The sequence below is a fragment of the Phycodurus eques genome, chromosome 3 (assembly GCF_024500275.1).
Source record: "Phycodurus eques isolate BA_2022a chromosome 3, UOR_Pequ_1.1, whole genome shotgun sequence".
In the NCBI taxonomy this organism is placed as follows: Eukaryota; Metazoa; Chordata; class Actinopteri; order Syngnathiformes; family Syngnathidae; genus Phycodurus; species Phycodurus eques.
This window is the reverse complement of record NC_084527.1, coordinates 16,383,179-16,447,500: the sequence shown is the minus strand read 5'-3', so window position 1 is coordinate 16,447,500 and position 64,322 is coordinate 16,383,179. Positions and strand designations below refer to the sequence as shown.

The 64,322-nt window shown below is 40.7% G+C and overlaps 1 protein-coding gene across 3 annotated transcripts; it reads right to left on the bottom strand.

Moving 5' to 3' along the window:
* Positions 1-11,823: 11,823 nt before the first annotated feature.
* si:dkey-40c11.2 (drebrin-like protein A) lies at positions 11,824-62,192 on the bottom strand. 3 transcript variants are annotated; one of them, XM_061672262.1, is made up of 17 exons: positions 61,840-62,192; positions 33,577-33,632; positions 33,342-33,454; positions 31,921-31,995; positions 24,018-24,155; positions 23,009-23,086; positions 22,749-22,900; positions 22,562-22,616; positions 20,675-20,749; positions 20,487-20,595; positions 18,433-18,966; positions 17,580-18,038; positions 17,398-17,502; positions 17,192-17,319; positions 13,243-13,294; positions 12,999-13,050; positions 12,785-12,883 (listed from the first exon to the last, which is right to left on the bottom strand). In XM_061672262.1, exons 1-17 carry the CDS (start codon positions 61,929-61,931, stop codon positions 12,871-12,873), a joined length of 2,286 nt encoding a protein of 761 aa, XP_061528246.1. In that variant the 5' UTR covers positions 61,932-62,192; the 3' UTR covers positions 12,785-12,870. The 3 variants fall into 3 exon arrangements, with proteins under 3 accessions (XP_061528243.1, XP_061528244.1, XP_061528246.1); XM_061672259.1 differs by lacking the exon at positions 13,243-13,294 and having other exon boundaries at positions 11,824-12,883; XM_061672260.1 differs by lacking the exon at positions 13,243-13,294 and having other exon boundaries at positions 11,824-12,883; positions 17,398-17,484.
* Between the last annotated feature and the right edge of the window lie 2,130 nt (positions 62,193-64,322).

Genomic DNA, 64,322 nt, shown 5'->3' with positions numbered 1-64,322 from the left:
CTAGAAAGAGTACAACAAATGTATTATTTGCCTTGAGGATGTTGATGGAAAAGTACAGAGAAGGTCAGAAGGAGCTACATTGTGTCTTTGTAGATCTAGAGAAAGCTTATTCTGCATGCGGAAGTCCGGTGTGGCAGCCATGCGGAAGTCTGGTGTGGCAGTGAAGTATGTTAGAATAATACAGGACATGTACAAGGGCAGCAGAACAGTGGTGAGGTGTGCTGTAGGTGTGACAGACTAATTTAAGGTGGAGGTGGGACTGCATCAGGGAACACCCCTGAGCCCCTTCCTGTTTGCAGTGGTGATGGATAGGCTGACAGATGAGTTTAGACTGGAATCCCTGTGGACCATGATGTTTGCAGATGACATTGTGATCTGCAGTGAAAGCAGGGAGCAGGTGGAGGAACAGTTAGAAAGATGGAGGCATGCACTGGAAAGCAGAGGAATGAAGATTAGCCGAAGTAAAACAGAATATATGTGCATGAATGAGAATGGTGGTGGGGGAAGAGTGAGGCTACAGGGAGAAGAGATAGCAAGGGTCGAGGACTTTAAATACTTGGGGTCAACCTTCCAGAGCAATGGTGAGTGTGGTCAGGAAGTGGGTCCAAGCAGGTTGGAACGGGTGGAGGAAGGTGTCAGATGTGTTATGTGACAGAAGAGTCTCTGCTCGGATGAAAGGCAAAGTTTATAAAACAGCGGTGAGGCCAGCCATGATGTACGGATTGGAGACAGTGGCACTGAAAAGACAACAGGGAGGTGGCGGAAATGAAGATGTTGAGGTTCGCTGTCGGAGTGACAAGGTTGGATAAAATTAGAAATGAGCTCATCAGAGGGACAGCCAAGGTTCGATGTTTTGCAGACAAAGTTAGAGAGAGCAGACTTCGATGGTTTGGACACGTCCAGAGGAGAAATAGTGAGTATATTGGTAGAAGGATGATGAGGATGGAGTTGCCAGGCAAGCGAGCTCGAGGAAGACCAAAGAGAAGGTTGATGGATGTCGTGAGGGAAGACATGAGGGCAATTGGTATTCGAGAGGAGGATGCAGGAGATAGGCTTACATGGAAAAGGATGACGTGCTGTGGCGACCCCTAAAGGGACAAGCCGAAAGGAAAAGATTAATAATAAAATAAACACGTTTTGAAATATATGTATATCTATTTTTAGATTAGCAGGAAATATATATATATATATATATATATATATATATATATATATATATATATATATATATATATATATATATATAGCGTCAGTACAAGCACGACTATGCAAAAACATAATTTTTTTTTTTTTTTTTAAAGAGGAAAACTATTTTGTGTGCAGTAATGTAATGTGTATATAATATACAAATATTCATCAACTCTTTCGTGTCTTTTATAGGTTTTACGGAAATATTTTTTTTTTTTGCAACCGGAAGTTGCTGATTCAACTTCCTTTGGCAACAAGCCTCGCAACCGCTCCTGTGTGTGTGTGTGTGTGTACATGTAGCATCATTAGCTAGCTCGAAACACGTATTTATGATGTCGCCTTGGTTTACTTTGGCGTTACGTTAAAAAATAAACGTAAAATAGCTCACGCTGCTAAATAAATGGCCAACTAGAGCCATGTTGCTTGGTTTACTTTGTCGTTACGTTAAAAAATAAATGAAAAATAGCTCAAGTTGCTAAATCAATGGCCAACTAGAACCGTGTTGCTATTCGCACCATGTTTGTTGTGTGAGGAGATGAACAACCGCCAGTGGGGCCGTTTACATCTCGCCTTCGTCGTCTTAGCGGTTGAGTGTTTGACGCAAGCGTGGACGACTGCAACTCCGACCGATGAGCAACCTGTCAGCTCAGCGACCCCTTCTCCGGGGGTCACCGACGGACTGAAGTCCACCATTCCCCTCCCTGGCTCCAATGAGTCCGTAAATGTTACAGGCAGAAGCACTGGGACTGCTTTTGAAGACACCCCGATTGTGGGACTCCCTGTGGGTAATTTGCAACTTGATTTACTGTATGTGTAGACTCTCAGTCATTCAATTACATGTCACAAGTACAAAGCAGCAAAATGCAGATTGTGTCTAAACAAAAGTGCATAAGCAGTAATTGGCAGAGGTGGCGAAAGTACTCACGCAAGTACAGATAATTGATACGGAAAATTAAATAAAAGACTGAAAAGGAGAATTGCTGATTTAACTCTCGAGTTGAATTTAGTCAAAACTATAGACTGAGATGTACTTAAATATGGAACTAAAAATATTTTTTTTCTTCCCTCTGTCAATTACAAATGGTACCTAATTGATAACTAATGGCACAATGGAAAAAGAAAAAACATTTCCACACAAAATTGTTTTACTGGTTTATTAATTTACATTGTACTTGTAATGAGAAATAAATCATGTTACATGTCTTATGTTAAAACAAGTGTTTCCATAGTTTTGCTAATGTTGTGAACTGACAAACAATACATTCTAAATTAGCTCATTATAGTGACTGAAAAAATATTAGTTGTACAGTACAGTATTTGAAATATTTTGTATTTTTTAGTTTATTTTAGGTTACATATAAATTATATTTTCTTTCAAAAACATATGTGTACACACTGTATATAGACAGCCTAAGGTCATTTAGTTCCATCATAAAAAAATAAATAAAACAATGCATCCCCATGGGCGTTGCTTAAATGGTGTGAGAAAAGATGTCTCACATTATCCATGTGTCCTCGGGCAAGGCTGCGAATGAGACTCCACTCAGCCTCATTCTATATGTCCTTCTCCCGCACTGCCAGTGGCGTATGGCCATCATTCACTAACGCATGCCTGCTTGTGTTCATTTGTCTCCCTCGAATGCCACTGTCGGCATTGCCCCTTCGGATGTACTTGTGAAATGAATTGTCTTAGAGAAAGTCACAGCATCTGGCAGTGATTGTGATGCCACAGGCAGTATGTGTGAGGCTTGGTGAGTGTGTCACACGGAGGACAGGGCTGATTAACCCTGCTGGTCTTTAGGGGAAGACACAATTCACCCTGTTATTCACCTCCAAGACTGTATTCACGTTTATGTATGGATTTTAAATTCTTAAGGCTTTAATTTGGCAATTTTCACTATACTATTTTCATACACTGAAAAAGATACACAGTGTATAATCACCGGCGATTTAGAACCTTTAAAGTCATTTACAGGATTCAAAGCCATTTAGAAAATCATTTATTGGCTTTTAGTGGTTATAGCAGCGCCTGTCATGTTTCCCAATCCATTCAAATTCAGTGACAGTCAAAAAGACTAGAAAATATAATTTCAGCAAAAAACATTTGTTGTCAATTTACTGGATGGAAACATAGATGATCACTATGAATGGAAATCCAATAAAATCCAATAAAGCTAAACAGATGTTTTTTTTCTGGTTTTTTTTTGGAACCACAGCAGAATTTCTCAGAGGAGCAACATTTCACCATCCAGGATAGAGGGGGATATGGATGCGCCTGTCAATGGATTCAGTGCAAAAAATGTTTGTTTTCATCTTTGGAATCAGGAAAATAAATCATTTGTACAGAGTCTGTTGTATTAATTAACAACTACCAATTTTCCCCTGTGGTTCCCAACTGCTTTGAAGATTCCTCCACAATAGAGGGAGAGACTTAACCATGTATGCGCGGAGGGGGGAAGAAATCCCGTGATTGGATCACAATGCCACATGTTGGCTGATTGCAAGCGCAGCAATTGTGTCGTAAAAGGAAAGAAATAAAAAATGAAAAAAACAAGCCTCTCGGGAATCCGAAGAGGAAAACGCTGCCAAACAGTGTTCACCATGGACTAGTAAAAGGAGATTTTTCTTTCTTCTTCGGTTGAAGATAGCGAGATGTTCTAATCCTCTGTTCATTGTCAGAGTTATGTTACACTGGCCGAGGATAATGGTGTGTTTGATGGCAATGGAGGGGAAAAAGGAGGTTTGCCAAAGAGAGCTTCATAAGTTAATGGGCCGGTTTTGATGCTGACAGTAAAATCTTGGCTATAGAGCCATGTGGAGCGTTATCTAATTCAACCCTTTTGAAGATAATCTTAAAAGGGAACACAGAGGAATGACAACGTGAAGAACAAGAGAGACGTCTAACAGGAAAGGTTTAATCAAGTCTTAAACCACATGGAATTATCACCAAGCTAAAGCAGATTTGTATTGAGGAGGCATGATAGTTTGGACATTATTCTTCCAGGATAAATGTTACATAGCCTTGAGAGGGTGTCAAACGTAAACAAACTCAATTGTGGATTTTGCAGCTGCACTGCTCGAAAAGCAGCTCCTATTGGCTGGGTAATCTTTGATCCACTGGATGACATGTTGCCTGAGGTAAACATTGCCCCGGAACAACAACGAGCCAAAAAGAAAATGAGATCAAATTTTCTTAGCGAGCACTCTCATATGCAGGTGCCTGCTTGCGAACGCCAACCTTTACTCCAGCGAAGGAAAAGAACAAAACAGGAACTTCGTAGGTATTTTAAGAATAGTGTGTTAGTGCCAAACAACAGCCAAGCAGAGTGGGAACTTTAAATTCAAGAGCACCTTGCACTGGGGGGTGGGAGAGTGCAGTCCTCTTCCTAAAAGACTGAGGAAGTGGGGTAAAACTTTGAAGGGATGCAACATAAGGCTGACCCTCACTAATGGCCTAAAAAAATATACCCACAAAGAAGAGAGGATGAGCACTAAGTTACGAACGTGCTGTTATAAGATGCTTGTGACAACTCTACCAAACATAATTAATCACAAAAAGTTGCAGCAAAACATCACCAAGACAATGACAGGCCGGGGTTGAGGAGTGGCAAGGAGAAGGAGGTTGCATCTGAAATTGGAGCTAAGAATAGTTGTGTCTGCGATTGTGTGTAGATACACGTGTTTTGTTTGTGTGTGCGTGTGTGTGTGTGTGTGTGTGTGCGCGCGCGCACGTAAATGCTTATGCGTATCTTCGAGGCTCCTTGCGTCTGTTTGAGAGCAGAGATGCAGCCAGGGAGCCACGAGCCATCAGCAGCCAGGTCAGATTACGTTGCTGTCGTTGGCCTTTGTGCTGATAAACACAGCAATGAGTGGCACCTCCCAACCACCACTTCACCCCGGTCATCCCACACTTGTCAGTCCTCCACCGGTCAGATAGGCTTTGACAGTTAAGTAAGAGATAAAGGGAAAGTCAGGGCTGTGTGCGTGTGGTTTAGTTGTAACAAATGAGGGTCAGAGAATGAAGGAAGAGCCCTTGGACAAAGGGGAAGGGGAAATTGACTGGCACATTAGCTGGTGTCTCCCTATCAGTGGGTTTAATGAGAAGAGACAAGAAATCTCTTGGTTGTGGGGATGACCATGGGAACACGGCGATGCAGGAGCAGGACACAACTGTCCACACCAATTTGCTTTCTTTGTCTCAATGTCCTTTCTCTCTCTCTCTATTGTCTTAAAGAGACACTGTGCAAATTAAACCGGCTTCTCACTCCATTTATATAATTTGAAATACAAAACTACAGGGCTACCTTGACTTAGAAGTCCATCCATTTTCTGAGCCGCTTATCCTCACAAGGGTCGCGGGAGTGCTGGAGCCTAACCCAGCTATCATTGGGCAGGAGGCGGGGTACACCCTGAACTGGTTGCCAGCCAATCGCAGGGCACATACAAACAAACAACCATCCGCACTCACATTCACACCTACGGGCAGTCTTCAATTAACCTACCATGCATGTTTTTGGGATGTGGGAGGAAACCGGAGAGCCCGTAGAAAAGCCATGCAGGCACGGGGAGAACATGCAAACTCCACACAGGAGAGCCAGGGATTGAACCCCAGTCCTTAGAACTGTGAGGCAGATGCTCTAACCAGTCGTCCAACGTGCCGCCGACTTAGAAGTCTCTTTTAGATAATAAACAGTTTTTTTTTTATTCCCATTGTCTGCAAACATTTACAGTGAGGCAATTTCATCCACAAATATAAATACATTTCAGTTTAAACTTGGCATTTCTTGTGAGTATCAAAAACATAAGGCATTAATTTAAAAAAAGAGGAACAGAACTTTACATCTTGTTGTAAAGGTACAATTTTATCCGACTGTTGTATCAATCGGAGCACAAGGGGGCACTATTTAAAATATTAAGTCAAAAAGGAAAAGAAAAGGACATGAAGAAGAATGTAGTTTCATGTCGAATAGATGCTAGCTGTGTGCTGATCAATTGGTAAGTGAATAAAAAAAAATAAAAAAAATACAGTACAATACTTATTCTTGAGAACACTACACTGACTAAACCAGACTGTAATGTACAGGAAGCCCAGACAGCGCACAGCTGGCGCACCCTGCAACTTTTTGCGTGATCGCTCACAAAGCCAGCTGCTAATGCTAACGAAAACATGTCGTTGTCGTTTCTGTGTATATTAACATTGGTTCTTGGAATGTATATCTTATTCCATCCATCCATCCATCCATCCATTGTCTGTACCGCTTTATCCTCACAAGGGTCGCGGGCGTGCTGGAGCCTATCCCAGCTAACTTCGGGCGAGCGGTTGGGTACACCCTGAATTGGTTCGCCAGCCAATCGCAGGGCGCATACAACCCCAATTCCAATGAAGTTGGGACATTGTGTTAAACATAAATAAAAACAGAATACATCCATCCGTCCATTTTCTGAGCTGCTTCTCCTCACTACGGTCGCGGGCGTGCTGGAGCCTATCCCAGCTGTCATCGGGCAGGAGGCGGGGTACACCCTGAACTGGTTACCCGCCAATCGCAGGGCACATAGAAACAAACAACCATTCGCACTCACAGTCATGCCTACGGGCAATTTAGAGTCTCCAATTAACAATGATTTGCAAATCATGTTCAACCTATATTTAATTGAATACACTACAAAGACAAGATATTTAATGTTCAAACTGATAAACTTTATTGTTTTTAGCAAATAATAATTAACTTAGAATTTTATGGCTGCAACACGATCCAAAAAAGCTGGGACAGGGTCATGTTTACCACTGTGTTACATCACCTTTTCTTTTCACAACATTCAATAAACGTTTGGAAACTGAGGACACTAATTGTTGAAGCTTTGTAGGTAGAATTCTTTCCCATTCTTGCTTGATGTACAGCTTCTCCGTTGTCGTATTTTACGCTTCATAATGCGCCACACATTTTCAATGGGAGACAGGTCTGGACTGCAGGCACACCAGTCTAGTACCCGCACTCTTTTACTACGAAGTCACGCTGTTGTAACACGTGCAGAATGTGGTTTCGCATTGTCTTGCTGAAATAAGTAGGGGCGTCCATGAAAAAGACGTTGCTTGGATGGCAGCATATGTTTCTCCAAAACCTGTATGTACCTTTCAGCTTTAATTGTGCCTTCTCAGATGTGTAAGTTACCCATGCCATTGGCACTAACACAGCCCCATACCATCACAGATTCTGGCTTTTGAACTTTGCGTCCATAACATTCCGGATGGTTCTTTTCCTCTTTGGCCCCGGAGGACATGACGTCCACAATTTCCCAAAACAATTTGAAATGTGGACTTGTCGGACCACAGAACACTTTTCCACTTTGTATCAGTCCATCTTAGATGAGCTCGGGCCCAGAAAAGCCGGCGGCATTTCTGGGTGTTGTTGATAAATGGCTTTTGCTTTGCATAGTCGAGTTTCAAGTTGCACTTTTTTACTGACATTGGTTTTCTGAAGTGTTCCTGAGCCCATGTGGTGATATCGGTTTTTGATCCAGTGCCGCCTGAGGGATCGAAGATCACTGGCATTCATGTTGGTTTTCGGCCTTGCCGCTTACATGCAGTGATTTCTCCAGATTCTCTGAACCTTTTGATGATATTATGGAGCGTAGATAATGAAATCCCTAAATTCATTGCAATTGTACATTGAGGAACATTGTCCTTAAACTGTTCGACTATTTTCTCACGCACTTGTTCACAAAGAGGTGAGCCTCGCCCCATCTTTGCTTGTGAATGACTGAGCAATTCAGTGAAGCTCCTTTTATACCCAATCATGGCACCCACCTATTCCCAATTAGCCTGTTCACCTGTGGGATTTTCCAAACAGGATTTTGATGAGCATTCCTCAACTTTCTCAGTCTTTTTTGCCGCCTGTCCCACCTTTTTTGGAACGTGTTGCTGCCATGAAATTCTAAGTTAATGATGGTTATTTGCTAAAAACAATAAAGTTTATCAGTTTGAACATTACATGTATTGTCTTTGTAGTGTATTCAATTAAATATAGGTTGGACATGATTTGGAAATCATTGTATTGTTTTTATTTATGTTTAACACAACGTACCAACTTCATTGGAATTGGGGTTGTATAAACAAACAACCATTCGTGCACACATTCACACCTACGGGCAATTTCGAGTCCTCAATCAACCTACCATGCATGTTTTTGGGATGTGGGAGGAAACCGGAGTCCCCGGAGAAAAATGTATACTTTATTTAGCTGTCAAATTTATTGTTGATTTATGTTGTACTGTCTATGTTTTTTTTTTGTTTTTTTTTAATGAGTGTGAAAGAATGACCTCTTGGTCATTTCCTCCTTCACAGCATGCCCAACAGGGCGTTAACTGTGATGAGTGTGATAATATGAATTAATTACACATTTGCAATAATGGCATGGGATACTTTGACCTAATGAACAATCACTTTCAGCATTATGTTGTCACTTAGTAAGTTTCATGTATAGCTGTAGAAAGACAAAGTTACAATATATTGGTTTCTCTATGCTTTTGTCAAAGTAGCAAGTCTTTTCAAGTCCCAGTAGAGTTGCAAGTCTTTTAACATATTGCCAAGTCAAGTCTAAAGTAATCAAATTCATGACTCGAGTCCAAGTTATGTGACTCGAGTCCACACCTGTGGCGTCAAGGAACCTGCTGTGCCCCCCTGCAAGGCTTGTGAGCATGAGGCGTGCAGCTAGCCTGTTGGTCTATAAATCAAGTTCGTCACCCTTTGTTAAATGATCACAAATTGTTTTCAGGCTAACTTAGAACCTTGTTGATGTTCCCACTGCTTATGTCAAGCAGCAACTCCTTTTAAAATTCAAAAGATATCATCAGCCATCTGCAAATTTTCTTTTTAAGAACTTTTTCTTCCAAGGACCACATACATAAAAATCGAAGGAGGTAAGCAACTTGACATCTTTAATTTATTTAACACAGTAAAACAATCCATCTGTGTAGATAAAGCTAAGGATATCTATAATATGTATATTCAAAATTAAAAACAGCTAAATCATAAAGCAAAAAGGTAATGATTTTTCAGATTTTGGGGTGGGCCTGTATCCCACTCGAATAGATCCACCCCTCTATTGACCAGCAGCAAGATCCCATCCCCAAATTTAGACCCAAAACCGGAGCATTCTGTACTAAACTGACCTTGGCGTCACTTCTTACCAAATGATGTGTGATTGGTTGAAAACAAGGAAGTGAGCGTTGAGAACAAACATTTTCTCTTCTTCTGCCGCCATACACAAACTGAGTCTTTGCCCCCTCAATGTTTGCAAATACTGCACCAAACAGATGAATATCAAATGCAAATGTTTTGGCACAGATCTGCACAAAAATTAAAGTCTCCTTCTTTGGTTGGCAACCATTTGGAATGCTAATTACTGCTATCAAGTGATCATGAGTGGAACAGCAACCAAACCAAATGCAGAAGTCACAGGTGAGGAGTTGGAACTGCATTTGAAAATTCAGCTATTCGTGGATTTTTTTTTTTTTTTTTTACCTTTTTTTTGGTTTGTTTTTTGTTGAAACTTCTCATGGGACTCCTTGTGTCCCCAGCGTGTTCGCTTTTTTGGTCCATTCACCCAGAACAGCATTTGAGGTCACTCCTGTTGGGTCTGGCTTAGAATCTCTGTTGGAGTTCATGCCTGAGGTCAAGAGGGTTGAGGTCAAGTTCTTCGAAACCAAACTGATCCAAGCATCCATTTATGGATCTTATTTTGTGCACTGGGGCCTAGCAAAGGGCCTTCCCCAAAATGATCACACAAAGTTCGAAGATAATTGTCTAAAATGTCTTAGTATTCTGAATATCATCATTGTAGCACATCTGAAATAATATTTTATGTTTTTTTAAGCCTCGTTAAAAATAACATGTCACAACAACAACAAAATTCCCCATCAGTCAATTTGTGTTCATTTGAGGTTTTTACGGTGTTCTCCTTGCAACCCAATTAGTATTAATACGAAGCGCATCACCTTTTCACACTCATCAGTGATGATTAGCCTTGTGGAATAAGCGTGACAGAATAGTCTGCTAGACAGATGTATTGAGTCTGTCAACAAGTATCATTTCAGGCAGGATGAGACCCATGTCAAACACTGACTTTCTCTTCAAACACTGGCGCATCTGCTAACACGCTCATTGAACTGGCAGCACAGGAGCGTAACCTATACCCCTCCCTTCACGTCCCATAAATGTGAAAATTGTATGCTTAAGAAATATTAACGTCACATTCAATCAATCATTATTTCCCAAGTGGAGGAGGGGCAGAATCCTATTTGAGGTGTAGCGGCATGAGCAATTTTTGGCTTTAAGAATGTCTGGATGTACCACTTCTAAAGTGTGCCTAACAAAAAGAATCCTTTATTGCTTGTCAAAATATTTTGCTTATTATGTCCTGAGGAAATGTTTTCACATAAATTAGCTCACTCTCGGTGGGCGAGAACGGGCACATTAGAAAAGCCATTGTCTCCACCTACAGACAGTAACAGCAAACTACAACTGAACAACTTGACTTCCTCTAAAAGGAAATTTTAGTATACTAGCCGTAAAACAGCAGAGTACTCACATTCTGTCCTTGTGTAGAAGTGAGATACGTGTGTAAAGAGAGTCTGTTAAAAGTATTTTCACTTAAGTAAAAAACTTTTAAAAAAAAAAAAAGAAAGAAAAGTAGCACTCGGGATTCTTTTCTTGTCGCATAGAACAACAATTCTCCGAATCTGTTGCAGCGTTCACGTTGCGCTTTTTAAGTCCCCAACACATCAATCCAATTCTTGACCGTACTTCTTTGGTTTTACGACCTTTTTACGTCATGTCATCATCATCTGCGGAGGTTGAAAAAAGTAACAAGCCTATTTTGACAAAGTAAGTAGAAACTATGTTTTCAAATGTAGGGAGTGGCATTAAAAAATTGTCTGAAAAATAGAAACTCAAGTAAATTACAGACACCTGAAAAATCTATGTAAGGTACAAATAACGCAGTAATTGTACTTCATTACTTCCCACTACAGAATGTGAATGTCTGCATTGACAAAGTTTTGAGTGTCATAAAATAAAAAAATCAAGATTGATTACTTTGCTACGTTTTTCTTCTTTTTGATTAAAAATGTCATTTGCCTGTGATCAGAAATTGTGCTCATTTAGCAACTTATTTACTTATGTGTATACATACATACATAATTAGCTCAGCTAAAACTGTGTAATCACCTTAAAAAATATTTACATACTGTATTTGTTTTTATTTTATTTTATTTTATTTTAACGAGTCACTGATGGTGTAGTGGTACACTCGCCTGACTTTGGTGCGGGCAGCGTGGGTTCAGTTCCCACTCAGTGACGGTGTGAATGTGAGTGCGAATGGTTGTCCGTGTCTATATGTGCCCTGCGACTGACTGGCGACCAGTTCAGGGTGTAGTCCGCCTTTCGCCCGCAGCCAGCTGGGATAGGCTCCAGCGTCCCGCGACCCTAACCAGGATAAGCGGTGTTGAAATGGATGGATGTATTTTAATGTTAATTTTGTGCCACTTACAGGGTGTCCTATATGAAGTTTTCATTGTTTGATACTGAAAAATATACACCTTCTGTTGTATTTGATATTAAAAACATTGAACACGAAAGAATGGGACAGGAACATTTTAATAAAACTGTTTGTAGATGCTGTATTTTCGTAAGTCTGGAGTAAATACAAAGCAAATAACCGAACAACATACAATACACAACCCAAAAATGAAATATTTGTTGTTACTATACATTTTTATATACAGTGTATGATTATATTTAAATCGATTATAGAATGAAGATGTTTTTCTGCATATCGTCTGTGTTACATGACTTAATTAAAATCCAGGGGGAACAAAAGAACTTAATCAAACGATGCAAGTATAGACATCCCCATGACAACAAAAAAAAACAGCATCGTCTCAAAGATTGATACAGGCAAATACGGAGGCTTTCAACTCTGCTGTTGTGTTCCGCAGCAGTTAATCAAGATATGAAAGACTGTCAGTAACAAATATAGTGCTGTAAAATATCTCAGGAAAGTTGGGCATATGATTATAAGTTTAAGTGTACGTACACGTACATCTTGATTATACACTGTATAGTTAAGAGCAGTGAAGTTTTAGTCATGAAAACCAAATGCTTATTATATGTTGAATAAAACAAAAACATCCACACACACACAATACATGTTTTTGTTTCTTACAAGAAAAAGCAAGTTTGTGATCATTTGTCATTGTGATATGATGTGATCCTGCCCACCAACATTCCTTAATAAAATATTTTGGTCCCCCCAAAAAAGGTCCTGACTGTTTTGTCTATGAATACGAGGTTTTGTAAGAGCTAATTTGTGAAAATATTGTCTATATTTTTTTAAATCAAAGAACATGAAAATGCAATCTTCTTCACATTTTCTGGCAAATCCAGACTCCGTGGAAAGATCGCGATTAAATTGTGAGGGATAATGGCGTCCCTGAGAGTGTGAACGTGTGTGGGTATGTGTGTGTGTGTGTGTGTGTGTGTGTGCGTGCGTGCGTGGGTGCTATATGGTCTCCACATAATTGGCAGGGAACAAGCCTTGGCGGCCATCTTTGCTCCACCCCCTCCACCAAGCTTTATCCACCGTTTCCACGTCCCGGATGATGTCACCAGGTTCAAAGGAGATCTCAGAGTCGTCTTCTGTGGGAACCGCAAGATAATATACTGTGAAACCCGCTAATCACACAGTCATTACGGTAAGTGGAGGTACTTTATGTGCACAGGAGAGGAGATTATCCCCTAAGTAGCATTTTACCTGCTTGGTAGTCGTACAGAGCTCTGACACATATTTGTTGCTCCGCTAAAACCTTGAGTGGAGGGGAAAAAATCACATTGAAATTAAAAAATTAAAAACATTCAAAGAACATTGTATGAGTGAATGGGATTTTATTATTACTATTATAAAAATTCAAACAGTGGCCCTCACACTGACAACTGACAACATCTTTGGCTTTGTTTTTTTGGGTGATGGAGGAGAAGAGGAAAAGCGTTACTACGACCTGTTTTGGTTTTGTTCAGATGTTTTTTGGATGTCACCACACTAGGTTGCCACTAATGGGAAAGAGGGAAAGTGTAATGATAACGATCAAACAGGAAATGAAATTTGCTGCGACACATTTCTTTTTCTTTCACTTTTTTGTGACACCACCACAGTAGGTTGACACTGATGGCAAAAAGGGTAAAGCGCAATAACCATTGAACAGAAAATGGATCTTGCTATGACATCCATCCATCCATCTTCTGAGCCGCTTCTCCTCACTAGGGTCGCGGGCGTGCTGGAGCCTATCTCAGCTATCATCGGGCAGGAGGCGGGGTACACCCTGAACTGGTTGCCAGCCAGTCGCAGGGCACATACAAACAAACAACCATTCGCACGCACAGTCACACCTACGGGCAATTTAGAGTCTTCAATTAATGCATGTTTTTGGGATGTGGGAGGAAACCGGAATGCCCGGAGAAAACCCATGCAGGCACGGGGAGAACATGCATTAGTCGGCCACCGTGCCGCCCTTGCTATGACATGTTGATCGTGCAACTACCGCCGCGTTGCAAAAAAACTGCGAGCTTGTACGGGGTTTTGAGGATCCACATACGATATACGGTATTGTTTTATTATTTTTTTGAACCACAAAAACATGTCGCCATTGTCACGGAAGAACCAAAAGGGGTGACAATAAAGGAGAGAGTGTGAATATTTTTAGAGGCTATTGGCAATTATCAATTACCCCATTGACTGACTGCACATGTGCATTTCGGGGACAGACACTAACCACGCTTTGCTTTCTTGCCACATTATTTATCCATACACATATATTTCTTTATATTATTATATATCTATACGGATTATTTGTACGGCTAGGCAGCACAGTCACAGCAGGCCATCTGGCTCCTGCATATGCTTAGAACCTGGAATTTTTAGTTTTTCTTTTTGTGAAACCTAATTTGCATTTTTGATTGGCTGTCACATCTGCAACACCGTTCATCGGCAATCTGAATTGCAGCAAAATCGGTGGCCACTCATCAAAACTGGATGCTGAACTCCTCACACTGCTCAACAATTCCGTCTGTTTCTGCTGCGTCTCTCGATGTGCGCCGGCCCTAAAGTAACAGTAAGTCAACATGTATAATAGAGACGAACAAAGCTGCGTTCAGAAGAGACTCAACTCCTCGGAACACACAATATGCTGCCTCCTCCAACATATTCACCACTGTGCCGCGGAGCACAGAGAAAATGTTGATTACACAACATTTATTGTTTTCGTTTACTATATTTACGGTTATCTTGGTTGTTGTTTTTTTACACTCTTATGATGTTATGAAGTAGATGTAAAAAAAAATTCATTCACGCTCAACTTTCAGATCTTTGCTTCCATTACACGTCCAAAGCTGAGTAGTTTTATTTTAGTTTAATTTATTTACAGTTTACTGTATCTGTTTTTTTAACACCTGTATGACAAATAAGCATGTTAAAAGGTGACGTATTAAATGTCTCGACTGTGAATAAATGTTTCATGGCAAGAGTTTGACCCAGGTCTATATCCAGTATCTGTATTATACAGTCTGTTCCTTTTCTTTTCTCCCTTGCCAACTTACAACTACTGATTCACTCCAGAGTGAACCAAAAGTACATTACTCCACAGAGGGGGGGGAAAAATGTCACTTTGCATACAATTAAGGTGAGCAGCAGTTCATAGAAATTACTAAGCCTGTTTGTTCTCAAAGGAGAGTTTACACTATTAGTGAGCAAGCTGGTCACATCTGGACCCAAACTGGCTTCTGGCTGAGGAAGGCTAAAGGAACATCACAAATATGGTCCGACAGGTGGAAATGAAACCACAGGAGCAGGAGAAAACGCCGGGTTTCACGAGCAAAATAATTGATAGTCTCAGTTTCACTCGCAAGAAATACAACAAAAAGGAAGCACAAGGAACAGATTTCAATAGGAACTTCAAATGGAAAACTGAAAGAACTCTTTCTACTAGGTCAGTGATTTGAAAAGTGTGGCACCACTAGTGGTAGGCAAAAGAAACACTGACAAAATGTTTTAAATAGTGCATAATGTTACAGTGGATTAAACGTTTTCTTTAATCCAGTACTGTAAATGTATTAAATAAAGTTCAGTTGTACAGTATTTAACTTTCTTACCACTGTACTAGGTTATTAACGCACTCGGTCAGGTAGCCAATCTAGAAGAACGTAAGTCTAGGATTGGAGCTGATTTGATGGTAGGAGCAGGGCTTGACTGACAAGCCCAATAAAAAAAAAAAAAAAAAAAGAAGCAACACAAGAAAATAAAGTATAACTATTGAAACAAACTTGATCAACATGCAACATAAAGGCAACAGTGCAGACAGAATTGTACCAAGAAAATATGAAACATATGTGAGAATGTCAAGGGGTATGTTAGTGGTTTTTGGTCTTTTTGAGAGAAATGAAAATTATACAGTGACTTTATTCTTTGATAAAAAAAAAATGTCCTTCCCATTGTTACTATAAGTGTTAAATATAAAATATGGATTTGCTGTGGAGAAGAATATATTGGTTGGTTTAACCTCTTAATTTATATCTTACTTCATGATTTCTCGCATAGTAGCAACAGTTTGAAAAGAGCATTGCTGCCATCTAAGGGATTTATGTGGAATTTATCACAGATGATCAAGATGTCCATTAAACAATTTTCACAAGAGCATAGCTATTTTATATATTTCCATGGACTTTATAATGTTTATTTCCATTACTTTCAATGTTTTGTTTCTTGTGACACTCTAGAATAATGCTATGCCACCCTTTTCCTCAATTCACTATTGTTATTGTTTCATTTTCCACGAATGATTCTGATTCGGGCGGCACGGTGGCCGACTGGTTAGAGCATCAACCTCACAGTTCTGAGGACCCGGGTTCAATCCCCGGCCCCGCCTGTGCGGAGTTTGCATGTTCTCCCCGTGCCTGCGTGGATTTTCTCCGGGCACTCCGGTTTCCTCCCACATCCCAAAAACATGCATTAATTGGAGACTCAAAATTGCCCGTAGGTGTGAATGTGAGTGCGGATGGTTGTTTGTTTGTATGTGCCCTGCGGTTGGCTGGTAACCAGTTCAGGGTGTACCCCGCCTCCTGCCCGATGACAGCTGGGATAGGCTCCAGCACGCCCGCGACCCTAGTGAGGAGAAGCGCCTCAGAAAATGGATGGATGGATGGATTCTGATTCGGGGTGCCATGTTGTCTCCTAGCTTGGATGGGTTTTCTGCGGGTATTTCTGCTATCTCTAATATTCTGAAAACATGCATGTTATGGGGAATAATGCAAGGAATTATAAAATTGAAGGCTGAGTCATAAATATAGTTGGGCAGAATATATTTTAGCATAATTCTGACTAAAATAACCAGATTTTATGCAAGTACAAATACGAGTGCCCCGACTTACAAGGTTTTCGAGTTACAAGCTATGGTTTGGTTCATTTATTGCTTTGCGTTGTGAGCCAAAATTTGGGATACACCATTGCTCGAGTGAAGTGAAAAAAAGAGCAATTTAAGTTCTGCATGCCTTTGTATGTTTGCAAGGAGAGCTACCTATTTTGCTTTGATGTCTGCTTATGACAAAATAAAATATTTGTATTGATGGTTGAATGTGAACGTTTCCATTAAATTACTTTTTCCCAGTTAAATCTCACTAATTCCTATAAAGTTTCTAATTTGAAATAATTTCAACATCCCCCATCTTAATTTAAATTTACCCAAAACTTTCTCACGCTTTGCAACCCTACTCATGACATAAACTAAGTGGTAGAAATTGGATGGATGGATCCGAATGGCGAAATTGACCCTCTGATTAGGTGTTATAACACCACCTTTTTTTTTTTTTTAAATTCACTTAGCCTGTGAATACATTTTTGTATAAACTGAAACGGTATGTCATTTTGAGGGAAATTTATAAATAATGTTGAGTGTATACCTCTTGTCCATTTTCTGACATCTCCTTCTCTTCACCAATGTCGTCGCTCTCTGCAGCGTTGTGAAGGTCATAACACCCGCTCAGCTCTGGTGAGCTGATTTCAGCATCAGACGGGCTCAGAGATCTCCCTGAAGAACATCAGAGTAGGAATCACTGATTACTTTTAAAGTAGAGCAAATTATATGTTATGTATTGTTATTATTGACCTATGCCATTCTCTTCTCCATTTGTGAACCCATTTCTTGGCAGGACCACTGTCTCGAGCTTGATGGTTTGACAAATGCGGTCCTCACCTGAAATTAAGATTTGACCTTCATCTTTTTATTACGTAAAAAAATGTTTGGCATTAGAAGGCTGATAATGTTGTGACGAATGAAACCAAAAGTACCTGTCAGCTCGGACTTTTCCTCTTTTTCCAAAAGATTATCTGGGCTCTGACGGTCCTCAAATCGGTCATTGTGTTCTCTATCTTCATGGACCTCCTCTTCATCGCCACACACTTTTTCAGTTGTTTCCTCTGGGGATGCAGACTCGACTTCTTGCTCTGATTCTTCCTCCCGCACCATCTGCTCCTCCTTCACCTGCACCTGCTCCTCTGACTCAGCCTGGACTGGTTCATCAGTGGATGTACAAGTTTGCGGTTGCACTTCAGGTTCCTCCTCTTCCTTCTCTTCCATGTCTACTTGCTCCTCCTTCTCTTTCACATCTTCTTCCTCCTCTTCATTCACTGCCTCATCTTCCTCCTCCTCCTTCTCCTCCACGTCATCTTCCTCCTCGTCTACTTCTAGCAGTACAGCTTGTGCTTTGTAGCCAGTGTCAGTATGCACAAACAAGGATGTATAAAGGTCTGTTGATGTATAAAAAAATGTGGTACAAAATTTTAACATTTAGAAACAGATAAAAGTCGAGTGTAACTTTTAAATGTAAGATGGCATCAAAGTGTATACAGGGTTATACTTTAAGGTAGAATATGTTTTTCTTTTTATTGTGCCTGGCCTGTAGCAATATGGCTCTGTGTAGCAGAACTCTGATTCAGTCTGTTGGCAGCGTTAACTGTCTGGAATGTTGTGGAATTGACTTTGGCACAAGCATCCATGCAACATCAGTCTTTTATTTTTGAAAAGGAAAAAATAGGTGACATAATTCTTTGGCAAATTCATGAGCACAAGAAGTAGTTTACTTTATAAGCTTCACTTGTCATTATCGTTTAGAAAGTGTATTTTCACGAGTCGTTACCTTACCTGTGTTAAGCTGTGGTATCTCAGGCAGGGGAGATGATGGTGGCTGTGGAGGTGGACTTCCAAAGCAGAAAGTGGAGAGCTCTGGCTCGGTTGGAGTATTTGGGGGTGAGGGTGGCAGAACCCCGGGGAGTGACTCAGTAGGAATACTTGTTTCCGAGACAAAGAATGAGGAAGCTTCCAGATTAATGGAGACTGGCAGTGCAGAAGGCTCTGTGGGTGATGGAGCTTTGGTCTCAACAACATGCTGCTGATTAGCAGGGGACACTACAGGCACTGGGGCTGAAGTCGGAGGGGCATTACGAAGCGGGGACATTGGCGGTGACACTTGTGGGACTTTGGTCCTGGTCGGAGAGGTGACAGGACGAAAAATGGGGCTTGTGGGAGGAGACGTGGCACCGATGGGGGAGGGAGAGGCCCGGGAGAAGGGGGAGACGAAGGGAGAGCTGAGTGGGGAGGATGGCGTGCTGTCCTCTGCTTTAGAGAAGATGAAAGCGGTGTCGGTCAGGCTGCGCTGGTATCGTCTGAATGGTTTACCTGGGGGAAACGGAAGTTCACATCGTAAAGTGGCAGTTTGGTGTACAAAAATGGTGAGGCACCAACCACTTATGCCACTTTTCCAGTACCGACTCATCTTGACTCAGTTCTAAGTAGCTCTACTCACCTCAGTTTGGGGTGCTCAGTTTTCCACTTCAAAATAATAGCGCAGAACAGTGAAAACTATTGTACTATGAATGTACCGTATCTGTCTGAATGGGACACGCTAACAAACAACATTAGGAGCATGAGGGACCTCTGTATGGTAGTTGGCCAGGCTAAAGTAAAGCTGTGCCATGCAGAGTAGGAACTGTTAAAGCGCCGAGGCATCCTTTGGGGGCTTTATTTAATTCAAATTCAAATTTCAAGTACTACATGGGGTCCTTGGTTCATGACAGAGTTCCGTTACTGCGACTGTGACGTAATCCAACGAGTCACTTGCCAGACACTTTCCAGCAGGAACAAGGAAAATACAATAACATGCATTTGATTTTTCACTTGGTAAAATCTTGCCCAGTTTCGAGCTGTATTTTTCAACTAGCTGTCTGTCAGTCTGTCTCTCAATGAAGGAGGAAAACAGGCCCAACCACTCTCTGACTATCTACTAGAGACCGTAGACTCCACACTTAAAAATTTAGAACTGAAGAAGCCTTTTGGATTAAAGGTGAAACATCTTCAACAAACAAGGGGAGCTGCCTCGATTCAACCTTTGAGGAGAAGCATGACCTGGATGACTGAGAATCTACACAGACATGCTCTCTGACTTGGCTGACCAGGTGCCTGGATGTTAGCCGGCTAGGCTAACAACAATGGCAGTAGCAGAGTGCATAAAAGGCAAAAAAAAAGTAGTATTTACAAAAAACAAATGTGGAACAGCATTTCACCAAAGTCCACAGCACTTTCTCCCGGGTCTTTCCCATAAAGAGAAGGTAAATAAGCTGTAAACTACTTGTCAAAAACAACAGTCTCTTGTGAATTAAACCGACAAAGACAGAGCATCAACGGACGCATCATTTATAGTCAAACACATCCTGACCAAGTACGAAAAGCCCTTCACCAATGGCGGGATCATGAAAAAGCTAATCATCATTCGGGGACTTTAAAAATAAGACAGACATTATGTCCGCTATGTTGATGTTGACAAATTGGATACAGGATACAGCATATACTGTATTATACATGGAGGTTTCATTCATTGAAGTTTTAAAATGCACTACAGTTGTATGAAATTGCATCAATTGATACAATTTTGGTGAATTATTTTGCACATCATGAACCCTTTATTACCATTTTTTATGCGTGTTATAAGCAAAAGAGGCCTATCATTATTGTGCTATAAAAAAGAGTAATGTTGATAAATGGTACTAAACATGACTACTTCTCCTAATACGTTTGCTGTGTGAAAGTTGCTCACAGAAGATCAAATATTGTAGACCCATGTCATAGCACCTTTTGCTCAACTAGACTTTTCAGTCAATACATCTAAGCCTGAATAGAGTCAATGATTGGTGTATACAAACCAGCACGTGAAGCTCCAGGGCTGGTTGGACTTCGTGATGACGATGACGACAGCTGCCTGAAGAACTCCCGAGGGTTCATGGAGCGTTGGGACACTAACACTGCTGCCTCCTGCAAATGCATAGATGTCACTGATAGCCAACATTTACCAATTAATATGTCGCTGCCAAATGATTCACTCTTGACTTACAGCAGCCTTCTCTATGGACTCACTCCTTCTCAGATGAGCCCTCATGTCATCCTCATGCTCTCTCTGCTGTTGCTCCTGAGACATTTAAACAATTTGGTTTATGTACAACGGATCCTCACTTTACACTCAAGTTCCACTACTACAGCGCGTTCTGACTTTTGGGTTTTATCATTGGCATAAACAAATGGCGTGGCACGGTGGCCGACTGGTTAGCGCGTCAGCCTCATAGTTCTGAGGACCGGGGTTCAATCCCTGGCCCCGCCTGTGTGGAGTTTGCGTGTTCTCCCTGTGCCTGCGTGGGTTTTCTTCGGGCACTCCGGTTTCCTCCCAGATCCCAAAAACATGCATGAATTGGAGACTCTAAATTGCCCGTAGGTGTGAATGTGAGTGCAAATGGTTGTTTGTTTGTATGTGCCCTGCGATTGGCTGGCAACCATTTCAGGGTGTACCCCGCCTCCTCCCCGATGATAGCTGGGATAGGCTCCAGCACGCCCGCGACCTTAGTGAGGAGAAGCAGCTCAGTAAATGGAAGCATGGATAAACAAATGGCGAAGAAACCCATATCGACAGATAGTATTATAATACTCACAGGCATATATTCTTTATCATCTGTAAAGAACGACTAATATTACTGCGGCTTACTGAGGAATTGTTACCGTCTCCATATACTGTATATCTGTATGTCTTTATTATACTGCCCACCAGAAGGAACAGCACAATGTCCATTGAATTGAAGCAATTCTTTCCCTTCTATTTACAATATTATAGAGGGCGGGCAGCACGGTAGATGCCTTGTTAGAACAGTTCTGAGGATCAGGGTTCCAATCTGGCCTCGCCCGTGTGGAGTTTGCATGTTGCATGTCCCCGTGCCACCGTGGGTTTTCTCCAGGTACTCCAGTTTCCTCCCACATTACAAAAACATGCACAGTAGGTTAACTGAAGACTCTAAATTGTCCATCGGTGTGGATGTGAGTACGAATGGATATTTGTCTATGTCTGCTCTGCGATTGGCTGGTGACCAGTTCAGGGTGTACCACGCCTCTCACCTCATGTCAGCTGAGGCGCCAGCTCACCCACGACCCGAGTGAGGATAAGCGGCTCAGAAAATGGATGAATGGATAATTGAGTGCTATTTTTTTGTATTAAAAAGACATTAACATTTTTTGGGGGGGGGAAGCTAAAATGGACTAATGGCATTTCCATTCATTTCAATGGTGAAAGATTATTTGAGATACATATATATATATATATATATATATATATATATATATATATATATATATATATATGTTTTGAGTTACAACCATCGTCACGGAACAAATTAAACTCCTATCTCAACACAAAACTGTATACCATAGGTTATTCCATCATTAACCTAAAATAAGAGTTGTAATGGCAATAATTACTGTAAATATTTGTATGAAAAATACCTCTTGGTCATAAATAAAATTTTAAAAAACAATGAAATGAAAAACAGCAAGTACAGTGGTAACTGAGCATGCCTTCTTTTGTCGCGTGACCACGTATTATTACGCCGCATGCTGTTCATAACCCTGATATGTCGGGACCATCGTAAACTGAGGACAACCTACATTTGTATTAAAAAGTAAATTACTGAAGGAATACAGAAGGGGAAATTGAAAGCACCTTTCTGATAATAATATGTATGTAGATCCTCCAAAACAGCTTACATAAACCACTAAGAAAAAAGGATTACATTTATTTACACTTTTTTTCTTTGTTGAGACAATGCATTTGGCTGGCGACCAGTGCAGGGTGTGCCCTGCCGCTTGTCCAAAGTCAGCTGGGATAGGTTTCCGCTCACCTGCGACCCTAATGAGGACAAGCACTACAGAAAATGGATGGACGAGAAAACATGTCACCCACCCATCTAAATTTTTCCTTTCTGCGCAGCTCTTCCTGTCGTTCTGCCTGCTTTTGTCTGCAAGACAGTAAAAATGAGTGAAAAACAATTGGACATTTGAAGTGTACACAATCACACACCTGCCACATAAACAAGACAACACACATCCACTCAGTGCTTGCACAGAGAGGCCAGGGGCCTTGTTTTCACCTTTGCTCCTCTATCATCCGCAGTTTCTCATTCATTTTTCGATCTCGCTCTTCTGATTCCTTCCGTTCCTTCAAAACGCGTTCTCTTTCGAGCCGCCGTCTCTCATCAACAGCTCGTCTCCTCTCCTCTTCCTTCCTCAGTTCTTCTTCTCGCTGACAAAATGAAGAAAACTGTGAGTGCTGCTAATGTGACGGTACATCCATGCATTACACCGGGGCTAAGTCAAGATCGTAATATGAGAAGACCCTCTATTAAAATACCTCTGCACGTGCCCAAAAGGAGTCTCTGTTGATAAGTCTCATCTCCATTGCAGCATTGGTCTTCCTGTAGTTTGTACCCTTCGGAGTAAAAATAACATTTTTAGATTAAATGTAACACCTACCTGTCATGTCATTAGGTACAGTGCATCAGCACAACATAATGAGATCCAATACAAGAGCTGTATCAAACATTCTTCCTTTATAAAAATAATGGTGCTCAGTTTTGATTAATTCATTAATTGATTAATTTTGATCTAATTCATCAGTCCACCAATAAAGCTCCTGGTTCAATGAGACTTGGTCCTTTTCCTCATGCTGTTTACATTTTGATATCATGAGACCAAGACTACACCTAACAATTGATCAAGAGTACAGAACCATTGTGAGGTTTTGAAAAGGATGTTTTCAAAGGGAAGTGGCCTCTGAGCTTAAACTGTCACCAGCAGGTTGCAACTGAGCTACAGAGAGACTGGAAGAGTCACAGAAAGGCAAACAAGTGGACCTTCTTGGAAATGTATAATTGGTCAATTCATGGATCAAACACCAGTTGTGAATTTTTCCGTTCAGCTCCTTGTCAGAGAACAGCAAGCTGTGCAAAAGGTACTGAAACATTGAACAGTTGGTCATGTGCATTCAAGGGTTTAGCGAAAAAGAGTCAAATTAAGTTCACCTGTGATGGTTGTAGTGTATTTTAGGTGCTACCTAAACATTTGCCACCTCAAGAAATTAGAATATTACACATGAAACAATCCAAATTATTTTTAATATAGAAACTCGGTAGAAATGGCCTTTTTAAGTTTTTCCTGTGTTTAATTAATCTTTGATATGGATAATATAACATGTTTTCCATGATATTCAAATTTATTCAGATGCATCTGTACATATAAACTTCCCAAAGCATATTGTGTCTGATAAATCAAGACGCTAACACCGACCGTTATACAAATCATTTACAAAGTAAGTCTCTGCCGCCATCTAGTGGTCACGAGGAAGGTCGCCAGCTACTCACAACTATGTCCTCCCTTTCTGAGAACCTGGAGCTCTTCTTGGTCCACTGAGGATGGGCTTGGTTCTTGCTGAGCTCAGCTCTTATTTTCTCCTCTGTCACGTCATCTGCTTTGTGCGCACTAATGAAGGCGTGCGCCTCCTACATGTGAGAATGGAGGACAGCAATTAGGGTATGACAAACGTGAATATAATGTTACATAGTATAGGTGCTCATGCACGAACACCATAGTCCCATAACACAAGCGCATAAAAAGGGGCCTCTGGTGGTTTTCACTTGGATGGATCTGAAGTTATGCATACTCGGAGCCAAACTGTTGTGCAACGAAGGATGGAGGGAGAGGGAAAATAAAGACTAACTTGGTTGCCAGTATCAGAATGTGAATGTGTACAGACAGTAGAGGGAGCAATGGAAAAATATCAAAAGCTCATTAAGGAATGAACTCTTGTTTCTGTTTGCTGGTGTTTAAAAAAAAACTGCAGATAACGTCCACCTAGAGTTCTCAAACTTTTTACACCAAGTGCCACCTCCAGAAATTATTCGCTCTCCAAGTAACACCATCATGACAATGTTAAAACACAGTAGCTTGAAAGGCCTAGCCTTAAAGCTATAATCCACAACTATTTTTTGTTAAAAAAATAAATTAAAAAATACCATTACAAGAGTAGAGTAGATGACAGAATGCTGATTAAGCCTATCAGCTTCTGAGATACCTTGGTATATTTTTCAATATTTATTTTTTTTATATTTAGTGACTATCCTATACATTCCGCGCTGTATTACTTATTGGCACTCTAAAATGACATGACGTAAATGTCATATTTTACCTAAGGGCAGGCCCGTACAGTATAAGGACAGCGCGCAGAGGTCGTCTGAGAGCCATATAGAAAAGAGAAAGCATGTGGGGTTGGAATGAGGCCGAACAAGCACTTAGCCTACGTGATATCGAAGTGACGAAGGATTTGTTGTAATGCTGAATTCCAGCATTAGGTGGTGGCAGAAATAGTGGATTATAGCTTTAATAAAAAAAAAATTTTTTTTATTCCCATCCATCCATTTCCTACACCGCTTTTCCTCACTAGGATCGCGGGTCTGCTGGACCCTATCCCAGCTAACTGGGAGCAGGGGGTGGGGTACACCCTGATCTGGTCACCACCTCATCGCAGGGCACATATAAACAGACAACCATTCCCACTCACATTCATACTTGCGGACAATTTAGAGGCTTCAATCAACCTAGCATGCATGTTTTGGGGATGTGAGACAAAACCGGCGAACCCGGAGAAAATTATTCCCAAAACATTTATTTTAAATTATTGTAAGCCACTGTAATATGCACAGTGGTTACAAAAGTGTACATACCCTCTTATAACTGGGAATATGACTGTCAGAATTAACCAATTACAATCAAACGGCACACAACTTCCACAATTTGAAGTGCCTCTAATAAATCCCCAAATGTTCAGATGTTCTAGTAGGGTTTTCCTGCCTTTTGTTTTTTTTCTAGCAGAAGCCGGAAGGTTTTGTGATAAAACTGTTTAGTAATTGGAACTGTTCATAATTCCCTCCACATTGACTCAGGCAAACTCCCAGCTGAAGAAAAACAGCCTTAAAGTATGATGTTGCCACCACAATGCGTCACTAAGGCTAATAATGCACTTAAATATAGAGGGGAAAAAACTGTACTTAAATGATTCAATTGCAATGCAGTTCAACCTAACTCAATCAAAATTGTACCTAAATAAATGTTTGAAAACAAAAAGTAAGTTCTGAGGAGCGGGGTTCAATCCCCAGCCCCGCCTGTGTGGAGTTTGCATGTTCTCCCCGTGCCTGCGTGGGTTTTCTCCGGGCTCACCGGTTTCCTCCCACATCCCAAAAACATGCATAGTACGGTTAATTGAAGTCTCTAAATTGCTCCTAGGTGTGAATGTGAGTGTGGATGGTTGTTTGTTTATGTGTGCCTTGCGATTGGCTGGCAACCAGTTCAGGGCGTACCCCGCCTCCTGCCCGAAGATAGCTAGGATAGGCTCCAGCACTCCCGCGACTCTTGTGAGGATAAGCGGCTCAGAAAATTGATGGATTGATGAATTACAGATGAATAGCAAATGTATTGTACCATATTTTCACGACCATAGGGCGCACTTAAAATTTTCTCCAAAATGTGAAGCGCCTTATGTGTGCGCCACGTTCCAACATCTATGAATGTTGTTGTGTGATGAGCGCTCCGCTTGACTATTTTTTATTTTTTTTTAGCATTTCCTGCCGACAAGCTGCTTACACAGAGGAAAAGCGAACGTGGCTGAGGACAGGGGAAGGGTGCGTGAAGTAGGACGCTAAAGCCACGCCCCCAGTAGGTATATAGCGCCGGGGTGTTTGTTTTTTGTTTTTTTACCGCTTGACTGACTGGGAGCATTTCCGGGGTGTGCATTGTGCAAAACAACATCGGTTTGGCTAAGGACCCCCGAAAATGTCACCTACGAAGAGACACGCTTACAAAGCACAGTTTAAACTGCAAGCTATCAGTTACGCGGAGGAACATGGGTATCGAGCAGCCGCAAGAGAATTCAAGATCAACGAATCCATGGTTCGCAAGTGGAGGAAGCAGGAAAACGAGCTTCGCCAAGTCAAGAAGAGGAAGCTGAGTTTCCACGGATAAAAAAGAAAAACAAAACGCGGAAACAAGGTGAGGTGGCCCGAGTTGGAAGACCAACTCGAGCAATGGATTAATGAGCAAAGAACAGCCGGGAGAAGCGTCTCTACAGTCACCATTCGACTGAGTGCAATAACTCGGGGCTTGCCATCATTCCGGGAGGCTTGACGAACCGCTGGACATCCATGTAAACAGGGCGTTCAAAGTGAAGTGAGTGGCGTGGGAGCCGTGGATGACAGATGGCGAACACAGCTTTACTAAGACTAGGAGGCAGCGCCGGGCGAGTTACGCCACAATTTGTGAATGAATTGTGGATGCTTGGGCAAACCTGTCTGCTTGCACTGTTGTTCGAGCTTTCGCACGGCAACGAGACTGACTCGAACCTGGCGTGTTTGATGGAGAACTTGACCAGCTGTTCATTTCGGATACAGAAGATGAGGACTTTGATGGATTTGTGGATGAGGATTGATCAAAAATTAACGTGAGTACATTGTTAAATACTTCAATAAAGTACAACCGAACTCAGTTTTGCTCCTGCTGCCTTTTTAAAAACATTGTTTTAGCGTGCATGCATGCTACCGTATGTTTTAAGATAGCGTATGTTTTACCATGCCTGCGCCCAATAATACGGTGCGCCTTATGTATGTGTTAAGTACAGAAATAGACCCCGTAACTGAGACTGCGCCTTTTAATACGGTGCGCCCTATGGTCGTGAAAATCCAGTACTTGAAAAGTTAAATACAACTGAACTGCATCTATTATATTCTACGTCAAAAGTCAAGAAATAACTTTACTGGATTAAAGAAAAGGTATACCTGTAAGATTAGGCGTAGTTACAAAATTAACACTGCGCTTACATGTAAGATGATAAAAGAAATGAGGCTTCCTCTGCTTTAGCGACAGTTGTACCTTGGGACTGAATAGTGGACATTGCGTTGAACAAGAGGGAGCCGATGCACCACACTTTGAGAATCGTTGACTTAGAATAAGTCCAGGCTTGTTGATGGAGAAGACAATCACAGCTTTGAGTCGGCGACAAGGGCACTAAACATCTACCCCATAATGTCACATTGGAGCAGTGTATCACCCATACCACTCCTAACTGTACAATAAAGTAATACAGTAAGATACACAGACAAGTCTGTGAGTGATAGCAGGGACTCATGAAAATCACAGTAAGAACACCACAAATATACAGCCAAAACTATGATTGGTATGGAGCAGTTTTGAAATCAAATGTTTCCTCACAATGGCCACACCTCTGTCTGCATGAGTCATTGACGCATAAAGGTGTTACATGGGTGTTAAATGTATGTCACAGAGCAGCTTGACATATTTGACATAACAGAACAGATGTCTGCACCGAGAAGCTATCCCCCTGCTCAGGAATGAATTTCACCTTGGTTTTACACTCATGATAAGTACAGTGGAACCGCTTAAGTCGATTGCCCATGAGGTAAGAATTTTAATACTTACTTAACCTAATGTTTTGGAAAGTGTGAGGAAGCTGGAATACCCAGGGGAAAGAAGTATGGGGAGAACATGTAACCTACACAGAGGAAGGCCACAGTCAAGTTTTTAACCCAAACCTCAGAAATGTAAATTGACTGTACTAACCACTAGGCCAAAGTGAGGACCAAACCTATTTCCTTATTACAAATATAATAATGATAAAACAAACATCATTTGTGAATACAAATTAAACATCATTAATTAAACAATCATAAATTGGGATAGACTTCTTATTTTCCCTATATTATGACAATAAAGATCCAAATTCAATTTGATTATTATTATTATTCATGTTAGAAGTATGCTTCCAAGAATTGTCAGGTGTCCAAATACTTTAGTCTACATTGTCTGTTGGGCATGTGACTGATGTGTATCTGTCGTCAGCAAGGGTCCACTTTAGGGAGGTATAAATATGCAAATGTACTTATTTAAATTATGAAATATCCACATATAAGGCAGGACAGGGAAATAGTGGTTAGCACATCTGCCTCACAGTTCTGAGGATTGGGGGTTCGAATCTCAGCTTGGTACTTTGGCTTCCTCCCACATTCCAAAAACATACATGTTAGGTTAGCTGAAGACTCTAAAACGCCCACCGGTGTTAATGTGACTGTGATTGGTTGCTTGACCTGTGTGCTCTGTGATTGGCTGGCAACCAGTCCAGGGAGCACCCCGCCTCTTGCCCAAGCTCACCACCCTAATGAAGACAAGCACTATAGAAAGGAGCTGGATGGACATACAGTACATAAATACTCACTGATTACTTTATATGACACTTGGATGTTCGTAATGGTACAGATTGTACTGAATATTTCCACAAAATTAACAAATATTTACAAAAAAATCTTGCTCTCAAACAGTCAAAGTTGTTTCTTGTCCTGTGAGCCACCACATGAAAACCATCCAAGTAGTTTATGATGCCACAGACCAACCACCTAACTAACAATTGGCAATAAAAACACAAGAGTTCTCCAATTAAAGCTCCAAACAAGCAATAAAGGACACTTAAGCTAACTACTAAAAGCGCTTCCGGCTTTATTCTTGTTCCTTATTTACAATAAATGCACTGTTCTTTGTTGAGTAGAAAATCTCCCGTTCCACCTTATAAACCCGTGACCTCAAGCCAAGCTGCTATAATGTGGGTATAATGAAGTCAAAGACAAATGTTACAAAAACACTGCACTCGTCCCATGCACTCATTTTCTGTTTCTTTAGCCTTTTTGTATCTACCTTCTCATCGCAACCCTTGTGCTTGAATTGTGTATGTTATTTGAGTTGAAACGTGCAACAATGGAAACATTTGCACCCTATTCACATGTTAGCTTTCAATGGAGCAAAATATGGAACACACCCAGGACTCGCCTTGACACAACTCCCGCTTCGGCCAGCTGAGACACGTAGTATCCAAAGAAAGAAAAGAAAGATGGAAAGAAAGATAGAATTGCGATGGAATGAAGCGTAAATGACAGTTCGGTTGTACTTTTAAAATTTTGCGAACTGTTTTTTAGGTACAATTTTTAACTTTAATGTCTAATACATTTTAATTGAATCATCATTTAAGTACAGTTTTTTTTCTTATATTTAAGCGGAGTATTAATGTTTAGACTGCATAATGTCACAGTAGCTTACAATAATAGTAAATATACTGTCTAAAACCTCCGTCTCGTTTTTGATGAACACTTGGGCCAACTATGCTGCTAATAATGGTAACAATGGTGGTACTTTGAGAGCTTTTTACGTGATACTTTGTGTAAAAGGTTGGAGAACCACGGATTTAGGGCAATGGGTCTCCAACGTTTTACACCAAATACCACCTTAAAAACTACTTTGCTCTCCAAGTACCACCACAACGACCAACATTAAAATATAGTAACGTAGTAAGCCTAAGGATTGATAAAAAAAAAAAAAAAAAAGCACAGGTTTTATTCCTATAACGTACTATATGTTTTATTTGTGTAAGCCACTGTAACATTATGCAGTTTGGACATTAATAGTGTTCTTGAATATAGGAAATTAAAAATCTACTCAAATAATGGTTCAATTAAAATGAATAGCACACAAAAGTTAAATCGATATTTTACTTAAATATTCTAAACAGACAGATCTTTAAAATTAAATGCAAATACACTTAAAAGTTAAATGAAACTGAGCTGCACTCATAAAATGTACTCTATGTGAAAGGTAAAAAAATACACTGTGTTGGATTTTTTTTTAAACAGGCTGTATGTATAACTATAAGCTACATTTTCATGTGTTCGATTGTATTTTATTTTTTAAAAGTATATTTAATTTTTATTTAATTCAGTGACTCTTTTGTGTACCACTAGTGGTACTTGTACCACACTGAGAATCACTCATTCGAGGCATAGATTGAATGAAACGTCAGTATATTGTGTCAGACCTCAAGAGTAGCCCATGAGAGCTCAGTTGTTGTTCTTTTTTTCACAGAAGGAACAGCCTCAACAAAATATGTTGAGAGAAGAACATGAGAAGGGAAGTAGAATATACACAGCAATGTTCGAATTAAGCGGCCTCGCATCGCAGTTTGCGGTTTTTGCGTTTTGCGCCTCAAAAAACACAAAAGCAGAACTGCGAATCACAGGTTTACCGCAGAGACTGTTATGGTAAGCCGGCGGCTCACACAATGAGCAGTGGCTGGGAAGACTGTGCCATTAGCCGCTAGTGCTCTTGTGGAACATCGCCGTACTGGTGTTGGCTCTGTCCAATACTCCACAGCCTTGCTCCATGTGCAGCACGTAGCACACAACACACACATAAGGGAAATTGAACTGTTCATTGTGTTTGCTAGCCCGCAAGCTAATGTGCTAAGAGCTAAATAGCTTGCTCCACCGCGGCGATGTCGTATGAAACGTCAGCACCTTGCTCGGAGTTGTTGTGAGTATAGTCCCTAATTAACACACACGCGAGAAAGTTAACTGTTTATTATGTATACGTTGTGTGTATAGTCCCTAATTAACACACACACGGGAAAGTTAACTGCTTATTATGTATAGGTTCACTAAGTGCTAACGAGTTATAATTCCAAAAAAATGAAAATCAAATGAAAATGAGCGAAATACTTTATGTATGACCACAATTCGAAACACACATACAAGCGCACACTTTCACACAAAAGAAGTTTGGGCAACTCAGACGGTGACTTACAATGGTCCAGACTTGACAAAAACAACAACAAACATTCCACAGAGTCGACTTGGTGATGCCTTTATATGGAAACTCATAAACCTTGGGGTCAGTTGCCTTCACTACTAAACAAACAGTTATCACGACACACGGATACAGAGGAGATGCTATGCTATAGCAACTATCGGACTGGTCCCCTCTGATGCGCCTCCCACATGAGAGCACTTCCTCTCTTGTTCCTCTCCATCCTGTCACCACTGGCCTCGGTGAGGAGGAGAAACAATAAATATTTTAACACCAAGGCTAGCCTAAATCTTCTCCTGGTATCAGTGGTGGCCACATACCACCACCACAGAAATAGGACAGGAAGTGTAGTGAACACAGGAAACTCACAAAACAATACCCAGTCAACTTGCATGTGTAAATATAGAGTACAAAGCCTGAAGAAATGTCTCTCCTTGAAGTGAATTTGGGGAAACGAGCACAGTTTGGTGCATTTGCAAGCCTTTAAAACCCAAAGTAACAGGCAAAATTACTAAATTGTTTTTGATGTTCACCTTCCAAATGTTTAAACATTAAGAACAATTTGCTCTACTGAACCTTGAAGAAGTGTTTGATGGCTGGAATGTGTCCGGCACATTCTGTCCTGCGATATTCTTCCACATGTTCACCGACCTGCAAACAAAAGCAGGATACAAACACTTACATACCGCTGTCTGGAGTAGGGACAACAGGAATCATCATGCTGTGAGTTAACGTCATAAACATTTGAATGTCATAAGTAAGACGATTATAAAGATGCAAGATAATATCCTGTATGACTTAACAGTTAAAGGACAATTATTTTAAAAACTAGGGATGAGGTATAAAATTATTTTAACATGATCTGAAATTATAACAAAGTAAGATGGGTCATTGTAATTGTTTGAATGCTGAGAGATCACACGAATGCAAATGTGTGTACCAAAAAACAATCCATTATACATATGATAGCAGCTTTATCAGGCCAGACTTTTTTTTTGTTTTTTAAACCCAAATTCATTATTGGTGACAATTGGTAAGTATGCATCCATTTAGATTATTCTGATGGCATCCCAATACTGTTCATAACCACCAGTGGGCATATTTTCGAGGTACAGTGATACCTTAACGTACGAGTAGTCCGACTTGTGAGTTTTTCTAAATATGACACATCACTAGGAAGGTATTTCGCCTTGACGTGCAAGCAAAAATTTGGGATACGAGTGCTAGATGGTGGCAACGAATGTAACACAACTCAATTCACTTTACTAACAGCAGTTTGGCACATAGTGAATAATTCTTCAAGCTGTTTAGTGCCACTCCCAGTTGAAGTTTACTAACTAAACATAAAACAAAGAAAATTACATGTTATGTATTTAAAACGACGACATCACTTTGAATGTTCGCTATCTTAATGGTAACACACAATGCAAAATGCCATAGACAGGCTAACAAATCTACGTAGACAGACTACATAATACTCAGAGGCATGTGCTGTTTATCATCTGCGAAAAACGACGAGCATTACTGCAGCTTACTGAGTCACTTAGCTGTGAAACTCTTCTTCATCTGTGTTTTTAAGACTATTATACTGCCCCACAGTGGCCAAGGTGTGCACACAAGAAGGAGCACAAGGGCTGTGATGGAATAATGGCATTCATTTCAATGGGAAAATATGACTTGCGATTGTTTTTGGTTACGAGAGTGGTCACGGATCAAATTAAACTCCTAAATCAAGGCACCACTGTGTATGGAGATTTGCTGTGTCATGCCCAACAGCCACGTGTATTATAGCCAAATAATGTGACCAAAATATTAGATTATCAGGATGATATGGTACAATTCTACACCACTGTAACCACACTTATGATCAAATGAATACCTCCTGATGGTCCTTTGATACAACACTCCATCCTCAGAAAACATTTTTCTTTGTGTCAGTATAACACCACATCTCTTTTTTTATCGAATTGTGTGTATTTTTTATTTTATTTTTTTACCCAGGCAATCATAGCTACGCGGGGGCCTCCTGTTTCTGCACTTCCCACTCTGCACAGTCCATATTGTGGCTTGGATGCATGGAACTTGCTGGCCAACTCTGCAACACCGCCCACTTTCACAAAACAAAAAGGACATTTGTAACACATGCGGGCACAAGATCGCTGACGAGGCTTAAGCTGCTTAAGAATGCAAATTGTGTATTTCTGACATTTTAGATATGACAGTCAAACTTACCTCCTGAGTCAGCTAGTTTGAGCTTGTTGGTGAGTCCTTCGTATACAAATAAAGCCCTGTGAACACATAGAGGCACAAGAGGTCAGGATGTGTGACAAAGACGTGCCTAACAAATCCATTGTGTTGTCAGTGAGACGAGATCAGCTTGACGGCTTGAAAATTATCAGCGTTCCAAAACGTCATCACCATCACATCCAACACTGAAGGGAGCATGTGTTTTCCAACACTGAAGGGAGCATGTGTTTTATCTATCACTGTGCACGTTGGACGCACACGTTTTTGCCAAACATGCATTTTTATGTAGCGTTGCGAAGTGTCTCCTAAATGCACTGACAAAAGAAGTTACTTAAAAAATGCATTGCACCCATTTTTGGCAATGAGCACAGATACACTGCAGATGTGCAGCCATCTATCATTATCTTTGCTTTGATGCCTGCTAAAAAAATGGCACATATCTAGCTGAAAATCAGAGCAGAGTAAAAGCAGGTTGTGACATTTTGCAGGTGAAAACGTGTTTGGACGGCACGCTTCAGTCTGTCAAACTTCAGACCAGAAGAGGAAACACACTGACACTCAGAGATGAGACGCAACTAAGCATCAAAATGGATAAAAGTGAGTAAAAACCTATCGGTGGGAACTGTAGAGCTCTTTCCTACTATTTTCTGTTCAACATCACCAAGTTACACACCCAAGCGGTCGGACAAGGACTTCTTTATCCAATCCTGACTTATTTGGGTAAGCTTACAAGACTAGCAGAAAGATGAGCTGTCAAACCATGAACACAACTCTCCCTGTGTATGTATGAATGTGTGTTTAGCAGGTATCCCTCGTGTAGAGAGAGCATAAATCTCAATGTAACTCATTAATTTTGGGGTGAACACTCATAAGAATGTGCGCGTCTGTGTGTCAGTAAATCCTCCCCTGTGACTCCTGAGGGAATGTCAGTAACATCTGGAGGTGCATAGTGAGTGCATGAGGCCACTAGCACCTATTCCGACGGGCCAAAGGTGAAGGAGCTGTGTGTGTGTACTTTTGTGTGTGCATATGCATGAGAATTTGTATTACCTATTCTGCCTCATGAATTTACCGTAACAAAACTGCTCTAAGAACTAGAAATGTGTGTGAATGAGCTGAAATAGTATAAAAAATGCGTGTTAGTAAATCAACACATATCACAAATAATAAGTAATTAGCAGTGGGGATTTGACAAAATGTTCTCCATCGACTGTGAAAAATTCTTTGCTCTCCGAGTATCACCATGACCAACATTAAAATACAGTGGTGTACTAGGCTAAAAATTTATCACAAACATGGCAGAGGGTTTGGCGGCACGGTGAACGACTCGTTAATACATCTGCCTCACAGTTCTGAGGACCGGGGTTCAAATCCCGTCCCCGCCTGTGTGGAGTTTGCATGTTCTCCCCGTGCCTGCGTGGGTTTTCTCCAGGCACGCCAGTTTCCTCCCACATCCCAAAAAGATGCAGGGTAGGTGATTTAACACACTAAATTGCCCGTAGGTGTGAAGGTGAGTGCGAATGGTTGTTTGTTTACATGTGCCCTGCGGTTGACTGGCGACCTGTTCAGGGTGTACCCCGCCTCTCCCCCGAAGATAAGATAGCTGGGATACGCTCCAGCACATCCGCGACCCTAGTGAGGATAAGTGGAACGCAAGATGAATGAATGAATGGCACAGGTTTTGTTTCTATAAAATATATTTAATATTGTGACAATATATTTTATATTGTGACATTATGTAGTTTGAACATTGAATTAAAAATAATCTGCATTCAAATTAGGATTCAATGAAAATGTATTGCATATAAATGCTCAATAAAAATTGTACCTAAATAAATGTTAAAAAACAAACAGTACTTAAAGATTAAATACAAATGTACTGTAGTTAAAAGTTAAACACAACTTAACTTTAAATTGGTAGTGATTCTTTTGCTTACCACTAGTGGTGCATGTAGCACACATTGAAAATCACAGGGTTAGCAAATTAGGTTGGTACAATTTTAAAAATCGGTATCCTTGTAAGTGTTTTTTAAACCATTAATAAAGTGTTACTAAGAACCTAAAAGTTGTAGAATTTGAAATTCAACAAAAAATTGGGGGTAAAATATGCCTCAAAATTCAAACAAAACGTGGAAGTCAAACCATTATCATATAATACTTAAATAATTATTGCATTAAAATGCATTGCACAAACGTTAAATATAAATTGGACTCAAATAAATATTCAAAAACAAAACGTTCAAAAAACTTAAACGCAAATGTACTTAAAGTTAAATACAAGTGAACTGTACTGGATTTAAAAAGATTTTAAAAAAATGTTTTAGCCACTGTAACATTATTATTTTATATATTATAACATTATTACACAGTTGAACAATTCAGTGATTTTAGTACACTTGGATACCACACTTTGATAATCACTCAAATATGTGGAAAATTAATTGCCATTAATCGATTAATTATATTTTATGGAATTTAATATTTTTGGTAAAGTACGGTATGTGACAATCTGTGGCAGCATGTTGAACAAGTTGAACAACAATCGAGTGTTCCTCAGTTAAAATCTCAACTTGGAGGCTCTTTCTTGTGTTGAGTTTGCATGTTCTCCACGTGTTTGAGTGAGTTTTCTCTCGGTCCTCCGGCTTCCTCCCACAGGCTCTAATTGTCCATAGGTGAAAATGTGAGTGTGAATGGTTGTTTGTCTATATGTGCCTTGCGATTGGCTAGAGATCAGTACAGGATGTACACCGCCTCTCACATAGGGTTCAGCTCGCTCACAACCCTAATGAGGACAACTGATATATAAAACAGATAGGAAAACCGATCTCTGAATGTTCTGTACTCCTGTTCCCATGACCGTGTTGTATTGAGCAGAGTAATACTGCCTGGGGGAGTCTTGCCATAGCAGTGTGGCTGGAGCTCAACTTTCCATCACTGATGTAATCACAAATTAGTTTAGACTACACCTCTGCTGCAAGTAGTACACTCAAGTTTACTTCAGTTGCTTCAAGACACGATTAATAAATCAATTGCACCCAACAGAATTCTTTATAATCAATAATTAATCGAAGCCCATCCCGCACAGCATGCAGTTTAATAATAGAATACTTTCTAAAAACATACAATAATGACAATTAAATAGCATTAAACAGTTTTCATCACACTTTCTCATTCAGTTTAATGCACATTGTGCTGCTCATTCTTGTGTGTGCGCTTTGGCAATAAAATTGGGTACCTTTGATTAGATAACCTTTATTGGTCCCACAATGGGGAAATTTGCAAGGCCAATTCCCATTTACGTCACACATACTTTCCTGCCCAGATGCATCAGCCAATCATATTGCAGTGGGGTGTGTCCTGTCTAGAACTCAAATGGGATTTATGTACTTGTTCTTCGCAGACGATAAAGAATACAGAACATGACTGTGAGTACTAGTATAGTGTCTGTCTAAATGTGCTGCTGCACCATTTGTGTTCACATATCCGTTGCTTAAAAGGTTATAACACAGCTATGTGGATACTAATCATTTCCTATGTTAGGGTTAGCCTTAAGCAAGCGGACTAAAGGCTAAGATATGTGGTTGATTTAATACACAATGTGTAATTCTTTTTGTTTTATGTTCAGTCTGACAGTCAACTTAAACTGAGAGTGGCAATAAACAGCTTGAAGACTTTTTTTTAAAGAATATTAACTAATTCTGACACTGCCGCCATACAGCACTCATATCTCAAGTTTGAAAAACTCGTAAGTGGGGTTACTTGAATCTAAAGGCACCACTAAATACTATACTAATATTTTCAGAAGCAATAGAATTAATAAGGCGGCACGGTGGACGACTGGTTAGAGCGTCAGCCTCACAGTTCTGAGGACCCGGGTTCAATCCCCGGCCTCACCTGTGTGGAGTTTGCATGTTCTCCCCGTGCCTGTGTGGGTTTTCTCCGGGCACTCCGGTTTCCTCCCACATCCCAAAAACATGCATTAATTGGAGACTCTAAATTGCCCGTAGGTGTGACTGAGTGCGAATGGTTGGTTGTTGGTGTGTGCCCTGCGATTGGCTGGCAACCAGTTCAGGGTGTACCCCGCCTCCTGCCCGATGATAGCTGGGATAGGCTCCAGCACGCCCGCGACCCTAGTGAGAAGAAGCGGCTCAGAAAATGGATGGATGGCTGGATAGAATTAATAGCTGGTTGAGCACACATTTTGTTCTAGCATTAGCAATGACACTGTTATCACACGTGCTAAAAAAAATCCCAATAATGGTAAATGGAAATAAAAACATTTATTTGACACACAACATCCCTAGTGTGAATCCTTGTCTCTGAGCATTCACGCCATAAAACCCACGACAGCTTAATTAGCATCCTGATATAAAAGGTCCATGTGAGCACAATGAACAAGGGCTGGCCAAAGTCGATCAGTGTGAATGTGTGTGGGGGGGTGTTTGTATGTGTGCGCACACTGAGGACACAATTACCATATTGTCTGCTCTCCTAACCAAGCTGCATGTACAGCTCATGAAGACGCAAGCCTCTTCTCATAGATTATTTTGTTTTATTACTGTGCTGGTAATTATTAATATTTACAGTGCACAGATTTATAGGATGGGATAATACTAATGTACTTTTACACGACAGCACTGCAATAAATATTGCTTCTACAATTGGTACTGTGTTAATTTTATGGAATGTCTTGTAGACAGATGCTGATTTATTCTTATTGTATGTTTTGGAGGCTGCAATTTGTTGTGCTTCCAAACAGTTGAATGAGCTTATAAAAACCAACAAACCACTTTCGGAATCCTGTAAGTAAAAATATGTAGCGTGTCTGTCTGGTCTCCTAAATAGTCAATAAACCACGGTGCAGGCTGAAGTACAACATTGATCATGTTAGTGTTCGTTAACAAGCACATATTTAAAGTTTGATAACAGAAGTACATGCAAGGAAGCGAGCAGCTTTCCAGCTGTCAGTCAATAGACTTTGCACCCACTTCATGATCATTCCTCGGTCAATAAACATAGTCAAGCAAATTCCAAACTGCATTCTGCAGGAGTCTCTCACAAGTTTAGCTAATCTCATGTTTCCAGAGATCAGCCATATAAAAAAAAAAAAAAACACACCACTAACATATTACTTAAAAACATCCAGAATTAGGACTCCAATGCACTTTTACTGATCTTCGCAACTCGAAACATTCCAGGTCACTGCTGACAAGCAGCCATGGTCGGTCATGGTCAGAGGTCAGCATGCTTCTGAGGGAGTCTTAAATCCATGTGCGCGTTCTCCGCCCACAGTCAACAAGCTTGTGCATGAAGACAATGTGATGTTGGGGACCAGTTATTCTCTCAGAGTCAGATCTGAAAATACTTTCTCTGGGGGGCATTTATCTTCAAAAACCAAAATCTAATCCCTTACTTTAATTTAGGATGGATTTACTACACATAATACGCTTCAGCGACACAGCAGCACAGTGAGCATGGTGGCTAGCACGTTTGCTTCACAGGTCGGCGGTTCAGGGTTCGGCTCCGGCCTTCCTGTGTGGGGTTGGATGTTCGCCCCATGCTTGTGCGAGATTTTTCCGGATACTCCGGGTTCCTCCCACATTCCAAGGGAATGCATGTTAGGTTAACTGAACACTCTAAATTGTCCATAGGTGTGAATGGTTATTTCGTGCCCGATGATATGATTGACTGGCAACCGACCCAGAGAGTGTACATTAGCTCTCGCTCAAAGTCAGCTTCAGCTATAGAAAATTGATGAATGGATGGTTAAGTGAGACTATTAAAAAAATAAATATTCCCTTATGTGTGTGCGTGTGTGTGTGTATGTGTTTCTTCAAATGTGTCGTGGTCGTGTAGACAGTAGAAAAGCGCATGGAATCTTATATCCTCACATTCAAATTTGAGCATATGTGAATAAATTATTATTTTTTTTCTATGAGGACATGGAAAAAAATTTCTAAGCTTTTTTTTGTCTCTGACAGTGACAAAATAAATATGTCATCATGTATCTTGGTCCAGTAATGTAGATGTAAAGCATGCTCGAAGATGATGGTAAAGAAATTGTAATGTAATGTAATGAACAAGCATGCAAGAAAAATCCCAGCAATAAATCAAATATATCCGTTTCTTCGGTGTTATATTACTCCAACAATGGATTATGTAAAAATTTGGTGTCAAATTGAATTCTGCTGAGCAGATTTAAAGCCCTGTATTTACATAAAAACAGCTGTTGTTTAGTTTTTATGCACCACCAATAACTAGTGTCATTACTGTGACAATGCAACTTAGAAAATCTCCCCCCAAAACACAGAATAATGTAAATGTAGCTTTGCTAATGGGAAAAACAGAGTCATCTGTGTACTCCAGCCATGCAGCTTTAGACTGAGCCAGCTATGACCTCAGAGGAGAGGAAGAAGAGAAGAGGGAGAGGCCAAAGTGAGGAAAACACCATGATGTCATTGTCTTAACATCAATAATACATTAAAACATGAAATGTGTGCATGCATGGCTACCACCGTAAAACCCTTTCGAGCAGCCATGAACAAAAAAACAAGCACTCATCTCAGTGAAAAGAACAAATACAGTTCACAAGCACGTGCACACAGTGAAATGTGAACCATGATCCAGCAACAATGAGGATAGTTTGTTTTGGACGAAGAGAGCCCCTGTAATGTCCATGTAATGCACACTGCCTCTATACCATTTCAAGACAAACATAACAGAAACATATGATGAACTGTAGTACTCGTGTAGGCATGCAAAACAAAACAAAAAATGTTTCTCTGCATATAAAGAATTTGCAAAAATAATATTTATGGGCCCCGTTGTGCTTGTTGCCCATAAATAACTATTACTTTTCCGATCTCCATCACCATATGTATTTAATCCATCCTTAAAACTTACATCAGCACAAGTAAAGCAATCCTTGTGCTCAAACTTCATAATATATATTTCTTTATGACAGGAAATCCTCCAGGTTCACCCATATGATTCATTCATGTCATATGTGCCAGCAGGGGAAGAAATGAAAGGTCTGTAGTTATTGATTGATTATATGTACATGAAAATAAAGGCGTGAAAATACATGGCAGTCCATCACATCTAAGCGCATCATTCATTCACTCCAATACTTTCATAAGGCAAGAAACCATATTCGGTAACTTAAACTGGAAAATGGACACAACATGCCAAAACAAAATGTTTATATTTATACTTGAATATAATACCTTTCCAAAATTTCCCATCTTAAATTCCCCTGGAAATTACGTGAGATTTTCCACTCCCAGAAAACCTATACAGCAGTGACGACATTTGAAATTGACAGTAACATAAATTTTTATCATGGTTTATTGGTGAACCGTAAACACACACACTGACAGAGCTGTACATGTCCCTTGGCTATAGTGTCAGAGCTATAATTGAAAACAGTGCTTTCGTATCCCATGTGTAAATGTGGTTTATATTTTTAATTATATCAACCTTTTTTTTTCCTATTAGGCGTTTATTCCTCCCATCTCACCCTTAAACCTGGTCACCCCTCAGCTTTGGTTTAGCACAGACCTGAGATCCCAGTGCTATTTTTAGTCTTTAGTCTACCTCGCTGTCTTGTGTTTCAGTCTGAGACATCCCCAACGGCACAGAGTGCTCAATTCCTCTCTCCAAACATGGGCAAATGAAGTCCTGCCAAACTCATTGCCTGTCTTTCCTCTTTTTGTGCAGTGTGTTACTCATGTAATACCCCCTGTGACTCATATAGTGTAGTGTCTATGTGGCAAGCCCAGCAACACATGCATTCCTCTGTCTGGATGACAGAGAAATACGCTATGAGAAATCTGAAGAGTAAACTCAGCCAACAGAGGAATGGTGCTGACTTATTGGTGAGTATAGACAAAAATATTTTTTTCTCAATCGTTGTATGAAACTATGTTTGAAAAATATGAATGATGAACTTATAAGCCCTAATACCAATGAAGTTGGGACGTTGTTCAAAACAAATAAAAACAGAATACATGATTATTTTGTACCACGAGTGAATCTCGCTACCTGTGACCTGCCTCATTATCACGACCCAGCAGTATGTGGCTAGTGTCAATGACTGTATCTTTTTCACGAGGGTGCACCACTGCCACAACATTGAATACAATATGTAGGAGTGAATAAAACTCAGTGTTATCAATATAACCCAAAACAATTAATAAATGCATGCATAATTAAAAAAATTATATTTGATAATTTATCAAATATGGATAATCATAAATCTTTTTAAGCATATGAAAATATGAATGTAAGAAAGTTATGGGTGCGTAGAAGACTTTCCCAGATTTTTGTCGTCGACTTTGGGGGTGCGCATTATACTCGAGAGCCTATTGTACATAAGAAATTATGGTATTTTGGTCCAGGGAGACCATATGCATTGTTCCAAGTTGTTCCTAGTGACGGCTGTATTTTGTTGTTTTGATTTTTTTGGTTAAATTAATTTCCTTTGACAATTGAAAATTTAACAAAAATTACCTTTGCATTATGCTTTTATCATGGAGTGTTTTACTATTTTCAACAGGGCCTAATTGATTTTTGCATTTGTATTGCAGTTATAATAAAAATAAAAATAATAAATTACAGATTAGGCACTTTCTAGGCACTCAAAGACACAATTTTATGCATTATGTATTAACTCTTCAGTCACACCCTGGTACTGGTATCCTACTTGTGTAGCGACAGCTGCCCGGGGACAGTCTGATGGAACCGTGGCTGCCATTCTGCACCTACAGCCCCTCCGACCACCACCAAACATCCAACCACTTTCATTTGTGGGCAATTTGGGTTAAGTGTCTTGCCCAGGGACACGACGACGACATGCGCTCGGCGAGGTACGCTTACTTATTGTGCCACCCCGCCCACAGTTAATAATGTAAATATTAAAAAACAAAAAACATTAACAAAATTGATTTACAGTGACGACATATTTTATGATTTGTTATAATAATTAGTACAATATAAACCCATAATTCGAACGCGGAAAAATTGCTTCAAAATTTGAACAAAGTTGGAGATCATTAAAGAACGGATTGCTGCACTGATTAAGTCCTTCATAGTGAATAATAGCCATGTTACTTTATAATTTGTTAGTTATAAAGCACATTTTGCACACTCATGAAAAACTGATGTACAGTAATGATCAAACTTAATATCTATCCGTGTCAAAGTTAGTCATTTTCTATCTGCTTCTTTCATTCTCCTGAATGAGCTGATGAAACGTGGCTGTCAAAACGTTGCTGCCAACAGATAATGAAGTTTATGTGAAAACCTCTGCCAAAGAGCTGATCCACTTCAAGTGAGTGACAGCAAGAAAGGTTGCTAAGGGGAGAGAGAGAGAGACAGAGAGAGAGAGAGAGAGAGAGGACGAGTAAAGAGTGTTGTGCCTCGTAGCATTGAGTCAGGTGCGCTGCAAAGAGGGGCTGAAAACACAGTAGTCCGCCACTGTGGACTCCCAAAGGACAACTCAAAATGATCATGAAACATATTTCAAGTTAGTAAATGTTGATGTGTGTTTGTGTATGATTTAGTAGGAAATTATAAAAAGTAAAAATAAAAAAATTAAGACAATCACAATTAACTCATTCACTGCCAGTCATTTTCAAAGAGGAGTTCCTCATATTGATAGCAATTTTAGAGCGGTATGAATGATCTTCACCCAAAGATACGCGTTTCTGATCAACAAGCGGAGAAAAAAAAAGCTTTTTGTTAAAAGACACAAGCACCAGCAGAACAGTGACTTTGATGCTATTTTTTGCTTTTGTGACACCTGACACATTAAAACAACAAAAACAAGTCTGAATCAGGGCCTTTGGTGGCAAAGTAATTATTTACAGATATACAACTAAGAAACGTGCAGTGAGTGACGCAAGCAAGGTTCGAGTGAGGGTTTTTTACATGGAGTTCACCCTTACGCTCATGAACCGAGTCATATTTTCTTACGATCATGACACACATTTTCTACGACCTACTCATACTCTGTTTATCCTATACACATACATAATCTGTTCAAGTCTGAGGTGCCTGAACGAGTCCCACTTCCAACCTGTTGGTATTTCTCGTTGACGTGACAAGCCGAGATTCACCGCCTAATCTTTATTTTCTGATGAAAAGCTGTGATGGTCTCCAATGCAAAATGATAATGAAAATGCCGCCATCAACAGTGATTTACAAACCTGAATTTGACAGACAAGTTGCGCTCATCTTGAGACTCTTTTCATGCCTACCCATTAAAAAACGTACTATATAATATAATGTATACATCGGAGGGCAGGGATTCCAGCTGACAAAAATAATTGTCCACAACAGAATGAGTTACAGTGGACTGACTGCACAGTCTCACTCAGCTCAGTCATTTCCATTCAGAAAATTATTTTCCACAGGAGCTTCTGCAACCCCACAGGTCAGATATAAGCAGCCATGTATTTTAACACCATGAAAAGGCTCATTCATTTGTATTGATTTGAATATGAAAACAGACTAATGACAACTATGTAAATAAATTTTAACTACTGTATACTGTACGTGTCTCTATGACCCACAAGAGCTGTGGTCCACCCACTGATTCACAGTGACTTATATGCATGACATATAGACTGGGTGGAGTACATAATATCGTCCACTTGAGATGATTAACAGACCACAGAGGCTATTTGAGGAGAATGGTAATTTTTGGGTGGGGCAGGGATTACAAAATTGCTGCAAGATTGTAAGGAAGAAAACTGCGCGAACAAATCTAAATTGTATAATATTGAGCTGTGTGGGCTATAGTATTGAAAGGAAAGGCTTGTCTGGAAAATTCTGTGTTTAAGAGTGGACAAAGAAAACAAATAAGTCATTAAGTGTCTGCCAAGATCCAATGACAGCAGAACAGCCCTCTTGATGCTGAGACAGGCGGAAAACACAGCGGGGGAGCGAGGCAGGAAGATTGCATAGTTCGAATACATGCCATTTTTTGAATGTCTTCAAACATGCTGCCAATACAGATGAGATAGACAAATATTTATACTTACAGCTTAAAGTCAGGTGACCAATTGTGAGGCTGTGCATGCCAAGCTGGAATGTTCAAACGGTGGCGCTTGTGTTTTAGTATTGGGTTATAAACCTCTGTTAACGCAGAGGTCGGTTATTGTATAAGAGAAGCTCCACATGGACCAATTAGACAGCTAACACATTTCTTTCTGAGTAATCTAATGCTAAACATGGCATATCTGGTTTTAAGGCAGAATTGACCACTCTGTGTGTGAGTGTGTGTCAGCATTTTAGACAGGATTAAATAAAGCTGGCTAATTCAACATGAGGAAGCTGTCCAGACTTTTCACATGTAAAACGATGATAAGAAAGTCAAAGGTCACTCAAAAATAAGTTAGTCTGGAGCCTACTGTACAATAGTAGTTGAAGCTACTGTGTTCAAATTTGACATTTCTGGTCATATATGCATACAAATTAATGTTATATAGCGCTGGTTTTCCACTAAAAAGTACCGGCTCAGGTTCACTTGCCTCTGTTTTGGATGGTCTATAGTACAGCGAAACCCATGCTTGCGTTGGACGTATCGGTTGGAACGAGACATGCAAACAAACAACAACAATGGAAGTGAACGAGGTACTCCTGTATTTACTTCTCAGCATGTGACTGTTAGACACGGCAGGGAGACAAAAAACATTTTTTGCAGTCAACAGTAATGCGATGAAAGTCGAGTCGACTAGTCTGTGATGTCATTGGTATTTTTTCAGTGCAATGGTGTAAGCATAGCAGCCCGTAACTGGGGATGATAATAAATTTGAAACTTGAAACCTTTTTTGCAGCATGGACTGCTTTTACATGAAGGGATTTGTTAGTATTTTTGATGGATGACATAGAAACGAACTCAAGGCTTTCAGTTGTGTGGTTGATAATGGACCACACAACTTCTCGGTTCTCTTCCCATTTTCTGCATCTCTGGGACTGAAGTTGCCCTATTGGTTAAAAAGCTCCTTGTGGCAAGAACCCCGGCATGGATGAGATCTGCAAGACTTTGGATGTTGTCGGATTGTCTTGGTTGAAACATCCCAGCAGCATTATATAACATATTGTGGACAGTTCCTGTGGATTGTCAGAACACCATAATGGTCCCCCTCTTTAAGAAGGGAACCGAAGAGAGTGTTCCAACTACCGGGGAAATCAAACAACTCAGTCTGCTTGGTAAGGTATCTTTGAGGGTGCTGGAAAGGAGGATCCGTCAAACAGTCAGGAGGGGCAATGAGGGGGAGATCATATCAGAAGGGCTGTATTCCTGATGGGCTCCACAATGAGAGAAACAAATACCAACAGAAGATGGAAGTATGTAAGTAGGGAAGCTGACAACAGAGTGAATTGGGTGGCTGGGTCCAACTGTTCTTTTGCTTTTAAATTGAGGAGAGCTTGTGAGGATGGGAGGGAATCGCTGAGTAACCAGCACAAATGACAGTCATTAGACACATGTAGCATCAGAAACATACTGTAATCTATAGTTTAAGTCTCATTGCAGTATGTTGTACGTGGTTGTTTATTATTTTAAAACTGACTCAGAATGAAATGATTGATATTGCTTTCACGCCTTCTTTTTATACCATGGCCACAAACATGGTCCAATCTGCCCGGCATCCATATTTGAGACATAGAAAGCCTTGTTATAACATGGAAAACGGAACATGGAAAATGTTGGATCTTGATCAGAACATACAGGGTCGGATGGGAACGTACTGACATCCGTGGTAGAGTGCGGGCCAATCTGTAGTATGCCTTAAAGACTCCAGGACTCAGCCACCCACAGTGGTTGACTTATTTTTACACTTGAATGGTTGTTCATGTACACATGTCCCTGTACACGTAATAAAGGTTTTAAGTGATAGTTTGACTTGTGAAACAGATTAGTGACGCCTTGAGACACGAGTTTAATTCATTGCGTGAACATGCTCATTAATTAAAATCACTCGCATCTAAAATCTTCTTTCCCCATTGAAATGAATAGAAATGCAATTAATCTGTCCCAGTATTCCAAAAAAAAGCAGCAAAGCCGAAAACCATCGTTGAATGGCTGTGATCTTCGATCCCTCAGGCGGCACTGCATTAAAAACTGGCACCATTGTGTAACGGATATTGCCACATTGGCTCAGGAACACTTCATAAAAACAATGTCAGGTAACACAGTTACTACATCTACAAATCATCTACAAATGCAAGTTAAAAACTCTACCATGCAAAGCGAAAGCCATATATCAACACCCATCAACCCGCCAGCTTCTCTGGGCCTGAGCTCATCTGAGATGGACTGAGGCAAAGTGGGAAAGTGTGCTGTGGTCAGACATGTCCACATTTCAAATTGTTTTTGGAAATCATGGACGTCGTGTCCTCCGGGCCAAAGAGAAAAAATACCATCCGATTGTTATCAATACAAAGTTCAAAAGCCAGCATCTGTGATGGTATCGGAGTATGTTAGTACCCATAGCATGGCAACTTACACATCTGTAAAGGCACCATTAATGCTGAAAGCAACATACAGGTTTTTTCCCTGCTTATTTCAGCAAGACAATGAATGCCAAGCTACATTCTGCACGTGTTACAACAGCAGTCCAGACCTGTCTCCCATTGACAACGTGTGGCGCATTATGAAGCATTAAATCTGACAACAAGAGACCCCGGACTGTTGAACAACTGAAGTTCTACAGCAAGCAAGAATGGGAAAGAATTCCATCTAAAAAGTTTCAACAATTTGTGTCCTCAGTTCCCAAATGCTTATTGAGTATTGTTAAATTACATTAATTGGAACTGGAGTTTGTATACAGAATTAAAAATAATTAAAACAAGTTTTGTTACTTTGCATCAACTGAAAAGCCATTGTGTTGCTGCCCACCTTGTCCACTTGGGGGTCAGTATAAGACAGTCAGACGGATATACTGTATATGGATGTCTGTACAGAAGTTTCAGTTCATCTCAGCTTATCTGAGCTCCTCAAAGAGGAAAAAAGAATATATGACTGAGTACTGTTATTGTCTAAATGTGTTGCTGCACCGTTTATGTTCGGTACTAAAAAAATTTACACATTTTTATTTTTCCCTCTCTGGAAAAACTGTGCAGTAGAGTACAAAAGTATACAGAGTCATTTGTATGAAGTCTACCTGTATTTAAATGCACTCTAAAATTAAGCAATAGTCCAGCCAGACATGAAATTAAAATTATTTATTTTTATGCCCAGTTATACTGCTGTCATCAGCAGATTTCTAACACTATTCATTTGTTTTTAATCAATCTGTTATTTTACACCTATTTTTTAACATATGCAGTATTAGTAGTATTCCTATATTTGAGTGTATTAGTTAAAGTAAAATATATTGTTGTGTTCACCTGAAGTTTGTCCCTTCAATAATGCCATGGCTCTCTCCTCTGTTGCGACATGCATTCTTTCGTCACATTCTGAAGTGAGATACAGTAAATGCAGGTGTGTATTTGTGTGTGTGTCCTCATTCATAGTTATCATACAAAAAAAATAAATCAATAAAAGTATGTAACACTCTGGGCTGCTCCGTGTGTGTTCTGATGGGTTATATTTACCGTAAAATATGTGCTAATCTTATTAGCATGTCCATCCAGGTGCCTTTGCTTGTCACTTATTAATATTACAGTTGAATGACATATCAATACACTAACACTGACTATTACGCATTGTACAATTGTACATTGCGATGAGAATGCTCAAATGATATCTTGTGCGGCGGCACGGTGGACGACTGGTTAGAGCGTCAGCCTCACAGTTCTGAGGACCCGGGTTCAATCCCCAGCCCCGCCTGTGTGGAGTTTGCATGTTCTCCCCGTGCCTGCGTGGGTTTTCTCCGGGCACTCCGGTTTCCTCCCACATCCCAAAAACATGCATTAATTGGAGTCTCTAAATTGCCCGTAGGCATGACTGTGAGTGCGAATGGTTGTTTATTTCTATGTGCCCTGCGATTGGCTGGCAAACAGTTCAGGGTGTACCCCGCCTCCTGCCCGATGATAGCTGGGATAGGCTCCAGCACGCCCGCGACCCCAGTGAGGAGAAGCGGCTCAGTAAATGGATGGATATCTTGTGCAGCCACAGTTCAAATATCAGTTGTTTAAAGACTAACAAACACGCCTCCCATTATATGTTAATCTTAGCACTAAGATAACGGACCAAAGGCTAAGTTATGGGTTTGTCTTAAATACACTACATGAAATTCTGAAATTTAATTTTGTTTAGTTTGACAGTAAACTTGAACTGGGAGAGGCATAAATAAGGGTGAAAGCCTGTTGCTTATTGTGAAGTGAGTTGAGTTGACTCAGACTTCAGTGGCACCATACAATGTTGCTCAAGGCACTACTGTACTTTACTTTTAGAAATTGTCTTGATATCAGAAGGTCGACCTACGTCCTGCAGCAGAATGTGTTCAACAGCAAAGTATCTTCAAGGAAAAGAGGAGGGGAAGGAGTGGGGGGATGAAGAAGAAATGGTGGATGAGTGGGAGAAAGGAAGAGGAGAAAGGAGTGATTAACTCTCTGAAATTGCTTCTGGGATTACACTGGCATTTCCTGTACGTTGTCCCACACTGAATACACACACACACACACACACACACACACACACACCCTCTAAAATTGGATCATTAAAACATCTTATCTTTAACCATTTCCATATAAACAAACATGTCTTCATTTCTCCTAAACTTAATCTTTACTTCCTTGTAACTCCTCCACCTGTGCTCTCCTCCTCCAGTTCTTCACATTCTCTGACGACCACCCAGCATTTCTTCTCACATGTGGTCCTTTTCTCCGTATCTTTTACTGAAGTGTGCATTCATTTTATGACCCTTGCCAATGTCTGCTCTCATTGAATTTGCCTTAACAAACAACCTAATGTTCCCACTTGGGTCGCCATGACAACAGGGACCCTCAATCCCTCCTGGTCCAACCCACTCTTCCCACCAGCAGCAAGTTAAGAAACAAGACTACACGGAGACACCAGTCAAGTTTGATTTTGGCGCATGATGATGGCATGAGGGTGACCCTTTGTAACCATGGCGATGCGAGAGTGAGCCTGTTAAAGCCACTTGTGATGGTGATAGTAGACAAATGAATGTGTCCTTGCTACTAACAAACTCAAAAGTTTAATCAAATGTATCTACTACTTGTTTAGTTTCAAGGGTAAACAGAACAAAAAAAAGTATATACTACTTGTTTAGTTTCAAGGTTAAACAGAACAAAAAAACTGCCCCCCTGTATAATATAATAAAAAGGTAATTAGTGTGACATTATTTTATCTGTTCATCTATTTAATTTCTGTACCGCTTATCCTCACTATGGTGAGCTGGAGCCGATTCCAGCTGACTTTGGGTGAGACACGGAGCATACCATGGACTGGTCGCCAGTTATTTAGATGGCACTTTTAGAGCAGCAATTTACGGCGGATTACAAGGAAAAGCTGGCCATCTTCCGCTCCTACTGCAGTAAAAAGATTGCCGGCAAACACATCCAGCCCAACCACATCAACATGGACGTCTTTCGATCACTTTCGACATCCCTATGAACCACACTGTAGAGAAGAAGGGGACCACCACGGTAGCGATACGCACAACGGGGCACGAGAAGTCGCCTTTTACTGTTGTGCTTGGTTGCCATGGTAATGGACAGAAACTGCCACCTATGGTGATTTTTAAGAGGAAGACGCTGCCTAAAGAAAGGTTTCCAGCCGAAGTCATCGTCAAAGCCAATCAAAAGGGCTGGATGGACGAGGAGAAAATGAGAGACTGGCTCAGTGAGGTGTACGTAAAGAGACCGGATGTTTTTTTCCACGCGTCACCGTCCCTGTTGATCTCTGACACATGCGCGCCCATCTCACAGCTGCGATGAAAAACCAAGTGCAACTAAGACTGGGAGGCAACGCCGGGCGAGTTACGCCACCATATGTGAATGGATTGTGGATGCTTGGGCTAAGGTATCTGCTTTGACTGTTGTCTGAGCTTTTGCGAAAGCCGGCATCATTCCTGAACAGCCCCCGGCAACAAGACTGACTTCGACAATGACGAGAGGGAACCCGGCGTGTCTGTTGGAGAACTTTCCCAGCTGTTCATTTTAAATACAGAAGATGAGGACTTTGATGGATTTGTGGATGAGGATTGATCAAAAATAACGTGAGTACATTGTTAAATACTTCAATAAAGTACAAGCGAACTCAGTTTTGCTCCCGCTGCCTTTTTAAAAACATTGTTTTAGCATGCATGCATGCTACCGTATGTTTTAAGCTAGCGTATGTTTGCGTACTAGAGTGGCTCCAACTACCGGAGACAAATTCCTTGTGTGTTTTTTTTGGACACACTTGGCAAATAAAGATGATTCTGATTCTGATCCCTGCGCCCAATAATATGGTGCGCCTTATGTATGTGTTAAATACAGTATTTTGGAGGGGGATTTCACTGTGTGAATGGATGACTGAGAATAAAGTTCAGTTAACTTGGTCTACAGTACTGTGCAATAGTCTTGGGTCACCACTACCTTCAATGTTGTAATGTGTTTCTGCCACAGTAGCCATTTGACACAGTAAAACAGTAACTAGTAGGAAAGATAGAGGTAAGCACCCCATTCATTTTAGGTTTTAGAGAGGCAGGTTCCTAAAACTTCAATTTGCTGTATAATTTAATTTTTGGTTCTTTTCAATTTATCAGTACTTCATTTGTATAGTACCTTTCATACTCAAAAAAGGAACACAAAGTGATTCACAGAACAGGTAATTGAAAAAGAACAACAACAAATCAACTCGACCAACCCCCAGTCTCTGACCCAACCCCCTTCCCTGGGCCATCTCATGTGTAAAAGCAGTTTTTCTTTTGATTTAAGATGACAACGTGGCTGATGAGCCATGGATGAGACCAGAACAATGTGGATGGTTTTCCTTCATTTTTTTTTAGATAACTTTGTCATGCACAGTCTTCGGAGTGCTCCAGAGGTATGATTCACGGTATACTGCACAAGTATGTATGTACGATTTGACAAACAAAAATGCCACAGTGATGTCTGATACAAGAGGTGTATAAAACATTTGGTCTTTACAAAGATAATCACCAATAAACATCAATAGAAGTAGTGTCAGCAGTTGTTTATTACTTCCTTACTCCACTCCTGGAAGCCATTAATTACCATTTCTACTGTACTTTTCAAACTCACCTGTATGTGTCCTTGCATCTCTTCCCCACTTCCTATTGCAAATGTTTTTTTAAACCTTTCTAATCAGTAACAGAGTTAAAAACTTATTTTTTTTGTTTCCTAGTTTTGTATATGTGCACTAGATTCTATCTTTGGAGGACACTGCAGTGAGGACAGAATCTTTGCAATATCACATTTTTGGTCAGAGACGCCATAAAGAAGTCATAACAAAAGAGTTTGCATGCACACATACACATCCACACTCAAAGACATTTTTATTCTCCTGCCAATGTTTGGACAAACTGTACCATCAAAATAAAATATAGACAGCAATAGCCAATTGGCAAGTTAGATAAGTTCATTCTCTATCTACATGAAAGTAAATGAAGGTTTTTTAACAGAGGGCCTCAGCCACTGTATTGCACTGCAAAAGGAAAGTTATATGTTATAGCACTGGTGTCAGCCTAAAATGGCAACATGTTCTCATTGGCAAATAGTACAATGTCGAAAACAGAATTAGGTTGTAACATGACATTCAACCAGCAGCAATGTCGACGAGTACGTACGGGAATCTACGCTTTGACAGCGTTTTCGGCTCAGGGGTGAAATTTCATATTTTTTCACAAATCGATTCTATTGTTCAGTCCCCATGTTGTCTTTTGTTTTTACACATTGAGAGAGGAAAAAAAAAATTAATCAAGCAAATCTCTTGGACACTTGAACTGTCTGAGAAGTGTTGTAAAACTACACCTTTTCCTCACTCTCCAGGAGTCTTGCGGTATTATGTTGCCTCAAGATTGAAACTCAGGATGTTTTTAGACAATAACGAGTGAAAATAGTTACATTAGACACATTTGAGTAAGCCTGTTTTGTTAGAAATGGACAGCTGGAATGCTTCGGTGCAAAAGGAATGGCTCAGCCACAAAGATAAGTGCATACGTTTAATTTCAGCCTCTTAGACTGCTTAGTCAGCCCATTGTTTTATTTATTGCATTGTGGCTTTACCTTTGAAAAAGAGTGATGGAAGATGATGTAACCACAGTCGTTGGGCTTTTGTGAAGTAGTAAAGGCTTTTTGTCTAGTTGGAGGGGCCGGTGTGAGAACAGACTTTGATGTGGACGGTTGGCGCTGGCGTGTCCTACCATTTTAATCAAGTTCAGCGTTATAAATTCTCAATTAATTTAGTGTCACATAGTGACATGAAAAATGCTCTTATTTTCAATATGGCAAAGAATGTGATTTTCACCATTTTGCAATTTATTGTGCGAGTTGATCACTCCCCTCCTTGAGCCATCACCTTATCGTGGTAGAGTGGTTTGTGTGTCCCAATGATCCTAAGAGCTAAGTTGTCTGGGGCTTTATGCCCCTGGCAGGGTCACCCATGACAAACAGGTCCTAGGGAGGGACCAGACAAAGCACGGCTCAAAGACCCCTTATGATGATGACAAACGATGGACTTGGTTTTCCCTTGCCCAGACTCCTCAGCCTCCCTGGTAAGGTCTATTCAGGGGTGCTGGAGAGGAGGTTCCGTCGGGAAGTTGAATCTCAGATTCAGGAGGAGCAGTGTGGTTTTCGTCCTGGCCGTGGAACAGTGGACCAGCTCTACACCCTCGGCAGGGTCCTCAAGCGGCCGAAATGAGTTTCCTCCGCAGGGTGTCCGGGCTCTCCCTTAGAGATAGGATGAGAAGCTCGGTCATCCGGAAGGATCTCAGAGTAGAGTCGCTGCTCCTAGATGAGGAGCTAGATGAGGTGGCTGGGGCATCTGATTCGGATACCTCCCGGACGCCTCCCTGGTGAGGTGATCCGGGCATGTCCCACCGGGAGGAGACCCCGGGGACGACCCAGGACACGCTGGAGAGACTACGTCCTTCGGCTGGCCTGGGAACGCCTCGGGATCCCCCCGGAAGAGCTGGATGAAGTGGCTGGGGAGAGGGAAGTCTGGGCGTCCCTGCTAAAGCTACTGCCCCCACGACCCGACCCGGAAAAGCGGTAGAAAATGGATGGATGGAGTTGATCACGGTCATTTGTGTTGTGTGTTCAGCCCACAGACAATCAACACACACACACAATAACCATAAGGAGCCATGTATGATTTGTCCTGAGACCTACCATTATACCATACACCTTCATCTCGAGAGTCCAGATGAATGTAATTAGTGTCTAAGGTGGCACCGAACGCAGTTGTTTAGTGATTACTGCTGCCTCTATTCTCCCACTTTAAATAAACTGACATTTATATAACAGCTATTACAGCCATCACTCATGCTGAATAGACGACGGAGCTCCATCTTGATCAATGACGTAGTGCGCATGTCTCACGGCTGTTCCGATTAAATGTAGTGCACAACATATATACACCCGATCGGCATTGATAACGTCACATGCAAAGAGTTGACCAGAGATCTTCAGTCGGAATTATTTCAATCGGGATGACAAAAATGCCTCCATGTAAATCTGGCCGGCTACTGTGTGGTTGGTCCGCTGAAGACGATCCCTTCACCTGTCAATCTAACATACTGTACGTTGATGTGCGATGTAGTCAACTACTGGCTGAATAACGTGTGCCACTGAGGTTATGCTCAATAAACAGTTAACGTTCCCGTGTTTGTGTTAATTAGGGACTAACACACACACACACACACACACACGCACAGCAACTAGGAAAGGCGCTGCCGTTTTTTAAACGACATCGCCGCAGTGGAGCAAGCTGTTTAGCTCCTTAACTTGCTAGCCCGCTTAGCTCGCGGCAGGGCTAGTGAACAAAGCAAACAGTTAACTTTCCCTTAAGTGTCTCTGTTGTGTGAAACTACGCACTGCACATGGAGCAAGGCTGTGGAGTATTGGATTGAGCCAACACTGGCAAGAGTGTACTGGTCCTCCGGCGTTTCATGAGTCCACTAGCGGCTAATGACACAGCCGTCCACCTCTGTCGGCTCACTGTGTGATCCGCACGCCGGCTCACCACAACAACGACAAATTATCGAGTCCGGAAAAAGTATTGTCCATTTTATTTATCAAACAATAAGTCGATATAGTAATTATAGTAATAGGCCTACGCACCTTCTAGTTGTTGGTATGAACTAAAGCCCTTGAAACACAAGTTCACAACTCTGTATTAAATGTCAAATAAATATTCAGTATTGCCCCTGTTGGTTCTGAAGGACTGCTCCATGTGTTCAGTACATGTAATTAAATGAGTTAGGCTTAATTAATATTCAATCATTCTATTAATTATGATGATTTTTTTTTTTCATAAATCCTCCTAAATGTTGAACAAGAACATGTTACACCAACAAACTCCATGATTCCAGAGTCATACGATCAGAAAGATAGATTTCGACATGTCGGCCTTTAAGCAAAGAGTTTAGAATCAGACACCAGCTCCAGTGTCACATGTGTCACCCCTGACAGGTGGATTTATAAGGAAGTGCCAAAAAAGCGGAACATGCACAAGGATGTTTTTGTCACTTCTTCTTCTCTGCACTTGGTTCCCCCTCGAGTGAGGAAATCACCTGTATGTGTGCACGCTAACCCACTGATGTTACTGTGTTTTGCCTCCCTCGCAGGTGTGTGTTTATCTGATCTGTAACTTTATACCGACTCATTTTTAATCATGCATGAACACGTGGAAAATCTGGCATGTGAACACCTGAGTTCAAAGAGAAGCTCCAATGTTAGGGCGCCATCACTGGAGACAGGAGGACAAAAGAGGCCAGCACCTTTTGTGTTGAATCCATGCATGGGGATGATCAATAAAAGATTATTTATGAGTGTGTGCATGATTAATAGATTCGACAGGGTTGTCTTACATCATGGAGCGCTGGACAGGTGGAATAACAATATATTGGTTAGTGGACTCACGTAATGGAGTACTCGATACACTGGCCTTATTTTATCTTCTTCTCAATCCAAAAACAATAATAGGCAAATTTGTATTACCTTTTTTACACTATTTAAGCTACTATCTTTACATGGTGAAGAATTAGCTGGGGGGGGAAACAATGGTGACTTCAAATCTGAACGAGAAGCAGAAAAAAAGAAGAATTCATGGATCAACCCATAAAATTCAGACAATAATTACATGGGTTCTTCATTGGCCCAGGCACCACCTCTCAACAAAGTTTTGTGGAAATTACTTAACTGCTTTCTTCACTGTATTGCTAGCTAACAAAAAACAACAATGAAAACGCAAAGATTGTTGCTAAATATGTCGCTTTTATTTATTCTGCCATTGCCTGACTATAAAAACCGGGACACTGTGAAACACAAGTGCGCCCCAAGCCATGTGTTTGTATTGTAAAAAGAAAGCGTGGCAGCGATCACATCACAGTTGGCTCGATACAGCCCCCTGCACCCATTTGTGATGAATACCAGGTCAAACTAATCAGTGGCCTCAAATCAGCTTAGCACTGACACAATACTGCAAACATTTCTCTCAGCTGATTCACACATACGCACATTTTTTTATGACTGGCTAATCTGGCATTGAAGTGAGTGGTTTACACTTGGCAGGCGTACGTCTTTATTGGCTGCTCTGTTAAAAATTAATACAATCTGCAAACCAAACTGCCTTCCCAGGAATTCCAGAGACATGGAAAGTTGAAGACATGGAGCTGTTTGAAGTTTGAGCACTCACGTTTAAGCACTGTGTTCATACAACGCAACTATATTGGCTTAATACATATAAAGTACAGACTCACAGGCCACATTATTTTAATGATATCCAACGCAAGGTTTTGCTTTCAGAAAAGTAACTACGATAGCACGATACGATACGATAGCAGACCTCCAACAAAGGCCGAACTGTTAACAAAACCATTTGAGAATATAGCTACACAGCTGGAAATGACAAAAATAAACATACATGCTAAAGTTAGCTTACCCTGTTGCTAGACCTTAGCTCTGGACACTGCAATATTACCCTGCAGTCTCCGCTTTGCTGCTGTGGTCCATTTTCTTCCTAACCTCAGTCTCCTCGAGAATAAAACTAGTTTCCCACAACCACCTGTACGTTGTCGTTTGCTCGTGTTCTTCCCTTTGGTACTACTTTTCCAGAGGAAAACCGAAGGGGAAAGTCAAGCATTAGAAAAGCAGCATCCGTTAGCTAGCTCCTCCTTGGTTAGTGAAGTAACAAATGGAGAGAGGCTGCCATTTTGATTCAGGGGTGCGCTGTACAATTAATTTGCTTCATAACAATAACCAGTTTACATGCAGACTTTTTTGTCATTCCGTTTGAAGATCTCTGGTCAACTTTTTACATATGATGTGAACTATTCCGATCTGCCATTTACATGTGCCACTACGTTTAATCAGAGCAGCCTATTTACAGACATGCACAGATCTATGTATGATATGTATGTATGATATATATATATATATATATATATATATATATATATATATATATATATATACACATCACGTGATTTATCAAGATGGAGGTGAATCGTCGATTTAGCACAGCAGTGCTGTAGTTTTTACCCTTTCATTAAAGCAACAGCTTGATAAAAACAAGTTATAGCTAGTTAAAAACATCTCCATCACAGACCAGCTCTGGTCGGAAGCCGTCATATTTTTAAAGTGGCACTAAGTAGGCCCAAAGAATGGCATGTAAATTCGACACACCCCAGAGAAGAGTCATGTTAACAAGCCTGCCAAACTTGAAAGAATAAAACAAATTGCTAAGTCCATAAAATCAGGTTTCAAAACTTGAATAATAAGGGCCACCTCTCAGCTCTCAGACGCTGTGGGTGTGATGAATGGATGCGCCAAAAGCAATCAAACATACCGAGGGGGTGATAGCTTATACACGTTAGGAGGCTCAACTTCCAAACTGAATATTGTGGACTTTAATCGTAAAAATAAGCACACAAGTCAATTTACCCTCGTTGTTGGTGACATAATGTCACAGCCGAACACGGCACCCGACGACAGCGGGTAGGAGGAAGCCCAGGTAGTTAGACAGTCGGCACTGCCCCATTCACTCGTATCAAGTTACCCACGAAGCCCAGTTGTCCCTGCTGAAAGTTTACAAAACTATCACTCGTAAAATGCGCGCGGCAGAATTGGCCGGTGGTAGTCTTGATGTTCAGCTCGCCATCTGCAATTCTTTAAAAAGTCAATCCATCTCTTTTTTATTTCCTCATTTTTTGGGAGCTTAAAAAAACATCACCGAGCTGTTCTGTGAATTGAAGCATTCAGCGAAGATGCATTTTTGTGGCCATCGTTAGTTTGCTAACTGCAAAATGGAGTGGTAAATGGGCTTTGTTATGGAATCTGGGGTCCTAATCCGATTCTAATCAGAATACATGGCTCCACGTACACCAGGCTACTGTGGCAGTGGATAAATTCTTCAACTTTATCTGCCTTTCAACCAACAATTAGTAGGTTATTCATTCACAAAGAAATTGGTGGTTATACTGTATACAGTAGGACCTTAACTTGTGAGCTTAATCCACTCCATGACCAAGCTCATAACTCAATTTACTCATATTGTAAATAAGTTTTCCCCATCGAAATGAATTGAAATGCCATTAATGCATTCCACCCCCCCCCCCTCCCCCAAAACACTATTTTTTTGTTATGTTTAAATATTATTTTTTAAATTTAAAACACGAAGGGCATTAAGCTTAGGGTACCTTAACTGCTCCATTTTTTTCATTTTTTTTTTTCAAAAACTAAATTATAAAATGGGCCCTCGTAAGTCAAGGTGCAACTTTGTTTTCGTATGCTAAATAACTCCAACAGAAACATACCCTTGATCTGGCTGGAGGTAAGAATTCCAAGAACATGCACATCAAATAATTACTTCTCAACTAAAACTTACAAGTATCCAACCTAAGGAAACTGTTTTCATTACCCCAAAAAGCTTTTGTCAGTCCGCTTGTCCTCATTAGGATAGCAGGTGAGCTGGAGTCGATCCCAGCTGACTTTGAGTAAGTGGCGGGCTCCACACTGGAGTGGTCACCAGCTAATTACACGGCCCATATTGACAAACTGCCATTCACACTCACATTCACTCCCATGGACAATTTAGCATACGTTTTTAGAATGTGGAAGAAAACACACACAAGCAAAATCCAAAAAGAAGGCTGAAACCGGGATTGGAACACTAAACCTCATTACGTCAGATGTGCTAACCACTGGGCCTAACACAAAAACAAAACCTACACTATTTCTGCATTCATTTAATAGATAGGTCATGCATTGGCAAAGGAAGAATCCATTATGATTATGCTCCATTGGTTTACAATGTGGCGGCACGGTGGTAGACTGGTTAGCACATCTGCCTCACAGTTCTGAGGACCGGGGTTCAAATCCCGGCCCCACCTGTGTGGAGTTTGCATGTTCTCCCCGTGCCAGCGTGGGTTTTCTCCGGGTACTCCGGTTTCCTCCCACATCCCAAAAACATGCGTGGTAGGTTGATTAAAAACTCTAAATTGCCCGTAGGTGTGAACGTGTGTGCGAATGGTTGTTTGTTTATATGTGCCCTGCGATTGGCTGCCGACCAGTTCAGGGTGTACCCCGCCTCTCGCCCGAAGATAGCTGGGATAGGCTCCAGCACGCCCGCGACCCTAGTGAGGAGAAGCGGTACGGAAACTGGATGGATGGTTTAGAATGTGGAATTGAACATACCCCGTTCCTCATTTCTCAGTCATTAAATAGTGCAGGTGTACCTAATGAGCTGTCCTCTGAGTTTATATAAAAGATCATTGATGAGACTCCAGTCGATCCATTGTGAACAGCAGCAGCATATGTGAGACCATCCCGTGTCATAACCTGAAGCCTGGCCACCTGACACCTGCACATCACCATGGTGACACATCAAAACAACACCCAGCTCTCATTCTGTCCCACGCTCTCATCCCGTTTTGTTTTGTTTTTTTCTCACATTGAATCCAGCATTCCCAGCAAACACACAGCTTCTCCTCACATGCATCCACTGTTTTTAATGGCCAAAAGTAACCCAAATTACAAGTTGTCTCTCAGCCCAGACCTGCAGAACATGTGCGCTTGTGTGGGAGTCAAGTATGAATGACGTCCACCTCTGTTTCATCTCCCTCCTTCCTCCTCGTCATTCCATGACGTTATGCAGACTCGAGCTGCATGAATGAAACTTGACGAACTCAAATCTGAATGGGCTGGGATAAAAAAAAAAAAAAAGTCTCCCACCCAGTCCCAATGTTTTAAGTTTCCTTTCTTTAGAGCATTTTGGGATCATCTTTTTCCTAGTTCCATGTCCCTCATCATGTTGGTGGGTGAATCCCATGAAGCATTTGTATAATGATGTTCCAGTCAGCCTCTCATTGGATTGTTTGGCTTACAATCTGCCACATGTCAAACAATCCCATGTACATAAACCTCTCTAATATGCCCAGAGGACACAATGTCATGAGTCATCTGTCAAACCAGACACAATGGCACACTGTACTTGTTTCTGTATGGGAGTGTATCTAGGCAATGCAATACTATCAAAGTAAGACACACTACCATTAATTGGTCTAGAAGCGCTTATAAGTATTACATTAAAACACTAACCACAGATATATATATATATGAAAGTGAAAGTGAAAGTCCTTTTGTCCAATTTAGAGTTCAACCTAAATTGTTCAGGAAATGTCCGCTTATACAGCTGCACGCGAGTTCAAGCAGTCATCCACGAGAAGTCAGCATAATGTGTGCGACCTCAATTCAGACTCTTGTTATTAAGCTTTTAATTCCCTTTTTGCTGCACTTCTCCAAAAGAAGAAGCCGCATTCTTAAATGTGAATACACACAAGAAGTCACAGAAGTGGTTCACTTTTTTTTTTTACACTTGAAAGACAATAAAGAATGTTTAAAAAAAAATGTGTGAGACATTTGACTTTTATCATTCTTCCAAAAAGTAAAGGACTTGGTGTTTTGTGTGTTGATGTAAACAGTGGCTAACTTATTTTTTAAGATTATTGAGGCGTTACTAAAATGGCCTTTTATGATGATTACTGTTTGGCTGATTTTGACCAAGTATTTGCAATGGGAATAACTGTTTCTAAATGCAAGCAAGAGTGTCCCAGAATGGATTCTGTTTGTTCGATGTTGCACTGTACTTCCACCATTTTTTTATTGGATTTAATCTTTCAGAACTGTTTCGTTTTTAAACATTTGCTGAGGTAGAATTTGTATTTAACTTGTATGTGCAGAATGGAATCATTATTTAGTTTATGTCCAGTTTTTGTATTTTCTATACTGAACCACGATGTTAATTTGTTCAAACTGTGCATCACGTTATAGTGGCTTACAATAATATTACATATACATTTTAGAAATAACACCTCTGTCTTGTTTTTGATGAATACTTGGGCCTACTGCACTAGTGAATTTGAATATTGGTTATAATTGTGGTAGTTGGAGCTATGTATTTTTTTTTATTCAGGTAGTTAGTGTAAAAGCTTTGATAAACACTGCTCTAACTGATCTGACCAGTTGGTTCAAGTGCACTTAATGTAGTGATAGGGAGGTTCTACATCAACTGTATTCATAAAACTGTAATGCACTGTAGGTTCATTGAACTTCGCTTGTTTTCAGCATGAATTACTAAAATTGCAGCATGGGATCATCAGGTTTGTGTGTCCGCTTAATCCAAGTATGCCCTCATGAAAGAGAGAGCGAGCGGAAACCTGATCACGGTAGCGAAGAATACACGCCTCACGTTACCTTTGGGGAGAGGAAAATTGGGTTTTACATTTTGGGGGTGGGGGGCAACGAGTCATGCAGTTGGCTGCGTTCTGCGTGCGTAATGGACGACCATCACCTCCTTTCGTCGCACACTCACAAAGGGGAGCCAAGAAGCTTTGATGAACTCAAAAGTGTCTACAAAGAAATGTAGGACAATGGAGTTGTAAAAATAGCTCACGTAGCGTGCACCGTCTTGCACAGCAGCACTTTTGCTCATTGGATTAATGAAATAAAGCCTCCATTTACGCAACAGCCACCGTAGACGTCAGTAAACATGAAACTTCGACTTATAACACCAAAGAGTTTGCATTTAATTAAACAGAAAGTTACCAGTTAGTGGAGGAGCGATGGTTGAGGATGTCCTCCTTGGCCGTGAGCAGTGACAGGCTGTAGGTATCAAGGTTCACCGTTTGCCTGCTCATGGTGCCTTCAAGTGTCCACACCTCTTCCCGCTGGTTCGTCCCCTACTTGTGCTCGGGGTGCGACTATTTGCTGGGAAGACCCACAGCGGAGGAAAAAAAAACAACAACAACAACCACGGCCGTTCTCAGTGGAGAAAAACAGGACGAAAAGAGTCCACGGAAGGCTTAACACGCGGGTTGCACGCAACGTGGGCTCAAGTTTCAAAGCGGAAAGATCCGTCGTGCAGGCTCTGCGTCCTCCCAGCGTGGAATTGGATGAGACTGGTGTGCACACTGGGCTTTGTGCAGAGGGGGGGGGGCAGCGGAATAAGTTTGCAGTTAAAAGCCCCACCTCCTGTTGAGTGAGTGGAAAGCGTAATGACTTCACTGGCTGGGTCACACCGTGCACGCAGCCAACCTTAATACGGTGTCAGCAGCATACTTTTTTTTTCTTGCAGCACTTTGTGGAAGTTGTCGTCAAATTGTACTCATTGGATTTGAATAGCAATGCTAAATCACAGCAAAGGCTAAATAGGAAATAATGGAACTTTAAATAATCTGTTCGAATAATGTGTTGTTGTTCAAAACAACAACAACATCATTAACTGTCGGGGAGAGTCGGGTAAAATGAGCCAGTGGGGAAAGTGACCCAATGAAATTGAGCATGTGACTAAATATTTATCTGTGAAAGTAAGGGTCACATGGCAGAAGTGTTTAATGCCAATGGTCCAAAAAACGTTTTTCACTCATGAACGTACATTGACTCTATCATAAGGTTCATGGTGATTGTGTAAATACTGAAGTGCATTGTTTAAAATGTGTTTTATACATCTGCTAGGATATCTGAACTGCGAAATTGGGTGCTAAAGCTGGCAGAAAAGTGCACCATTTTAGCTATTGGGGTTAATAAATTTAGCATGGGGTAAATTGGGCCGGTGGTACAAGTTACAACTGCATTGGCCAGCAGTAGAAGGGGGATGGTGACAACCTCGAGGCCAAGTTTTTGGAGAAAACGCAAAGCTGGATATCGTCAGCCAAGCTTACTTTCAAAGAAAAAGATGTAGCCTTCTTTTCCAGAATTGATTTCATTGCCAAAACTACCCAAACCTCACACAGTTGGGGGCACAGCAAGAAGGAACAGCCGTTTGCATTCTCCTGCAACTTAGACAAGTGGAATGTAGAGTAAGTAGGGAGTGCGGGGTAAATGGATGGAGATGATGGATGAAGAGATGAGAGGAAGGCGTTTGGAGAGGCAAGGGAGTCAGAAAAAGGATGGATGATGAGGATGAAAGTCATCCATTTCATCTTTTAAAGCATTCTCAGGCCTAATGAAGGAAGTTGAAAGAGGCTAGTAGAATAGTATCGGCCTTACTTTTGAATTGTTTATTAAATAAATACATACGTATCTGAGGAAAAGCCTGATTTCATTCGGAACGCATGGGGTAATTTGAGCCACAGACAACTTTTTTTGTGGACAGGATAAATCACCAAAACTGTTATGTTCACGTTGAATCTGCTTGTTTGTAGGTGGACACAACATCCTGACAAATACATTTACATATTAGTTTACTCAAAAAACGTTAACTACCTTCCTGTAAAGATCCTTAAAAAGCAAACTGGCTCAATTTAGCCTACTTTCCCCAACACGCAATATTTTGAGTAACATTTTACATTTCCAACTGTCATACAAGTGTAAAAAATAAGTTGTTAACCACTGCCATTGGTGGAAAGTAAAAACAATTAAGCAATTGCAAATTGGGTGATGGCTTACCCCTGGTTGCGAGTTGGGTGGTAGGGGTAACCCATCACCCAACTCGCAATCTTCAATGCTTCACTGTCCAAGTGGCTTAGTTTGCATCAATTCATTCATCTTCTTGTGACTGAGCTTATGAAGTCAACATACAGCTGAGAGGAATGGAGTCGAAGAACCCGAGTGTTTGGCGATCCAGATATTTACATCCAAGGATGAAGGTCCAAGTGTTTAGCGTAAAATACAGCCTCTAAGAGGTTAAGTGTGTGGTCTGCTGTTTTGCTAATCTTGAGTACGCCACTGTCGCCATGCACTATGAGCAGTAAGAACACACATTACAATTATTTTTTATATTTACACTTTGCTTGTCTTTCAAGAAAATCTTCATTTGTGTTCCAGGCTACAAGCCAAGTCATACAAATTGAGCAATTCAATCAAACATTTGTGTTACTTTGGAAGTCATGCTTTCGTCTTAAAAATCTGCAACATGACATAATGATGTGGTTTAGAGGCCAAGAGGGGCAATTTGGCAGATGAAGAGCTGCCGGTCTTTCTGTCTTTTTTGTGTGTCTTTTTCAACACCCCCAACCAATATAGTCATCACACACACATGCTCAAAAGAAGCCATTTACTGCAAAAGAAGGAGCAATTTCATGGGAACT

What these genes read in the sequence shown, in the direction of transcription:
- si:dkey-40c11.2 (XM_061672259.1), bottom strand. Translation starts at nt 61,931, where the DNA reads ATGAGCAGGCAAACGGTGAACCTTGATACCTACAGCCTGTCACTGCTC. An exon ending in CGGATGATAGAGGAGCAAAG is followed by an intron (nt 22,617 to 22,748) that starts GTGAAAACAAGG and finishes ACTGTCTTGCAG; the next exon opens with ACAAAAGCAGGCAGAACGAC. An exon ending in TCTGTACGACTACCAAGCAG is followed by an intron (nt 12,884 to 12,998) that starts GTAAAATGCTAC and finishes CGGTTCCCACAG; the next exon opens with AAGACGACTCTGAGATCTCC.